Consider the following 64,308-nt stretch of genomic DNA (forward strand, 5'->3'; position numbering starts at 1 on the left):
GAAACATTAAATCCATAGTTTTTTTCTTTTTTCTTTTTACTTTGCTAAGATGGATTCCCGAGTCTCTCAAGCGCCAATAATTTTGGTATTTTAAATCAATACTTAAATGTTTATACTCTTGACATGTTTCTACGTTGTGAATTTTAAGTCCGGATTTTACAATAACTAAACTTAGGTCACAACAACAAATTATAAATGAGAATTTGTCATTGTTTAATAAAATAAATACCCCAATTTTACATCGAAATTTTGAGATTTATAAAGAAGGATAGATGAAAGAGATATATTATAAAAAGAGGAGAGATAATGGGAACATGGGGAGGATACATGTCACGAATAATAAGTATCACACGCGAATGGTATACGATTTTACAATTGTGTATGAAACTGGCCTGTCATTACTATCCCTAAGCAAACTCCAACTTTTTACCATCCGTAGCTGAGACCCACGTCATCAATGACAGAGGACCATCCATCTGTTAGCTATGTCATCACTCACTCACTCAAGTCAACCGCTACATCTCACATTGCCTTTCTTCTCACAAAATTTATCTTGATCGTACGTGGTGACGACAATACCTTTTTTTTTTGCCTTGTTATATATGCAACACATATAATGTGTAACCCTACTTATATACCTAATTCTAAAATTGTCTCATACATGTTGGGTACCCATTACTCAATAATTTGGGTATTTCAAATCAAAACCTACACTCTTCAATATGTTTGTACATGTAACGTCTATAATTTTTCCTTTTAAATTATTAAATGACAACATACTTTTCTAACAAAATTTGGGCATGACCCGTTTGTAAACGGAAGGTACCCTGTTTTTCATAACCAAATTTCATTCAAACGGTACGCAAACATTCAAAAGACATGACATACACAACAAAAATGACCTATTTTTAGTTTCGAAACCATTAAGTTTATGTACGCACTTACGACAACCTTCAAAAGACAACCATGACCAAACTAGTTTTAAGTACAAAACATAGACATAAGTAACTAGGTAATTGACATTGACTTTATACAAAATGCGGAGCGCTTGACGGGCTTGAGATGTGTTCGATCCGGGCAAAGCTTGATAACTAGACATGAGATTTACCTACATGACCACAACAACATCAAAAATCATTAGAACAAAGTTTCCTTTTAACCCAAGAAATTTAACTTACGAACTTGAAATAAACGTGACATTCGCGACTTGTATTAAACTATATTCTTTCATACTTGTACGGTAGTGAGTTCCAACGGAACTTCATGCCAATCTTTCTAGTCTTACAATTCCATCATTCGACCCATTCAAGTGAAGGGTCCATTCATGCAACTTAACCATGCTTAACTCAAATTAACACAATTATGGATAAACACATATCTAAAGTAAAACCAAAATTTGTACAAGTAGCGTACCTCGGTCTTGATCCCCTTGTTGCTTCACTTGACTCGAACTTTCTTCCTTAACGCCTACATATAACCATTCATTCTTTTAATCTATGTTTCATACTCAATTACATACATCAATTGATAAAAACTATACACAATTTGGTTCATACTTCTTAAACACATTCAATTCACATAAGGTTTATGACATACAAGACTAACATCTTTATTGTGGCATTTTGTCAAACACTTGGTGTGCATAACATGAATAAAGCATAGGGTACAAGTGTTCAATGCATGATTCTACTAGTTCATTCTTAGATCATTAAAACAATCAAATTTCCCACAATAATCATTCCAAATCAGTTTCTAACTATTACTAATCTATCAATAATAACCCTTATACTTACTATTGCAATAATTAGCATATAATTTCATTCCATGTTCTTCATCATCACCCTAGTTCAAGTGGGTTTTTGCTAAAAATCACCCAACTATCTAGAATCAAACATAATTCTTGTTCTATTGTATTTTCCTAACTCTCCATACACACAAATTTCTGCATACATTCATGATTGGGTCGAAACCCTCATTCTATAACTCATCAATTTCAGAATTTCGACTTACCTCTTTGTAGGACAAGCTTAGATTACTAGAGAATCGAGTTCATGCAGGTTATTTAGCCTTGATTTCCCTTTCAATCTTGCAGATTTGTAGAACTTAGGGTTTTTTTTTCCCTTGGTTCCTTTCTTTGGTCGATCCACAGAACACACCAGAAGGTGTGTTTTGTGTTTTATTTCATTTAATTGTAAACTTTCTTTACTATATACAAGTTTAGCCCCTCTAATTTTAATGGTTGACAATTAACTCATAAACTTTCATTCTTGTTGAACTATATCCACATTCTTTTAACTTAGTTAATATTACAATATTAGACATTTAGAATAGCATAAATAAATGGCGCATTTTGGGGTGTTACAAGTCTACCCTCCTTAAAAGAGGTTTCGTCCCCGAAACCTGAATACATACCGAATAATGTCGGGTAGAGCTTCCTCATTTCATCCTCTAACTCCCATGTAAGATCCGATCCCTTCCGATGCTACCATTGCACCAAGACTTGCTTTATAGTTTTGTTCCTGTTGATGCAACAAACACGGGACCAAGGATGGTAGCTTAGCTGGTCAGGCAAAAGGGCTGAAGGGTTCAGTTTTGCCTAACGCAGGTCGCGGGGTCCCTCCACGTTTGCAAAACGTGGAAGGAGGTTCACTAGTATATTTGAGTTATTTGCTTTGAAGTTCTTTCTCCCAGATTGACTCGGATCCAGAAAAGAAAGCAAATAGAATGAATGAGATGAATCTGATGAAGAGTTGTTTTTGAGTGACAAGAACTCTTCGAATGACAAGAGATTAAGGAATCTCTCCACTTTTCGGAATGTCCAGGAAGTGTTTTCGAGCTGTCTTCTTATAATGGAAGACACCTCTCGAAATGGTATGGACTATACTAGTGGAACCTGTTTGCTTATGGAGGGTTTCCCCTTTTGGGGTTCAAGGCTTTGGACCCCTGGTTAATAGGGTGTGCCTGTACAGACCTGCTCTGACTTTGTGAGTTGGTGAGCGTGAGTTGGTGAGATGAGTTGGTGGACATGACTAGTTACTGTTCCTCGATTCACTCATTATACAGCTTTTCATCCGATGAACCTTTCAACCTTTTAAGCTCTTTGCATATTAGTGATTTTATTTGTCTTTGGGCTACCCCCGTCGTCAGCCCCCCAAGTCAGAGGTTTTTGGGGTATTATGCTCAAAGACTTCTGACTTTTATGCATGTCTTTTTAAAGGGCTTCAAGGGTTCGTTGTTTGGAGGCTTGAAGGGTTTGAGGCGGTTACTTTTTTGAATTTTGAATTTTAATCGATTTGACAGTTGATTGGACATGTGTCAGGCGGCGGATTGGCAGGGATTTTTATTTTTATCTTTAATACCCTTACTTTACTCTTATATTCATTTTTACAGTTACAAAACTTCATCATTTTCCCTTCAATCATTCACCGTTTTTCCTTCTTCAGGTTAGGTTTCTTCTCCATTTTCACTTTTACTTTTTCCGATCATGGGTGCCCTTAAGGATTTAGCGAGGTCATTTTCTCGATTGACACAAGAGGAGGTAGACCTGTTTTGTCTTGAATATGGTATTGATAAACAGTTTAATCCAACCGCCCCTGCTTGCGATGCTTCCATTGACAAACCGATTCCTGGTTTTATTGCTTTGTATTGTCGGCATTTTGAGTGGTCTAATCTTCGTTACCCTTTTTCGTTTTTTGTTCTAAATTTGCTTGAGTATTATCGAGTGTCTTTTGGGCAAGTACATCCGAAAGGAATGGCTAGGGTTTTGCACTTTGAAGTGCTGTGTCGTGCTTTAGGTTATGATCCTTCATTGTTGCTCTTTCGGAGGTTCTTCCGGTTAGCCAAAAATGGTGATTGGTTTACTTTTGAGAACACAAAGGTTGAAACTTGTCTTGTTTCCTCCATGGTTACGACCCTTGGATCATGGAAGAATACGTTTTTCTGGGTTTCTGAGTCCATCATTCCTTTCAAAATGGTGTGGAGGCATCCGGATGCTGTTCTCAACGATCCGGAGCCTTCCGAGTCTGAATTAAATGATGCCTTTCTTTCAGCCATTCGGGGGTGCCCTTCCAGGGTTCGTCCTTTTCCCGAACATTTGTTAGTGCTTTTAGGGGTTAGTAATATTTGGGCAAAAGTTGATCGGGATCCGGTGTTGATGAGAAATGGCCTTGGTATGCATTTTCTCCCCTATGCCTTTTCGTCTTACTTTGTTTGTGACTTATTTTCTTTATTTGTTTTTTGGCAGTTATGTCTGCTTTGGACTTCATCAAGAGTGACGATACGTCCGATGTGGTTTTTGAAGATGCTCCGACTGTTCCGGGTGAAAATGTTGTTGTGAGGACCTCTGAGCAGAGGTTTGAGGGTTCAGGTTATGTCAGTGTTGCAAATGCGAAGGGTTTTACCAAGTCCAATGTTCCCAAGCCTTCAACTCGCCGGTTATCTCGTCGTTTACTGAAAGCTACTCCTCAATCCACTTCTACTGAACCAGTGGATTTGAGTGATGATATCGAGGTTTCTGAGGATCAGGTTGAAGTGGAGGTTGAGAAGGAGAAGGAATTAGTTGTGCGTGGTAAGAAGGTTCGAGGGAAGAAGGGTGTTGCTACCCCTGTTCAAGAATCGTCGAGCAGAGACGTTGAAGGGTTGAACCCTGAGGGCACTTATGTGCCTACTTGGTTGGTTAAAAATGATGACACTTTTAAGGATGCTGCTGTTTGTGAAGATGCTCTTAGTCATCTTGCTCCTCCTTCCGTTCGTGAAGCTATTGCTGAGATGGATGATGACACTATGTTATCTCGCATGGTTTTAACTACTTGCAACCTTGCAGCCATGCTTCCCCAAGGGATTACACGCTTTCGCCAGAGGATGCGGGAGTATGAGGATTTTTCTAAAAAGAAAGACAAAATGAAATCCTCCCTTGCATCGATGAAGAAGGAAGTGGCTGGGTTTGCAGAGAAGGAGGCAGCTTGGAAGAAGGAGATTGAGGATCTGAAGAAGATGCATGCCATTGAGATGGGTGACCTGAAGAAGAGCTTTGAAGCAAGTTTGCTGAAGTTGAAGGCTGATCGAGAGGCCTTGTCTGTCCAGCAGCAGGCTTTTCGTGAAGAGAAGGAGGGGTTGAAAGCTTCGGTTGGTCAGGTAACTGCGGATAATCAATGGTTGATCGAGCATGGGTTCCAGCAGGTTGTGACTTACCTTTTGCATTCCAAGGAGTTTAACTCTGCCCTTGGTGATGTTTACACAAAGCTGCTGAACCTGGGGAAGCATCAAGGCCTTGCTGCTGGCTATAAACTTCATGAATCTGGGCAACCTTTGGAAAAGTCACCCATGTATCGCCCCGAGGCTTCTGATGTTTTCAAGGCTTCTGTTGAGCAGATGGAGAGGCTAACTTACCCTTATATTCATGAGGTATCCTCCTGCTTAGGTAAGCCTTTGTCTGTTTTACAGGGATTGAAGCCTGAAGGGTTGAATGAGAAGGTTTGTGCTGAGGTTTTGGGCTCTTTGTCGAGGAAGAGGTCTTACTCCGGGGACAGTGATGATACCCTTTCGAGTCTGCCTGAAACATTGAAAGATGCTGGTATGGAAACCTCTGCAGTTGGTGGTGAAGAAGGTGTGAAGGGGAAGAAGACAAAGAAAGCCAAAAAATCTAAGGGTGAAGGTTCTAAGCCTTCTGATAACTGACATTTATTCGTAGCTTTCTTAGCGAACACTTTAATGTTTTGTAATCTTTTAAACAATGTTTAGGTTTTGGGGACCCTTAAGGTTCCCATGGTTGGTTAGGCCTATATGGCCGTTGAACACTAGTTTAATTTGCAAGCCACTAGGGCTTGTTTTGACTACCTTATGAAGGTCTTTTATGACCTTTTTGACTATGACATGATGGTTGATGTTTTTTGTTTGTTTCGTTTGCTTGGTTTGTTTTGTGGTGTTTCAACCCTTCAAGCTTTTTGCGTGCTTGTTGCTAGGTTGAAGCTTCTAACCTTTCAACCTCAGTGCCTGTTGGTTGAACTTTCGGTAGCTTCTGATTTGGTTTGTATGTTTGGTTGATGTTTTTGTTTATTTTTATTTTCTTGCCTTGTCTTTGTTTACTTTGTCTTTATGTTTTTTACACTTTAAAGGGTTCAGTGCTGCAGTCACTTTGCCTTAGTGTTTATCATCAAGACGTAGTATCTATCCTTTTCTTTTATTTCGTTGTGATTTGTTTGATTTCGTAAGTCTGTTTATTGGGTACAGTTTTTAGACTTAAGGAACGATTGGTGTAGGCTGTTCAAACCTGTCTATGAGACACTATTGTTTTTCTTTGATAAGTCTCATGGAGTTGTATTGATTTAGGAACTCACCCCTTATATAGGTCCATTCAACCCTTGAACCTATTGAGCGATATGGCCTGGGAGCTCATCCCCTTACATGGCCCTTGCCATGGAGTTTTTTGCTAGGTTCTCAACCTGATATTAGGATAGAAAGACAAATTTGATAAAGTAACTTCATTCATTCAAGCAACATTTGCTTTTACAAAAGGTTTTTGTTTTGCTACAAACCAAACTTTCTAAACATAAAACCTTCTAAGGGTTTTTCCGTTCCAGTGCCTTGGAAGCCTTTTGCCTTCTGAATCTGCCAGCTTATAGGATCCGCCCTTGTGTGCTTCGAGGATGGTGTAAGGACCTTCCCATTTTGGGCCTAGTTTCCCTTGGTTTTCCTTTTTGCTGGCTTCATTGTTTCTGAGGACTAGGTCCCCTGGCTTGAATCTTTCGTTCTTGACCTTTTTGTTGTAATAGGCCTCCATCCTTTGTTTGTACTTGGCTTCTTGTATTGCTGCTTGATCCCGGGCTTCTTCTAGGAGTTGCAAGTTCAACATGGTCTCTTGTGTGTTTACATTGGGATCCATGTTGACAACTCGTTGGGTTACAACTCCTATTTCAGCTGGGATTACGGCTTCGGATCCGAATACCAAGCTATAAGGTGTCTTTTTGTGACTTGTTTTTTCCGTCGTTCTGATTGCCCATAAAACGCTAGGCAATTCCTCCAGCCAATTACTTTCATATCTCCCCAATCTTGTCTTGATGCCTTCTACAATACTTCTGTTGGTTCTTTCAACCTGGCCATTTGATTGCGGGTAGGCCACTGAGCTGAAGATTTGGTTGATCCTATACTCCTTGCACCAAAGGCTGAAGGGTTTCTCGGCGAATTGTTTTCCATTATCGGTGACAATTACCCCTGGTAACCCATAGCGACATATGATATTCTCCCAAACAAAGTCTATGACTTGTTTTCCTGTGATTTTGGCAAGGGGTTTAACCTCTGGCCATTTGCTGAAGTAGTCGATTGCTACCAATAGGAATTTTACTCCCCCTTTGCTTGGAGGGAATGGACCGACAATGTCCATTCCCCATTTATGGAATGGCCATGCTGAGGTTATGGGGACCAAGTCGTGTTTGGGACTTTTTGGTATCGGTGAGTGGATTTGGCAGGCATCGCATTTCTTTAGTTGCTCAGCGGTGTCACGATGCATTGAAGGCCAGAAATATCCCAAATTCATAAGCTTTGCAACCACCGATCTAGCTCCAAAATGAGCTCCACATATTCCTTCATGCACTTCTTTGACCAAATATTTGCTTTGTTCAGGGCCCACACACCTTAATAATGGTGCAAGGTATCCTTTTTTATAGAGGATTTCTCCTTGCAGCACATATTGTCTTGCTTTGATCTTTACCCTTTCAGCTTCCATTTGGTCGTTGGGTAGTTCATTGTTTTGAAGGAACTTCTTTATGGGAGTCATCCAATTTGGATCTTCCTCGGTGACCACATCTTGTACTTCCAATTCATCAATTGAACGAGCCTTCAACACTTCGACCAACACCTTTTTTGTGAGGTGGGCGAATGTGAGGGACGCTAATTTGCTTAAGGCATCTGCCCTTTTGTTTTGGGATCTTGGAATTTGTTTGATGTTGCATGCTTGAAAGGTGTTCATTAATTCCTTGGACTTTTCTTTGTACCTTCTCATGTTGGGTTCTTTGGCAACATAGCTGTCATTGACTTGGCTTGATACTAGTAGTGAATCAGTGAACACGTCAAGCTTGTTGACTTTCATTTCTTTGGCTAGCCGGAGACCAGCAATCAGTGCTTCGTATTCAGCCTCGTTATTGGTGGTCTGAAAGTTGAAACGAAGAGCATACGTGAATTCTAGCCCTTCAGGGTTGATCAAGATTATACCAGCTCCTGACCCTTCAACGCTTGAAGCCCCGTCTGTGAATAGTTTCCAGGCTTCAGGGTTGGAGGGTTCAGTGGTTGTGGTGTTTACTTCCTCAGTCTTTTGGCTTGGGATTTCTACTAGGAAGTCAGCCAAAACCTGAGCTTTGATTGCTTTTCGTGGGACATAGGTGATGTTATGTTCACCTAGTTCCACTGCCCATTTTGCCAATCTTCCCGAGTTTTCAGGTTTTTCAAGCACGTTCTTAACAGGTTGGTCAGTGACCACCTGTATAGGATGTGCTTGGAAGTACCTTCTAAGCCTTCTGGCTGTTTGGACCAAGGCTAGGGCTAATTTTTCAAGGGGAGGATATTTGGTTTCAGCCAGTTTTAAAGTTTTGCTGAAAAAATAGACGGGTACCTGAGCCTTATCCCTTTCAATGGTTAGGACGGCACTGATGGCTTCATCGGCGACTGAGAGGTACACCGATATGAGCTCCCCGGTTTCTGGTGCTGCGATATCTGGCAGTGAAGCAAGGTGCTGCTTCATTTGATTAAAAGCTTCCTCAGCCTCATCGGTCCATCTGAAATCTTTCTTATCTGAACAATTCTTGAGCGTTTTGTAGAATGGTAGAGATCTTTCGGCCAGTTTTGATGTAAAACGTTTCAAGGCTGCAAGCTTCCCATTCAAGCTTTCAACCTCCTTCTTGGTTCTTGGCGGTTTAGCCTCGAGAACAGCCTTTACTTTGTTGGGGTTGGCCTTGATGCTTTGCTTTCCCACAATATGACCCAAGAATTTTCCTTCATCAAACCCAAACGAACATTTTTCCCGGTTAAGCTTCATGTTGATTTTTCTAAGATTCTCGAAGGTCTCTTGGATGTCATCAAGCATCTGGTATTCCGTTTTGCTTTTGATCACCAGGTCATCGACATAAGCTTCTATGTTTCTTCCAATTTGGCTTTCGAAGGCTTTATCGACGAGCCGTTGGTAAGTGGCTCCAGCGTTCTTGAGGCCAAAAGGCATTTTTTGGTAGCAGAAAATGCCCTTGTCGGTGTGGAAAGCCGTCTTTTCTTCGTCTTCTTTTTTCATGAGGATCTGATGATAGCCTTTGTATGCATCGAGAAAGCATTTGAACGGGTATCCCGTGAGTGAATCAACCTTGAGATCAATTTCTGGGAGTGGGTAACAATCTTTAGGACAAGCCTTGTTAAGATCTTTGAAATCTATACACATTCTCCAAGAGTTATCAGGTTTTCGAACCATAACAGGATTAGCAATCCATGACTGGTACTTAACTTCTCGAAGAATGCCAGCTGATACAAGTTTTTCAACCTCTTGGCAAGCTGCTAGGCTTCTTTCGGGTGCCAGGCTTCTTTTCTTCTGCACCACTGGCTTGATATTTGGTGGTATTCTTAACTCATGTTCAGCAATGTTTCGAGGGATTCCGGTCATATCCTCGGGGGACCAAGCGAATACATCGCTGTGATGTTTTAGCAGCTTCTCAAGGTATGCAAGAGTCTCTTGAGAAAGGTTGGGGTTGACCCTTATTCGTTGTTCAGGGTACTTGGGGTTGATGACTAACCCTTGTTTGTCTTTCTCGTCATTGGAGCTTTCTCCTTCAATTAGATAAGCTTCCTGTGAGGGTTGAAGGGTTGCAATCCCTCTCTCAGTGGGGAACTTGACAGTGCCATGGTCGACAGATACAGCCATGTAAAATGCACACTGTCCGGGCCTCCCTATGATCACATCATAGTTGGAAGGGATATTGATAACCACAAAGGTTAGTGATCGAGTCCTTTCCTTTAAACCTTCCCTGAAACACACGTTAAGAGTTATTTGCCCCAAAGGTTTCAAGGTTATATCAGCGATACCTTTTATGGAAGTCCCGGAGGGTTGAAGCCTTGAACGCTCCTCATTGCTTAATCGGTTAAAGAACTTTTCGAACATGATTTCAGTGGCTGCTCCCGTGTCTATGTATGCTTTGCATGTTTGTAATGTCCCCACGAGGGCTTCGACCACAACAGGGCCAGGTAGTGGGTCCTTCTTTGTTGGGGGGAAGCAGACACACTGAAGCTCCCAAGCTTCCAGGCGTTGTTTCTTGTAAGGGGCCTTGTCATCAGAGTACACCATGTTTACTTCCTTTCCTTTGCTTTCAGCCATCTTGTCTCGGACTCCTTTTACCAAGTGGGCAAGTTCTCCCGACTTGACAGCCTCTTCAATTCTCTTTTTCAGTTGGAAGCAATCATTGGTGTGATGTCCCTTTTCTTCATGGAATTCACAGAACTGAGTGGAGTTCTCGTTTTTCCGACTTTTGGGAAGAGGCCTGGGAGGTCTGAAGTTTTGCTTGACCTCTTCCGTTGCCAGGATCTCCTGAGGGGTTTTGGTGAGAGGAGTGAAACTCATGTTTTTATCTCTGCTTGAAGGGTTACGCCCTTCAACCCTTCGAGGGTCTGAACCCTTTGGGCGTCTGTCGTAAGAGTTGAAGTTGCCTCTTTTTCTAGCTGGGCTGCTACTTCGCCAACCAGAACCCCTTTTCCTTTGTTCCTTGATATCAACAGCTTCTTCTCCTCGGATGTGAGCCTCGGCTCTTTCAAGGGCTTCTTCCAAGGTTTTGGGTAGAGATTTGTTGAAATCTCGTGTGAGATACTTAGAGGTTATGGCGTTCATAAAACCGGCAACCCTCATTTTCTCATCAGCCCCCACGTAGGTTAGCCCTTCTTTTTTGTACCGTTCAATGAATGCTCGTAGGCTTTCGTCATCTCGTTGTTTTATTTGGAAGATTACAGTCGCGTCTTTGACGTATCTCCTTTGTTGGGAGAAGTTTGCCAGGAAGCCTCTGCTGAGATCATCAAAGCTTCGAATGCTTTGAGCAGGAAGATCGTTGAACCAAATTCTAGCGGACCCAATGAGGGTTTGCATGAACATTAGGCAACATTCAGCATTCGACCATTTTTCTATTCGAGCAGCACCAGTGAAGATTTGAAGATGATCTTCTGGATCTTCGGTCCCATCATACGTTTTGATGTGGGCAGGCATTTTGATTTTTTACTGGAAGTCATAATCAGCTATCTGTCTTGAAAAGCATGAAAGGTTGCTTGGCTTATAAGGTTTAGCCAAGTCCTCTTCAGGTCTTGTGCCTCCGTTGTTATTATTGCCTTGGTTTCCCTGGGTGGCCAGCACTTGATTGATGAAGTGCTGCCAAGGGAAGTGGGCCATCATCTGAGACATCACATTGGGCACGAAATTAAAACCTTGAAGGCTTCCAGGACCAACCGAGCAACTTACCCCAAGAGGGGTGCTGGCAACAGCACTTCGTGCTAAAGGGAGTACGGACAGGGCTTGCTCCCACGTGGTACTCAGAGAAGTAGGACAACTAGTCACTGGGGATTGTAGGAGTTGGTCGAGGGTTAACTCGTGTCCCAGAGGAGTACCACTAGCGGTTGGTTGGGAAGAAAGAACGGGATGAACAGTGGGGTTTGTCATAGTAGACAAATAAGGATGAAAGTTTGAAGGGTTGCTGGGACCAGCTTCCCCTCTTGTAGCGAAGGGTGGTAGAGGTGGTCCAGGAGACAACGTCGGCTCAGGTTCGTCATAGTCTAGACGAATCCTTATACCTTTTTCCCTTTCTCTGTTCACATGTTGGTTAAGGAGTGATCTTAGCTCAAGGAAGTTATTGGCGACCCCCTCGGGGGTGAGTTCAACGCGTGTAGGAGTGTCGGACACACCGACGTTGGGAGACGGAGCTCCGGATCTGGACGGGGTCGGTGTGTTAAAGGTAAGGAACTCGGGTGTACTCCCCGGAGTTGAAAAAGGCGTTGTTATTGCTGTGTGAGCTTGACCACTTCCCGGGGTAGAGGTGTTAGGAACCTGGTTCACCTCCCCCGGAGATCCACTTTCTGACATGGTGATTTTGAATGAAAGGAGCTACACGTACCAGGTCTCTTTTGAGGAGAAATAGCGGCGTAGCCCCACGGTGGGCGCCAACTTGTTGATGCAACAAACACGGGACCAAGGATGGTAGCTTAGCTGGTCAGGCAAAAGGGCTGAAGGGTTCAGTTTTGCCTAACGCAGGTCGCGGGGTCCCTCCACGTTTGCAAAACGTAGAAGGAGGTTCACTAGTATATTTGAGTTATTTGCTTTGAAGTTCTTTCTCCCAGATTGACTCGGATCCAGAAAAGAAAGCAAATAGAATGAATGAGATGAATCTGATGAAGAGTTGTTTTTGAGTGACAAGAACTCTTCGAATGACAAGAGATTAAGGAATCTCTCCACTTTTCGGAATGTCCAGGAAGTGTTTTCGAGCTGTCTTCTTATAATGGAAGACACCTCTCGAAATGGTATGGACTATACTAGTGGAACCTGTTTGCTTATGGAGGGTTTCCCCTTTTGGGGTTCAAGGCTTTGGACCCCTGGTTAATAGGGTGTGCCTGTACAGACCTGCTCTGACTTTGTGAGTTGGTGAGCGTGAGTTGGTGAGATGAGTTGGTGGACATGACTAGTTACTGTTCCTCGATTCACTCATTATACAGCTTTTCATCCGATGAACCTTTCAACCTTTTAAGCTCTTTGCATATTAGTGATTTTATTTGTCTTTGGGCTACCCCCGTCGTCAGTTCCGAAGGTGCGTTACCTTAGAACCCTTGATAGCTATCGGCTTCTCGATATAATTCAATTTTTCATCCAGCTCAATATCGTCAAGGGGCACATATGCCGTCTCATCCGCTAAACACTTTCTCAATTGTGATACATGGAATGTGTCATGTATTCCATCCAAAGTTGGCGGTAACTCCAACCGATATGCTACCTCCCCAACCCGGGCTAAAATCTTGAAAGGTCCTATGTAGCGGGGACCTAGCTTTCCTCGCTTACGGAAACGGATTATACCTTTCCATGGGGAAACCTTTAATAACACATAATCACCTACTTGAAATTCGATGGGTCGCCTCCTTTGATCTGCATAGGCCTTTTGTCGATCTTGAGCCGCTTTCAAACGGGCTCGCACAAGATCGATCTTCTCGTTAGTTTTAGCCACCACCTCGTTGGGTGCAATTTCTCTCTGTCCCACCTCTCCCCAACATATTGGAGTTCTACACTTTCTTCCATACAACAATTCATACGATGCCATTCGAATGCCGTTGTGGTAGCTGTTGTTGTATGAAAATTCCACCAACGGCAAGTGGTCATCCCAGCTTCCCCCGAAGTCTATCACACATGCTCGCAGCATGTCGATAAGTGTTTGAATAGTTCGCTCGGACTGACCATCCGTTTGGGGGTGGTAAGCGGTACTGAAATGTAATTTTGTACCCATACTTTCATGAAAACCTTGCCAATATCGAGATGTGAATCGGGTATCTCGATCCGACACAATAGATACAGGAACTCCGTGTCGTGATATTATTTCGTTAACATAGATCTCCGCCATCTTTTCGGAGGAGAAAGCTTCCCGAATGGGTAAGAAATGCGCACTCTTGGTGAGGCGATCTACGATCACCCATATAGCATCGTGACCTTTCCTTGTCTTAGGAAGCTTGGTCACTAGATCCATCGTCAATTCTTCCCATTTCCATACCGGAATTTCTAACGGTTGCAACTTCCCATATGGTTTCTGATGTTCCGCCTTTACCTGCAGGCATGTCAAACATTTGGCAACATACTTGACAATATCACGCTTCATGCCGGGCCACCAATAACTTTTCTTCAAGTCCAAATACATTTTTGTAGCTCCAGGATGAACCGAAAATTGGGATTTGTGAGCTTCTTCGAGTAATACACCCTTTGCTTCGCTAAACCGAGGTATCCAAATACGACCATACATGGTTTTAATTCCATCGGATCTTTCTTCGAATTTATCCACAAACCCCTTTGTTCTTTCCTTTTTGGAATCCATTCCGCTTAGTGACTTGATTTGGGCTTCTTTAACCAGTTCGAGAAATCGAGGTGTAATTACCATCTTCATGGACTTTACTTGAATTGGAGGCGGGTAATCCTTTCGGCTCAGGGCATCGGCTACTACGTTAGCTTTACCCGGATGATAAAGGATCTACAATCATAATCCTTAAGAAGTTCTAACCACCTTCGTTGCCTCATATTTAATTCCCTTTGCTCGAAAAGTATTTAAGGCTTTTGTGGTCAGAATAAATAACGTTTTTCGTGCCGTAAAGATAGTGCCTCCATATCTTCAAAGCAAATACTACTGCAGCTAACTCCAAATCATGGGTTGGGTAATTACTTTCGTGTGTCTTCAATTGCCTAGATGCATAGGCAATGACTCTACCCTTTTGCATCAAAACACATCCCAACCCTTGATGTGACGCATCCGTAAATACCACCAAGTCTTCCGTTCCATCTGGTAGGGTTAGTACCGGGGAACTCGACAGCTTTTCTTTCAAGGTTTGAAACGCCCTTTCTTGATCTGCACCCCATGAAAACTTCTCATCTTTCTTGGTTAACTTGGTCAACGGCAAGGCTAATTTAGAAAAGTCTTGGATAAACCTCCTATAATAGCCTGCTAAACCCAAAAAGCTTCTTACTTCACTTGGGTTCTTGGGAGGTACCCATTTCATAACAGCTTCCACCTTTGACGGGTCTACTAAGATACCATCCGCATTAATAACATGACCGAGAAATTGTACCTCTCTAAGCCAAAAAGCACACTTGGAGAATTTCGCGTACAATTTCTCCTTGCGAAGCACTTCAAGAACCTCACGTAAATGGCATGCATGATCGGCTTTACTTCGGGAATAAACCAGGATGTCATCGATAAAAACTATAACGAATCTGTCTAACATGGGCCGACAAACTCGATTCATAAGATCCATGAACGCGGCAGGCGCGTTCGTTAATCCAAAGGACATTACTAAGAACTCGTAATGCCCGTATCGCGTTCTAAAAGCCGTTTTCGCCACATCCTCATCTCGTACTCGTAACTGATGGTACCCGGACCGCAAGTCTATTTTTGAAAACCAACTTGCCCCTTGTAACTGATCGAAGAGATCATCGATTCGGGGCAATGGGTATCGGTTTTTCACAGTCAGCTTATTCAACTCGCGGTAATCGATGCACATGCGCATCGAACCATCTTTCTTCTTGACAAAAAGTACAGGCGCTCCCCATGGCGACACACTCGGGCGAATAAATCCCTTGTCGAGCAATTCTTGTATTTGTACCATTAGCTCCCGCATTTCTGTTGGGGCCAGCCTATAAGGGGCCTTGGCTACGGGTTTGGCATCAGGGTACAATTCGATCTTGAAATCCACTTCGCGTTCTGGTGGAAGCCCCGGTAAATCTTCCGGAAAAACATCAAGAAACTCATTCACAACTTCAACCTCTTCTATCTTAGGGGTATTCTGCTTAGTATCCACCACGTAAGTTAGAAATGCCTTGCTTCCATTTCGTACGTACTTGTATGCTTGGACTATAGAACACAACTTCGAATTGATATTCCTTTCCCCTTGTATGCTTACTCGTTTTCCTTCCGTTGTTAACACATGAATTACCTTCTTCTCACATTGAATTTCGGCCTGATGTTTAGCTAGCCAATCCATGCCAACTATAACCTTAAATTCCCCCAATATCATGGGAATAAGGTCGATAGCAAACTTCTCGTCTTCAATGATTATTTCACAATCTCTACAAACTTCGTGCAACAAGTAACTCTTACTATCGGCTATTTCTACTTCTAATGGTACACGCAGTCTTTCGATTTTAAAGGAGGGGTGTGACACTAATTCACTTGATACAAACGATCTACTGGCACCGGTATCAAATAACACATACGTAGGCATCGAGTTCAATGAGAATATACCTGATACAACATTCGGGTGGTCCTTCGCTTCCTCGGTTGTGATCTGAAACATCCTCCCCTTAGCTCTTGGGGCTTCCTCCTTTCTTGCCTCCTTATCAGCCTTCTGTTGAAGCTTGGGACACTCAGCCTTAATATGACCCGGTTGGAAACAGTTGTAACACGTTCTTGAAGGATTAGGACACCTATAGTATGGGTGTCCCTCTTGACCACAATTGTAACAACCCTTCTTCCCTTTCAAACATTCCCCCGTGTGTAACTTCCCGCACGTTTTGCATTTCGGAATACTACCCTTCGCCTTATCCTTCTTGCCTTGATCTTGAAATTTTGGTTTCTTTGAAGGGCTCGAGCTGGAAACATTTTCAGATACTCTCTTTTCGCCTCTTTTCGCCTGTCTTCTTATTTCAATCTCCCTATCTCGGGCCAGTTCAATGAGCTCATTCAAAGTTTCACATTTAGCGGGAATTATGAACTCCCGATATTCATCCTTCAACATACCGTAATAACGGTTTATCTTCATTCTCTCCGTTCCTGCTATCTCGTTACAGAACTTCAGCTTGTCAAGGAAAACGTTGGTGATTTCATCAATGGTTTCATCTTTCTGACGAAGATGTAAGAAATCTTCTTGGATCTTGTCGATGGCAGATTGTGGACAGTGGTGCTTCAGAAAAGGTTCCTTGAACTCTTGCCATGTCAAGACTTGAACTTTTTCTTCCCCAAGCTCTTTACTATAAACATCCCACCAATCCTTAGCTCGGAGTTGTAGCAAACCGGTGGCGAACATCACTTGATCCTCCTTTTCACAATGACTCCTTATGAACACCGCTTCCGTACTTGCAATCCACCTTTGACATATTATAGGATCAATTTCTCCTTTGAATGGTAACGGGTTGCACGCCATAAATTCTTTGTAAGTGCACTTGCAAGTTCCTTTCCTTTCTTGCATTGCGTTAATCATTCCTTTTAACTCGTCTATCTTACTCTCCATCATGGATTCTACCACTTCTAGCACATGACCTTCCACTTCTTGGGCTAAATGAGGAATACTTGCTTGCATTGCCCTTCCAATCTCTTCCGAGATCATAGTTTTCAGCTGTTCTTGTCGTGTCGCTTCATCCTCATTCGTATCCGTCATCTACACATAAACATCATTCTTTATTCCAAGCATTCAATCATCCTTTCCGTCAAATATTCATTCTTTTAGTACATAACTTCCTTGAAAATTAACATTCATGCATACTATTATTCTTTAGAGTCTTATTATAGCGTTTGCAATACTTCACGTATGATAGAAAACATTAAACAGAACATCGCAATTGAAAAAGGCTGAAAACAGGCTCCACCGTAAATTACGGTGTCACCGTAATTTACGGTGGCATTATTTCCTTTACGGTGTAAGGCTACTGCCTTACGGCAGAAGAATTTCATTCCAGTGCCTATTGTAAGTTACGGTGTCACCGTAACTTACGGTGACGCCCAGCATACTTTAATGAATTTCTTATTTTGCAGCCATCTGTTCAACCCGTTTTAACCCGTACCAGTCCGTTTCGTCCCAAACTTTTACACATCATCCCGTGATGATTTTCCTAACATTCCCTAACCAACTCATTCATAATACGAAATCAACTTTAAAGGTACTTACTTGCTTCGCGCCGCGGGTCGAACACACTCTTCACATGAGCTTCCGGTTTGAGTTCAAGCATTTGATGCTTGAATCCCTCAAACCTATGCTCTGATACCAACTTGTAACGTCTATAATTTTTCCTTTTAAATTATTAAATGACAAGATACTTTTCTAACAAAATTTGGGCATGACCCGTTTGTAAACGGAAGGTACCCTGTTTTTCATAACCAAATTTCATTCAAACGGTACGCAAACATTCAAAAGACATGACATACACAACAAAAATGACCTATTTTTAGTTTCGAAACCATTAAGTTTATGTACGCACTTACGACAACCTTCAAAAGACAACCATGACCAAACTAGTTTTAAGTACAAAACATAGACATAAGTAACTAGGTAATTGACATTGACTTTATACAAAATGCGGAGCGCTTGACGGGCTTGGGATGTGTTCGATCCGGGCAAAGCTTGATAACTAGACATGAGATTTACCTACATGACCACAACAACATCAAAAATCATTAGAACAAAGTTTCCTTCTAACCCAAGAAATTTAACTTACGAACTTGAAATAAACGTGACATTCGCGACTTGTATTAAACTACATTCTTTCATACTTGTACGGTAGTGAGTTCCAACGGAACTTCATGCCAATCTTTCTAGTCTTACAATTCCATCATTCGACCCATTCAAGTGAAGGGTCCATTCATGCAACTTAACCATGCTTAACTCAAATTAACACAATTATGGATAAACACATATCTAAAGAAAAACCAAAATTTGTACAAGTAGCGTACCTCGGTCTTGATCCCCTTGTTGCTTCACTTGACTCGAACTTTCTTCCTTAACGCCTACATATAACCATTCATTCTTTTAATCTATGTTTCATACTCAATTACATACATCAATTGATAAAAACTATACACAATTTGGTTCATACTTCTTAAACACATTCAATTCACATAAGGTTTATGACATACAAGACTAACATCTTTATTGTGGCATTTTGTCAAACACTTGGTGTGCATAACATGAATAAAGCATAGGGTACAAGTGTTCAATGCATGATTCTACTAGTTCATTCTTAGATCATTAAAACAATCAAATTTCCCACAATAATCATTCCAAATCAGTTTCTAACTATTACTAATCTATCAATAATAACCCTTATACTTACTATTGCAATAATTAGCATATAATTTCATTCCATGTTCTTCATCATCACCCTAGTTCAAGTGGGTTTTTGCTAAAAATCACCCAACTATCTAGAATCAAACATAATTCTTGTTCTATTGTATTTTCCTAACTCTTATACACACAAATTTCTGCATACATTCATGATTGGGTCGAAACCCTCATTCTATAACTCATCAATTTCAGAATTTCGACTTACCTCTTTGTAGGACAAGCTTAGATTACTAGAGAATCGAGTTCATGCAGGTTATTTAGCCTTGATTTCCCTTTCAATCTTGCAGATTTGTAGAACTTAGGGTTTTTTTTTTCCCTTGGTTCCTTTCTTTGGTCGATCCACAGAACACACCAGAAGGTGTGTTTTGTGTTTTATTTCATTTAATTGTAAACTTTCTTTACTATATACAAGTTTAGCCCCTCTAATTTTAATGGTTGACAATTAACTCATAAACTTTCATTCTTGTTGAACTATATCCACATTCTTTTAACTTAGTTAATATTACAATATTAGACATTTAGAATAGCATAAATAAATGGCGCATTTTGGGGTGTTACAGTACATTTTGTGAAATTTACGTCCAGATTTTACATAACTAAACTTAGGTCACCACAACAAATTATCAAGAGAATTTGTCACTGTTTTATAAAATAAATGTCGCAATTTTACGTTGAAATTTTGAGATTTAAAAAGAAGGATAGATGAAAGAGATATATTATAAAAAGAGAAGGTAACGAGAACATGGGGATGATACATGCCATGATTAATAAGTATCTCATGTGTATTATATACGATTTTACAAATGGGTATGAAGTTGGCCTATGACATTATTACCATCTGTAACCGAGACCCACGTCCATCAACGACAGAGGACCATCCATCTATAGGCTATGTCATCACTCACTCAACTCCACTTATACCTTATACTTTCTACCCTATGCCTTCTTTGCAACGAAGCTAACGAAACTGTAGAGCATTTGTTCACATCATGTTTTGTTTGCTCAATAGTTTGGCATATGGTATCATCTTGGTTATCAATTCCACTTATTTACGCATACACAGTCAATGACATACTTGGTATGCATAAAGGAATTCCCAGATCAAACGCGAAGAAAAGGATCATTCACGCTATTATGATATTTGGAAGCTTCGAAAAAGCAAGAGAATCGATATAACAAGGCTTATGGCGGATATTAAAGCATCTAGTTACCTTTAAGTAAAAAAGAGAGCAAAATCGCTTTCTGTAAAATGGGTAAATTGGTTAGCATATGATTTCGTATAAGCATATAAGTATTTGTTGTTTTCTGTTCTTGTGGTTGATGAAATTCCAAAAAAAAAAAAATTAACTGATGCTACTTTCAATTAGGGTTATAATTTTAAGTGATTTCCAATTGATTATAATAAGATTTATAATATAATAATTTGATATGAATTAAATAAATGTTTGTTACCAACTCTTCACAGGTAAAATATACTAGTATATCTTTTATAAAAATCAGGATTTAAACAAAAATGTATGTTTAATTTTATGATGACTTTTTTCTAACTTATGTTAAATACCATTCTTTTAAGTGTAATTTTCTAGCCAACATAGCCGTATAGGGTTGTGCACTTGTTCAAGGCACATGCTTCTTCTTTTTTTTTAGCAACATACGGTTAGGATGTCGTTAACCAGGTTAACATTATTATATATGTTAGTATTAAAATCTCTATTTACCTGAATTTAAACCCAGGACCTCTAATGATTAACAGAAACAAAGCTCCCCACCACTCCCTTAACCACTAGGCCAAGAGGTTACATGTTCAAATCTGAGCAAGGAGAATAGTTTAGAATAATTTGAGTAAAATGAGTAACATTTGACATTAAAAAAAGTGTAATTTTTTTACCCAATAAACTTAGGTGTGAAAAATATATATTAGTAAATATTCTTTAAGAAGGTGGGCTTCAAAGGTATTAAGAAGGTGGCGTTTCATGGGGTCATGTATGTTGCCGTTTGAAGCATTTGGCGGGCTAGGAATCAATGTATCTTCTCGGATAAAAAGTTAAAGGTCATGGAGGTTATCGCGGAGATTAAAAGTTTAAGTTTTATTTGGTTTAAGTGTAGATACAATAAGGGTTCTATAGATTGGAACTCATGGTGTAAATTTGACGTGATGTAATTTGGTTGCCCGTGCCTATGTCTCTTAGGGGCTATTTGGCAACATCTGAATGGTTAAGTGCTGAACCAGTAAGAGGTCTGAACCATTAAGTGCTTAACCAGTAACAGGTCTGAATCATTAAGAGCCTGTATAATGCTTAACCGTTCAGAGGAAAATATCTGACCAATTCAGATTAGAGGTCTTAACCATTCAGACTTTGTATAAATCTTAACCATTCGGAGGCAAATGTCTGAACCATTCAGACATCTGCTCGTGAAACAAACAGTCTAAACCATCATGTCACACCCCAACCAATGGCGGAAACATCGGGATGAGACGAAGCGTGAAGATTGCTCGAGACATCATAACGCTAAAAATTGTGACAAGTATTTAAATAATCCAATTGGGTAAATTACTTTTTGAGTCCCTGTGTTATAGTGGTTTTAACCATTTCAGTCCAAAATCAAAAAGTTTAACGCCCTGAGTCCCTATAGTCACTTTTCTTAACCATTTGAGTCCAGATTTCTAACACCGTTAGAATTTTTTGGTTAATTATTATTAAATGACCAAAATACCCTTATGTTAAAAAATGAAAAAATAAATTATTATCATCAAACATTTAGATCTTCATGGGGTTTTCATCCCTGACATCAACTCAACCAAATTATAGTTAAAGGCCACTTCCCCAGATTCACCCGTCATCACATCAACTCAACCAAATAAATTTACTTCAAATCTCATATCCACTGTGCAAACCCTCCATTGGATCTTCATGGGGTTTTCATCTTCTTTCTGATTTTACAATTTTCTTGAATAATATAACCCACCTTTACCTATCATCACCACCACCATCTAGATCAAACATAAGTAAGAACCTTAATCTTCTTTCTTACCACAAACTGCAACCTCCAATCATCAGTAACGATTCCCAGAAATCAAAACTCTCCCAATCTCAAAACTCACAAACGCATCAATAGCCGCATACTGCACCTGAACCGGAGTAAGACACTTATTATCCCAACGACTCATCGTAACCCCCTTCACAAACGCTCCAGTGGTTTTCGACGCATAGTTGGAGGGTGGCGACGGGGTTTTGGGGTTTGGTTGGGACGCCACTCGACGTCGAGGCCCACGATGAGGGAGTGGAGAGGTGGCGATGGTGTGCTGGATTGTGGAGATCCATGTGTTCACGTAGGATGGTGTGTCGGTGACTTGGGTTTCGATGGTGTTGTTGAAGAATGTGAGACGGTAGACGTTGTGGGTGTTGTTGAAGCTGGAATTTGGGGATTTTGAATCGGAAAAGCTTCGATTTTCTCCGATCTGAAAATCGGGTTTCTTCTGATGCATTGACTGGAAAACGAAATTGATAATCTTGATCAATAATAATCGAAATTTTATAAAATCTTGATTTTTTGGGTGTGAATTTTCAAGATAATTGAATGGATTTGAAGATGGGTTTTTTGGGATTAAGAGATTTTTAAGATTTTTGGTTTATTTGTCATCTGGTTTTTGGTGTGATGGTGAGGCGGTGACTGTGCTGGAGGTTTATGGTTGTAGTGGTGGTTGGTGACGGAGGTGGTTGTGTCTGTGGTGGTGACGGAGGTGGAGTGGTGGTGGTGGATGCAGGGGAAGATGAGAGATGGAGGGTGAAGATGAGAGGTTTGGTTTATTTTTTAACTAAAAGGGTATTTTAGTCATTTAAAAATACTTAACCAAAAAATTCTAACAGTGTTAGAATTTAGGACTCAAATGGTTAAGAAAAGCGACTATAGGGACTCAGGTCGTTAAACTTTTTGATCTTGGACTCAAGTGGTTAAAACCACTATAACACAGGGACTTAAAAAGTAATTTACCCAATCCGATTTCATTTCATAAGATAAATTGTCAACATTACAAGAAATTCAAATACAACAAGTTTAACAAAAATAACATAACAACATAACAAAATTGATACAACATATTAAACCCTAACGTCTATATGTGTATCTAGGCATCAACGCTACTTCTTTTCTTAGCATCATCCTCATCAACCTGTAACATGTTTAAAATAATTCAATGCAAAAGCAATGGCGAGTATACAAGTTTGATACATACATAGTAAAAGATAAGTTTTAAACAATTCCTCATAGCAAGCATGTGATTCAAGATAAACATTTAAATATGGCATGTGTCTAACATATCAAACCAAGGAAACGCAATATGCTCATGACATTACCGATGATAAAGGGCGGGTCGTTAATCCTATAGCGCTACATATGTCACGGTTTGGCTCGTACGAAGTTAATGATAAGTTCAACACATAAGATTCACCCAAGTTTAAAGTATCTAGCCATCACGTATACAAGCATGTTATAGGAATGTTCATGTGTTTAAGCAAAATGTTCATGTGTAAGTTTTTGATAAGTAAACATATTACACCCCAAAAGTGGTAAAAGTAAAAAGGGGGAAATACGAGTATACTCACATAATTGCTAAGTCTTCCGATTATCCAAGTGTCGACGAGTGTACGAGTTTAGAAGGATGGAACACCGAGGTCACCCTATATGGGTAAACGAAGGTGTAAGAGAAAACGGGATTATGACGAAGGATTTAAATTGGAACTAGAGCATAACTAGTTGATATGTATTTATATATATATATATATATATATATATATATTTTACATAGATTATGTAATAACCCTAAACTAAATCCATCGATAGTATTATAGAAGTGTTGACAAAAATATATATACGTTTATATTTATTGTTATAAAAATCATTTGAACTTCGATACGTTTTCATTAGGGATTAGCCTGAAAAGTACATATATATTTTAACGAAAATTGGGCAGAGTTTCCTCTGTTTTTGGACGATCCCGACAATACTAGTTGTCGATAACATTGTCAAAACTCAACAATCAACGAAAAAGTATGAGTTTATACAAGTTTTATAAACACAATAAGTTTACAAGTTCGGATACTTTAATGTTCTACGATTAAAATGGTAAGTTTACCTAAATATCAACAAATAAATAAATGATAATAATAAAAAAATATATATATTGCGTCGTTAAGATCTTACCCAACCTCGTGTTTGACTAGTTGACCCTGCTTGACCGAAGGTTAGCCAAGTTTGACCCGAAACAGAAACTGGCCCAACTGAACATGAGCCGAAGCTGAACCGGATCCGAATCTGATGAGTTTTGACGTGAACCCGAACCAAACTTAGACGGGCCCGAACCGGAATGAACCAACCTAACCGTGGCTGCCCAAGTTCCAAACAAACCCGAATCCCGAGACTCGAAACTGAACGCGGACTCAAATCTGAACCAAGGCTGCACCCGAGACCGAACCAGAGTCGCTGGCAGTTTCCGACGGCCGGAGCTTGTCTCCGCCGTCGTCTCCGCCGCTCCGTGACCTGAATCAAAACCTACCCAAGACAGAACTGAAACGAAACTCGAATCGGGAATTAAACAAGCATAACCCGAACCAGATTCTTACCTGAACCGTCGCCGCCGTGGTCCGACAGTCACTGTCGTCGTCGCTCCTTGCCTCCGATCTTTCTCTCTCTCTATCTCTCTCATCTCGAGCGTCTGGCCTCTCTCTCTGTCCGTTCTCTCTCTCATCTCGACCTGTCGCCATCATGTGCCGCCGCCACCAGGCGGTGGTGGTCGCCGGAATTGGCTGAGGGTCTCACCGGACCTGTCGCCGGTCCTCGTCGATTTGAGAAAAGGGAAGGTCGTGCGGGTGTTTAGGGTTTCCTTCAAGAAAGATGAAAGAGGTAATGGCTTGTGGAGCTATGGGTGTTGTTGTGAGATTTGTAGGACGATGATGATAATGATGATGATGAGCTTCTTATTTAGTTGGAGATGATGATGTTTCAAGGAAGTATCAGACATGAATTGTCTGTATGTGTTCTTGGACTAGCAACAAACCAAAGAAAACAAAGGGAAACAATATGTACGGCTGTTACAAAGAAGATTAGGGTTTCGTCCATTTTTTATAATTAGGTTTGGTTAGTGGGCTTGGGCCCAAGGCCCACAAGCCCACTTCCCGTGTTTTGATCGGCCCGATAAATTTCTGAACCCGCTTTCACAACTGGGCGTCGTGAAATATCATAGGATATTACTTTAGGATTAAATTACATAAATGTTGTCGGAAATAAGTGAGTGACGTGTTCGTTGTCGGTTGCGTTAAAAGTGCGAAAAAATGTGTTGTTTTCCGTTTTTTTTTAAACCGTTTTTCAGTCATATTTCAACTGCGTTTCTAAAAATAGCAAACAAACTCGTATTTTCTAAAAACATAAAAATACAGAAATACGAGACGTTACAGTCTCCCCTCCTTTAGAAAATTTCGTCCCGAAATTTATTCAGAAGGAAGACTTGAAAGGGTTTTTGCAAACCGAAGAGGATTGTTAAAAATTGATGCTTGTAAGAAAGACAACGGAGAATAATGGAGGTATAAGGGTGAACGATTGATCTAATAAACGATTATGAGTATAAGGATAGCATAAGCATCGGATAGACGAAAGTGGTGCTTTAAGAATGAAATCTCGTCGTGGATAATCGGATATAATGTGTTTGTGAGTTGTTAAAGTTTGTATTAGGTCTAAATAGGTCTGCAAAACACTGAATTTCTCATGGCACGTTTTACGAAAGTTTGGTAACGCGGTGAAAACACTTATATATAGGAAGTACCAGCGGCGTATCCACCATGTTTTGACCACATTACGTCTGTTCAGTATTCGGTGCCATGTTATGTCCCGTGTCTTACCATACACAGTAGTACACTCTATGGTTCTCATACGCCTATCACTATAATCCCGTGTGCACCCGTGATTACATTGATCGTCGCATGATCCGCATAGCTCGTACTAGTTGTGTATGAATTTGGGTAGGTACACTAAAAAAAATAAGAATGTGTGCGTAGAAGAATAAAGTATGAGCAAGTCCATGCTTAAGTATGTAAGGGACCCACGCAAGCAAATCCCTCGGATTACGCTCGCGTATAGGTACGAATGTATGAATCATGTGTATGAATGAAAGCACAAGCATAAGTATAAGTTTAAGTATGAATAGGCACGTAAGTATGAGCATAAACATAAACTGTGTAAGTAGTATGTGGATAATTATAATCATAAACGTATGAAAATAAAATGAGTATAAATGCGAGTACAACATGAGTATAAGCGTAAACACAAGGCGTATGAGTATAAATACAAGTATCAGTGTGAACATAAGATGTATGAGCATAGATATGAATATGAATATAGGTGTAAAACATGAAGGTTAAGTATGAGTAAAATATATGTGTATGAATATAAGTGTAACAAAGTTGTGTAAGTGCAAATGGAAACATAAAGCGTATGAATATGAATATGAATACGAATGTAGTATAGACATGAATGTAAGGACAACGTAAGTGTATAATTGTGAGTGTATTTATTAATGTAAAACGTACGAATTTTGAATCGTGAGTATAACATAAATGTGTAAGTGTGAACATAAGTGAAGGCGTAAAATGTATAAGCATGGATGTAGAAAATAATGATTTTGTTTATAGTATAAATCGAAATACACGAGTTTATGTGCGTAAAAGATCGAAAGTTTTGAGTATGAAAGAAAAAGTGAACGAGTGACACGCGTGAGATTGTTGTGAGATATTGACTAAAACGTGTAAAATGGTATGCATATGTAGTTGTTTGCGTAAAACATGAAGTTAAATAGATTGAGTTGTCATGAAATGCAGAATCTAGTTTGTGAATGTAAGGGAATACAAAACAGCTATTGGTTACGTGAAACGTGCTTTGTAAAAAGAATGGAAATGCTACTACGGTTTTAAAAGAGATTACATAACTTGAAAATTTGTCGGTCCTTATGAAGTTTCCTTGCCCACGTGTTTTGAAGTTAATTGACGTATCGAGTGAGGTTTTGAAAAGTTCTAGAGATTAATAAGTTTGCGCCGTTTTAAGTAACTTTGTATTAGAAAGTTTCGAAGTTTACGGATTTTCGTGAAAAGTTGATCCTTTAGAAAAAGGAATTTGGTATATGGACTTAGTGTTTGCTGAAAAAGCGTCTTTTAATAAAATGTTTTATTGCTTTTGAAAGAAGTTTTAGTAAATGTTGAATAATATTTGTAATATTTTATAAGTGTTTCAATAGTTATGTTGAATACAAAATTTTGTGAGCAATGGTTTTATTGGACCGATTAAGTTAATGAGTAGCGTTTCGTGAAATTTTGAATGTTGGGGAATAAGTGTTTATGGTCAAAGCTAAGAATTTTGTGTGTGCGAGTGATGTGAAAATAAATTATAGAATAAGAGGTACGTTTAAATAAATGAAGCATTTTGAAATACATGATAAATGATTTAGGTATAAACATGATTGTGTTTACATAATATAGCCTGTTAGAAGAAAGCATTGGTAACGATCACCTAGGTAAGGGAATCACCCCTAACTCGTTGGTGAGGTCGTTGTAAGGTGAGAAATAAAGCGGAGTTAATCGTCAAGGTAAGGAAATCACTCCTATCTCGATGATAAGTCTCCACTCGTTACAAAAGTGTAAATAAAATTTCGTGAAAATATGCATGCAAATAATGTATAATCGTATGAAAAGTAATAGCATGATGCATGCGCAAAGTGAAATCTCAAAATGGTTCAAAATTGACAAAAGATCGAAAATAATAAAGCGTGAGTTTGATAAAAGGAAACTCAGATGGTTCCAAAACGGAACGTTGACTAACCAAAGAGGTCGAAGAGTCTTTTGAATTTGAGAAACATGCTTTGGCCTAATAGGTGGAATACTCTCGCCGATGTCTCGGTTAATGGTATTCACCCTTCCAGTTACTACATGTTCCCAATCCATCGAAAATTCGAGACCTGGCGGGATTTTTTTTTTTTTTAAATCAAGGAGCGGAACTAGTCGACAAGGTGCGGGTTTCACCCCTAACTTGACGATTTCGTACCCTAAGTGTGGTTGGCACTCATCGAGTCAAAATTTAATTTCGACACATTGACGAGCGTCCACTAGAATTTAAATTTGAAATTTCCGTTAAGATGTGGATTTCACTCCTAACTTAATGGTAAATTTCGTGCGAAAAATAGAATCAAGCGGGGTGAGAGTCGTTTACCAAATTGTGGGTTTCACGCCTATTTTGGTAAACTCGTCTCGTTCGTATAATATGAGTGTTTTCGAGTTTAAGAAAAATCAAGTAAAATGCCTTGGAAAAAGGCGTATGTTAAAGGAAATAACGAACAAGTATAAGCACATAAAAGGCATGTTGAGAATAACACACAAAGAATAGATCAATAAATCAAAGTATCGACACATAGTAAACAAGTATTGACACAAAAGAATAGCAATTCAAGTATTAACACACAAGCGACTTATATGTTTAAAAGTCAAGGCGAATAAATGAGAAGCGAGTAAAGTAGCATGCAAGTAGTTTCAAGCAATACACGAGAATAAAGCTCTAAAACTATAGACTAGGTTAAAGCATTCCTACTTTTTCTAATTCCCTATAGTTATGGCTCTGATACCAATCTGTCACACCCCAACCAATGGCGGAAACATCGGGATGAGACGAAGCGTGAAGATTGCTCGAGACATCATAATGCTAAAAATTGTGACAAGTATTTAAATAATCCGATTTCATTTCATAAGATAAATTGTCAACATTACAAGAAATTCAAATACAACAAGTTTAACAAAAATAACATAACAACATAACAAAATTGATACAACATATTAAACCCTAACGTCTATATGTATATTTAGGCATCAACGCTACTTCTTTTCTTAGCATCATCCTCATCAACCTGTAACATGTTTAAAATAATTCAATGCAAAAGCAATGGCGAGTATACAAGTTTGATACATACATAGTAAAAGATAAGTTTTAAACAATTCCTCATAGCAAGCATGTGATTCAAGATAAACATTTAAATATGGCATGTGTCTAACATATCAAACCAAGGAAACGCAATATGCTCATGACATTACCGATGATAAAGGGCGGGTCGTTAATCCTATAGTATATGTCAAGGTTTGGCTCGTACGAAGTTAATGATAAGTTCAACACATAAGATTCACCCAAGTTTAAAGTATCTAGCCATCACGTATACAAGCATGTTATAGGAATGTTCATGTGTTTAAGCAAAATGTTCATGTGTAAGTTTTTGATAAGTAAACATGTTACACCCCAAAAGTGGTAAAAGTAAAAAGGGGGAAATACGAGTATACTCACATAATTGCTAAGTCTTCCGATTATCCAAGTGTCGACGAGTGTACGAGTTTAGAAGGATGGAACACCGAGGTCACCCTATATGGGTAAACGAAGGTGTAAGAGAAAACGGGATTATGACGAAGGATTTGAATTGGAACTAGAGCATAACTAGTTGATATGTATTTATAAATATATATATATATATATATATATATATATTTTACATAGATTGTGTAATAACCCTAAACTAAATCCATCGATAGTATTATAGAAGTGTTGACAAAAATATATATACGTTTATATTTATTGTTATAAAAATCATTTGAACTTCGATACGTTTTCATTAGCGATTAGCCTAAAAAGTACATATATATTTTTAACGAAAATCGGGCAGAGTTTCCTCTGTTTTTGGACGATCCCGACAATACTAGTTGTCGATAACATTGTCAAAACTCAACAATCAACAAAAAAGTATGAGTTTATACAAGTTTTATAAACACAATAAGTTTACAAGTTCGGATACTTTAATGTTCTACGATTAAAATGGTAAGTTTACCTAAATATCAACAAATAAATAAATGATAATAATAAAATATATATATATATATATATATAGCGTCGTTAAGATCTTACCCAACCTCGTGTTTGACTAGTTGACCCTGCTTGACCGAAGGTTAGCCAAGTTTGACCCGAAACAGAAACTGGCCCAACTGAACATGAGCCGAAGCTGAACCGGATCCGAATCTGATGAGTTTTGACGTGAACCCGAACCAAACTTAGACGGGCCCGAACCGGAATGAACCAACCTAACCGCGGCTGCCCGAGTTCCAAACAGACCCGAATCCCGAGACTCGAAACTGAACGCGGACTCAAATCTGAACCAAGGCTGCACCCGAGACCGAACCAGAGTCGCTGGCAGTTTCCGACGGCCGGAGCTTGTCTCCGCCGCTCCGTGACCTGAATCAAAACCTACCCAAGACAGAACTGAAACGAAACTCGAATCGGGAATTAAACAAGCATAACCCGAACCAGATTCTTACCTGAACCGTCGCCGCCGTGGTCCGACGGTCACTGTCGTCGTCGCTCCTTGCCTCCGATCTTTCTCTCTCTCTCTCATCTCGAGCGTCTGGCCTCTCTCTCTCTCCGTTCTCTCTCTCATCTCGACCTGTCGCCGGTCCTCATCGATTTGAGAAAAGGGAAGGTCGTGCGGGTGTTTAGGGTTTCCTTCAAGAAAGATGAAAGAGGTAATGGCTTGTGGAGCTATGGGTGTTGTTGTGAGATTTGTAGGACGATGATGATAATGATGATGATGAGCTTCTTATTTAGTTGGAGATGATGATGTTTCAAGGAAGTATCAGACATGAATTGTCTGTATGTGTTCTTGGACTAGCAACAAACCAAAGAAAACAAAGGGAAACAATATGTACGGCTGTTACAAAGAAGATTAGGTTTTCGTCCATTTTTTATAATTAGGTTTGGTTAGTGGGCTTGGGCCCAAGGCCCATAAGCCCACTTCCCGTGTTTTGATCGGCCCGATAAATTTCTGAACCCGCTTTCACAACTGGGCGTCGTGAAATATCATAGGATATTACTTTAGGATTAAATTACATAAATGTTGTCGGAAATAAGTGAGTGACGTGTTCGTTGTCGGTTGCGTTAAAAGTGCGAAAAAATGTGTTGTTTTCCGTTTTTTTTTAAACCTTTTTTCAGTCATATTTCAACTGCGTTTCTAAAAATAGCAAGCAAACTCGTATTTTCTAAAAACATAAAAATACAGAAATATGAGACGTTACACATCAAGTGCTGAACCAGTAAGATGTCTGAACCATTAAGAGTCTCATTAAGAGGTAAACAAACAGCCCCTTACTTGGAGACATGGGGCGGTTTGGTGGTTTATTATAAAGTTTACCTTTCAAAAAAAAAGGTAAATATTCTTTAAAACGCCCATTTTAATAAATAAGTTTTTTATTTTAGAAAAAAAAATACATATAGTTTAGTTAAATTTGTATCAATGATCTATTGGTCTAGTGATCAAGGAAGATATGGGAAGTTTTGTTTATTTTGAAGGTCTTGGATTGGAATCCAGACAAAGTAAGATTGTAATACTAATTTGGTGATGCTAAGCTCATGGTTTTATAGCCTAGTGGCATCTTGGGGGTAGAATAAAGCTTTGGGACCAATAGGTCCTGGGTTCGATTCCCACAATGGGGTTTTCCCATATTTATTGGGTTTCCTTCTGAATTGGTGTATAGGCATTATGCCTAGTGGAGATGGATATGATCGGGTGGTTCCGCTGGTGGCACGATGATACTTTAGTAGTCCGTCAGTGATTCAAATTTGCCGTTCAAAAAAAAAAAAAAAAAATTGGTGATGCTAATATGCTAACTATCAACCCATTTAGCGATATCCTAACACTACACCCTCCCGAAAAAATAGTTAAATTTGTTATTGGGAAAGAGAGATGGATGCAAACATGGACTATTTTGATTGATATGTGATTGACACGCAAATCTAAACAAATAAATTAAAAACATTTGATTCCGGGGGAGGTGGTTGTTGTTGGGGATCGTTTCACGGAATGTAATCAATATCGGTTGCCTAGTGGGCCCAACTTTCTCTCTCTACAAAACACCTCATTAATTAAATTATCGCGATAATTTGAGGTGAATATACCGTTTGAATTCTTCAACTTCATGAAGCCACAAAGAAGATCACTTTAATGTTTGTCATTAATCCAACCACTATGATTTTGCCACGTGGGAGATAACCATAGCTCAACACAATTGAAAAGGTTTTCAATTTGGGTTTGCTTTTGAAAATGTGTTCAGACTTGAGTCTAAACTTGTCAATATTCTGGTTTTTATGAGTGGGATAATCAATCTTCATACAAAACAAGTATAATTTTTTATTTATTTAGAGTAAAATAGAAATTAAATAAATAACCTATTGTTAATATTTTTTTAACGACAAATTAATATATTTTTAAATACTCATATATCTAGTCTATAGAATTTGAACCTTATAACTTTTGAATAAAAGAGAAATAACTTATCATCATACTATATCCTCTGATGAAGACGTGTTTATACAATGTTATTTATGTTTCAAAACCTTCAAACAAACCAATAACACTGGTACCTTATATCATGATTCATCTTAACATAACGATTACTCTTCATCACATTACCACACTTGGCTACATTAGTAGCTACCCGCCATATAAGCACACTTGATTATTAGTTTTGTTTGCGTATAGTTAATCTTTCTTCATGATTTATCTTCATTCGTCTTACTCATTCCCCTTTTCAATTTAATATCCGTTAAGGCTTGATAATGGAATCACCAGAATATTAATCTAATTTTAATAAAAGACTCTTAATAATGCCACATGGCATTTTCTCCATCAATTCATTAATATTAATGATATTATTAATTAATTAATATCTAAATCTAATTTATAATGCAAAAATATATAAATTATCTATAATTTTAAAACCTTTGATTTTATTACTTCTTAAAATGGATAAGCATAATCCAACATGACATTTTCTCCATAAATTCATTAATATTAATGATATTATTAATTAATATCTAATTCTAATTTATGATTAACAAATATATAAATTATCTATAATTTTAAAACCTGTGATTTTATTATTTCTTAAAATGGATAAGCATTTGGTTTAGTTTACGTTATCTGTTCTGCGTAAATCAAGTTTGAGAAAAATAATTGCTATTATCTAGGAACATGGTGTTAAGCTATTAAAATGGTATTTTTTATAGTGTTACGTTATTAAAAATGTTATTTTTTTTAATTATATCCATCAATATTTCATATCAACACCACAAATAATATGTAAAATAATAACACTTGGATTTGACTTTATATATTAGAAATAATGTAGTTAAGTGATTATTTCAACTAAATATTTTGTGTTGAATTTATTCATTAATTCAAACAAAAATTAATTAATTAATAATATTATTAATGAATTGAAAGAGAGAATATTATATGGCATTAACTGAAATTTTTTATTAGAGCTAGATATATCATTACCCATCACAATCCATCTCCATCACCACTATTTTTAGCCAACAAATCTATCTCAATTAAGATTTAAGAGCCTTCTCATTATCATCCCAAAATTTTAAAGAAACATTTATGTGTTCATCGGTTTTTTCTACTTCGTCTTATCTCCAAGAGAAGGATGAGATTTAATAATTTTCTTCACATTCTTTACGTATCGTATCATAACATAATATAGAAATTTAATTGTTATATAAATATATATTTTATGTATATCTAATTATTATTACTAAAGTAACAAATAAATATAAAGTATTTGCTTAAGCACGTCATTTATAGTAAGTAATGTTATATTGTCTTTAAGTTGGTATGGATAGTTCATGTTAGGGTAATATGTGTTTATATCAAAAACTTATTTTTAACATGTGCAATATCAAGAAAAATTCATATTTTCTAATTATTCTGTTCTTCGAATACAACCAATATTATCATTCAACCCGTGCAAGATACGGGACTATAAACTAGTATATTAATATAACTAACTTTATCCCGACACGTGACATTAAAAAAATGATTAAAGTTAAAAAGTAAAGAAAATAACTATTATTATAATATTAAAATAATAAAAGTATAAAAAATTATATATTATTATAATATTATTTATTAGCTTATAATTTTAATATATATTTAAATACTCATATCTGTAGTTTAAAGAATTTGAACCTTATAACTCTTGGATAAAAGAGAAATAACTTATCATCCCACTATATCCTCTGATGAAGACGTGTTTATACAATATTATTTATGTTTCAAAACCTTCAAACAAACCAATAACACCGGTACCTTATATCATGATTCATCTTAAGTCTTAACATCACGATTAGGGGCTGTTTGGTAGCCTCTGAATAGTCATTAAAAGTCTACTTTTTAATGGAACCGTTAAGAATTTTATCAATGAGAAGGTAGAAGAATGTGACATGTGATGATTTACCATTCAGAGGTTACCTCTTAACCATTCAGACTTGAGGTTACCTCTTATTCATTCAGAAGTTTTAAACCATTAAGAGGTAGCATCTGAATGGTCATTAAGAGGCTACCAAACAGCCCCTTAGTCTTCATCACATTACCACACTTGGCTACATTAGCTACCCGCCATATAAGCACACTTGATTATTAGTTTTGTTTGTGTATAGTTAATCTTTCTTCATGATTTATCTTCATTCGTCTTACTTATTCCCCTTTTCAATTTAATATCCGTTAAGGCTTGACAATGGAATCACCAGAATATTAATATATTAATATAACTAACTTTATTCGGACACGTGACATTAAAAAATTGATTAAAGTTAAAAAGTAAAGAAAATAACTATTATTATAATATTAAAATAATAAAAGTATAAAAAATTATATATTATTATAATATTAAAATTACTATTTATTAGCTTATAATTTTAATATATATATTTATAATGTATAATTCTAATATATGTATAATGTGTATAGGATTAATGAGTAGCGCTACATGGCTACATGTTTAAACTATTGGGGGGGGGGGGGGGGGACGGGGCATATACGTGATGGCATGTGGTGGTGGGTGATCACGCGTGGAACACCATCGCCACCCGTGGCCATCAAGCGTGAACTATATAACGCGTAGAATCTATCACGCGTGAAGATGTGAGGGAAATTGTTGGATGTGGTGAGTGATGGGCATTTCCACTAAAATCTATCACTAGTGATGGTATGTTTGATGACATAGCGGAACTTGATTGGAAGCTGTGAGTGATGAGTGATGGGTGCCCCTACTCCTCTTATAAGTTGGTGAATCAAGCCGTGCAAAAAAGGTGTGTTTTTTATCTTGTAAAGTTCCATCATACATTGATGTTTTTTATCTTGTAAACTTCATCAGGTGTAATTCAGGTAAACAGAAACAACCCCGTAAACACCTCGGGTTCGAATTCGAGAAACCATTTTGGGTTCGTGAACCCGAGACAAGTAATAGTTTTGTGCTGAAAATTTCACTCGTGTATTTTAGCTAGTTCGGGAACACCACCACAACAAATTCAGGTACTTTTAGATAGTTTTGGTAAAATTAAGGTGACACATTGTGATTGGTTTATGATTTTAGATGCTTTGGATAAAAGAAAATGAGGTGCTCCCTTCACCCTTAGACCATGCGTACTGAGCGTGGTTTTTTCAAAATTTGCCATCAAACACGCCCAAACACGCCCCCTGGGTATTATTGGGCGTTATTTTTCAAAAAAGCCCCCAGGCGTTTTTTAAATCACGCTTTGTGCAAAAGTGAAGGGTTAATCACATTTAATCTTCCTTTTTCTTAGCCAATAGTTTTTTTTGTTGGGTTTTTTATTTTTATTTAATTCTCTACACCCTTGTAACATAATGCCCACATTCCCACTACACCCATTTTAGAAAAACGCTCAATAATGCCCATTGCTGACTGTACTGCCACATGGCGGAAAACGCCCAAGGGTAAGGGCATTATTCACCCTTACCACTACGGATGGTCTTATAGATGATGTATATAGTAATGTTACTTTGTTTACAAAATTGATGTTAAATTGTCAAATGAAATTGTTACATGGTTTGTTTTCAAGCAAAATGGTGTTTGAAATGGTAGAGCTTGCTTAGGAATTAGAAGTAAACAAGATTCCGTCTTTCAGTGTCAGTAGTGTAGCGTCATAAGTGAAAAGCGCCGCCGTGCGCCGCCTAGTAACCACAGTAGACGGTAGTCCTTCCACCGTTTCTCTCTCTCAAACGAATCTGCATCTCTATCTCTCATGTCTATCTCTTCTATTATATGAAATATAAAGCTTTCAAAAGAAGTTTTAATGTACAATCAATCTAAGTAAATGTACACCTTATGCATATAAAACCAATAAAGCTAGAGTCATATATAATATGGTCACCAGCCATCCCAGAGGGACCATACCAAACAATGTGGCATTCAACCAAACATGATAATCATACATATGAAACTGCACCGAATAACGCTAATGTCAAACATATGACCACCCCTTTCATAAATGTTACCACATTAAGATGACACGTTTCCTACTCTACAACACAGTGGAATAAAACCTTCAGAATACAAATAAGACAACAAAAAGTATATGATATAAAGTTGTAAAACGCGTAAAAGTTTACAAAACAAATGTTAAATAAAATAATAATTTGGCACTTATATTATATAAGGGAATAAATATAAAAGAATATAAAATATCACAAAGGATCAAAAACAAATACAAATACGGTTATCATACAAAACGTACGAATGACATGAAAAAAAATGCAATGACATTTTCGTAATTATTCTATTTGTAGAGTAATTATCTTGATAAAATGGTAGAGTAATTATAATACACTTGTAGAGTAATTTTAAATTTTATTTTGTTTGATGAACTTGTAGAGTAAATGTGTCTGTTATTTTTTTTTATGAACTGAAAGAGTAATTATAATGCACTTGTGGAGTAATTTTGAATTGTATATTGTTTGATGGACTTGTAGAGTAATTGTGTATGTTATGTTATTTTGATGAACCAGTAGAGTGATTATGATAAATTTGTAGAGTGATTTTGAATATTTTGTTGTTTGATGAACTGTAGAATAATTTTGATACTCTACAACTAGAATAATTATGAAAATGTCACCGCGCTTTTTTACTTGCCCACACCATTCGTACGTTTTGTACGATAACTCTATTTGTACGGGATCTTTACTTTATAGAATATATATTCATCCTAAGGGGCTGTTTGGCAACATCTGAACCAATAAGTGCTGAATGAATAAGAGGTCTGAATGAGTAAGAGGCTCTGAACCAGTAAGTGCTGAACTAGTAAAGTGCTGTTTGGTTGCACCTCTGAATGAGTGTGAAGAATGACGTTTTTACCCCTATGTACTAGTTTTTGCTGAATGAAATATATCTTCTAAACCATAAATTAAGACGTTCATTAAACATCATTTAACTACATTAAATCGAGTCTAAACCATTATATGATTATACAAAATTGTAGCAGTTAATTATCATTATCAATTAATCATTCATTTTGACTTGTAAAGATAAAATATAGGTAAAAAAATAAATTCAGTAAACATTTCAATTTTCCCCAATATGTAATGGAATCAACAATCAAAACAAAATTCGTATAGCTCTGCAACTCCAGACTCCATTATATTTCTCCACTTTCATCTTCATCTTCATCGTCATTATCATCAATAACGTGAATGGCTAGAAGAAAAAGAGAAGAAAAGATGTCGATTTCATACCTCGTTGATGATTGATGTTCTTGATTCTTGTTTGAGCAAAACACTAGATGGGAGGTCGAGGCTTACCGAAGCAGAAGAGCTTCCGCTAACGACTTTTCGCCGGAAAACACCAAACATCGCCGCTGGAGAAGAAAGGGGGCGGCTGTGGAGGAGGCGGTTGTGGAGGGGGCGGCTGTGGAGAGAAAGGGGGGAGTGGCAGATTGTTTTCTTGGGAAGGGTATACAAGTCCAATGTTCCATTCAGATGTTGGAAAGTGTTGAACCATTCAGATCTGAATGGTTTCATTCAGAGGTTGTTATTTGGTGAACCAAACACCCCATGTCTGACCGATTCAGAGGCCAAGCTTCTTAATGGAGCCATTAAGAGGCAACCAAACAGCCCCTAAGACTGAGGACTGAAACGATTTCATAAGACATGATAAGTTTCAAAGAACATGAAAATTTTCATAAAATAATAATAACTCAATGAATATTATACACCACACTATTTCAAGAAGAAACAACCTCATACGAATTTGAAACCTGGTATCAAACAAGGAGGAATAGTAAAATATATATTAGTTGCGAGATTACAAGTTGTTTCAGCTATGACATTAATAAGGTTTTACTATATTTCTACCTAATAATTCCTTGGCTTAGGATCTTACCACTTGTTTTCTTTAGGGGTATGTTTGACATGAAACTTTTAGCAGTTTCTAGCTTTAAGATTTTAAGAAAAAGCTCCTACTCAATAAAAAATCTTGTTTGGTTGAAAGAGCTTGAAGGTTTTTAGTTAGGAGCTTGAAGCTTTTGGTTGAACACTCCTATTAGTAGCGTTTAGAAGGAGCTACAAGCTTTTAGAGAAAAAATGACTATTTTAACCTGTAAAGATAATGAAGTTTTTAGTTATGTTTTTTAGTTATGTCCATTTTGATCATTTTATACATTTTATTAAAAGCTCCAGCTATTTGGCAAACACCTAAATATATTTAAAAAGCTACAGCTACCAGCTTTCAGTATTCAGCCACCATCCACTAGCTACTTTTGTCAAACATACCCTAGATGTGCGAATTTCACCGTCTTACCCTAAGAGATTGATATTTATTTTGTTACAAGGACATAAAATACATTTATATTGATGAATCTTCCTTTGACTTTAACTCGACGACTAGCATTGGATAATGATGACGGGGGTAGCCCAAGACTAAATAAAGTGACTAAACATGCAAGTGCTTAAAGGGTTAAACAGTTCAATGGTTGAAAAGCTGTGAAATGGGAAAAGCGAGGAGGGAACAGTAATCAATCACATCCGAGCTCACTTCACCAACCCACGCTCGCAAAAGCAAAGCAGGTCTGAACAATACATGCTATTATCCAGGGGACAAAAGCCTTCAACCCCAAAAGGGGAAACCCTCCACTGCAAACAGGTTCTACTAGTCTTGTACATACCATTTGAGGAGATGTCTTCCCCTATAAGAAGACAGCTCATTCACCCTAAAAGACATTCTTCGATCAGTTGAGATTCCCTCATTTCTGGTCATTCGTGGAGTACTTGCTCACTCTCAAGTTACTTCTTATCACATCCACCACACACATTCTGTTTGTTTTCACTTCTGGATTCAAGCACGTCTCGGAGAAAGAACTCTCAGCAAACAACAATTACATACTAGTGAACCTCCTTCCACGTTTTGCAAACGTGGGGGGACCCCGCGACCTGCGTTAGGCAAGGTTGAACCCTTCAACCTTTTTGCCTAACCGACTCAGCTACCATCTTTGGTCTCGTGTTTGTTGCATCAACAAGTTGGCGTCCACCGTGGGGCTACGCCGCTATTTCTTCTCAAAAAAGACCTAGTAGTGTAGCTCTCTTCACTCAAAGTCACCATGTCAGAAAGTGGATCTCCGGGAGAAGTGAACCAGATCCCTAACACTTCCACCCCGGGTGGTGGCCAAGCTCATACGACTATAACAACACCTTTCTCGACTCCGGGGGGCACACCCGAGTTCCTTACCTTCAACACACCAACCCCATCCAGATCCGGGGCTCCATCCCCCAATGTCGGTGTATCTGACACCCCGGCGCATGTTGAACTTACCCCCGAGGGGGTCGCTAATAATTTCCTCGAGTTAAGGTCACTTCTTAACCAACATGTGAGTAAAGAAAGGGAAAAGGGCATAAGGATTCGTTTAGATTATGACGAACCTGAGCCAACGCTGTCTCCCGGACCACCCCTACCACCTTTTACCACAAGAAGTGAGGCTGGTCCCAGCAACCCTTCAAACCCTCACCCTTATCTATCCACTATGACAAATCCTACGGTACATCCTATCCTCTCTTCCCAACCAATTACTAGTGGTGCTCCTCTGGGACATGAGCTAACACTTGACCAGCTCCTACAGTCCCCAGTGACAAGCTATCCAGCTTCTGTAACAACCACATGGGAGCAGGCTCTGTCCGTGCTCCCTTTAGCACGAAGTGCTATTACTAGCACCCCTCTTGCAATAAACTGCTCAGTTGGTCCAGGAAGCCTTCAAGGCTTCCACCTCATGCCCAATATGATGACCCAGATGATGGCCAACTTCCCGTGGCAACACTTCATTAATCAAGTGCTAGCCACTCAGGGGAATCATGGCAATAGTAACAATGTGGATACAAGGCCTGAAGAGGACTTGGCTAAACCCTATAAGCCAAGCAACCTTTCATGCTTCTCAAGGCAGATAGCCGATTATGATTTTCAATCAAAAATCAAGATGCCAACCCACATCAGAACGTATGATGGGACTGAAGATCCCGAGGACCACCTCCATATCTTCACTGGTGCTGCTCGAATAGAAAAATGGTCAAATGCTGAATGTTGCCTAATGTTCATGCAGACTCTTGTTGGATCCGCCAGAATCTGGTTCAACGACCTACCTGCTCAAAGCATTCGAAGCTTTGACGATCTCAGCAGGGGTTTTCTGGCAAACTTCTCCCAACAAAGGCGATATGTCAAGGACGCAACAGTAATCTTCCAGATAAAACAACGTGATGATGAAAGTCTTCGAGCATTCATTGAACGATACAAGAAGGAAGGTCTGACCTATGTAGGGGCTGACGAGAAAATGAGAGTGGCTGGCTTTATGAATGCCATAACCTCTAAATACCTCACACGAGATTTCAACAAATCTCTGCCCAAAACCTTGGAAGAAGCCCTTGAAAGGGCCGAAGCCCACATTCGGGGAGAGGAAGCTGTAGACATCAAGGAACAAAGGAAAAGAGGGTCTGGCTGGCGAAGCAATAGTCCAGCCAGAAAGAGGGGAAACTTCAACTCCTATGACAGGCGCCCAAAGGGTTCAGACTCTCGAAGGGCTGAAGGTCGGAACCCTTCAAGCAGAGACAAAGGCATGAGTTTCACTCCCCTCACCAAAACCCCTCAAGAAATCCTGGCAACAGAAGAAGTCAAACAAAACTTTAGACCTCCCGGGCCTCTCCCCAAAAGCAGAAAAAATGAGAACTCCACGCAATTCTGTGAGTTTCATGAAGAAAAGGGACATCACACCAACGATTGCTTCCAACTAAAAAAGAGAATTGAAGAGGCTGTTAAGTCAGGAGAACTCGCCCATTTGGTAAAAGGAGTTCGAGACAAGATGGCTGAAGGCAAGGGAAAGGAAGTCAATATGGTATACTCTGATGAAAAGGTTCCTCACAAGAAGCAGCGGTTGGAAGCCTGGGAGCTTCAGTGTGTCTGCTTCCCCCCAACGAGGAAGGATCCACTTCCCAGTCCCCTTGTGGTAGAAGCCACCGTGGGAACACTACAAACATGTAAAGCATACATAGATACTGGGGCAGCCACTGAAATCATGTTCGAAAAGTTCTTCAACCGTTTAAGCAATGAAGAACGTTCAAGGCTTCAACCTTCCGGAACCTCCATAAAAGGTATCGCCGATATAACCCTGAAGCCTCTGGGGCAGCTAACCCTTGATGTTCGTTTCAGCGAAGGATCGAAAGAGAGAACCCGATCATTAACCTTTGTGGTTATCAACATCCCCTCAAGTTATGACGTAATCATAGGGAGGCCCGGACAATGTGCATTTTACATGGCAGTGTCTGTTGGCCATGGCACAGTCAAATTCCCTACCGAAAGAGGGATAGCAACCCTTCAACCCTCGCAGGAAGCTTACATGATTGAGGGTGAAAGCTCAAACAGTGAAGAAGACAGGCAAGGGTTGGTCATAAACCCTAAATACCCTGAGCAACGAATAAGGGTCAACCCAAACCTTTCCCAGGAGACCCTTTCATACCTTGAAAAGCTGCTAAAACATCACAGTGATGTATTCGCTTGGTGTCCTGAAGACATGACTGGGATCCCCCGGAACATTGCCGAACACGAGTTAAGAATACCACCGGATGTCAAACCGGTGGTCCAAACGAAAAGAAGCCTGGCACCCGAAAGAAGCCTGGCAGCTTGCCGAGAGGTTGAAAAACTTGTGTCGGCCGGCATTCTCCGAGAAGTCAAGTACCAATCATGGGTTGCAAACCCGGTCATGGTCAAGAAACCCGACAACTCTTGGAGAATGTGCATAGATTTTAAAGATCTTAACAAAGCTTGTCCCAAAGATTGTTACCCACTGCCGGAAATCGATCTCAAAGTCGATTCCCTCACAGGATATTCGTTTAAATGCTTTCTTGATGCATACAAAGGTTATCACCAAATCCTCATGAAGAAGGAGGATGAAGAAAAGACAGCTTTTCACACGGACAAAGGTATCTTTTGTTATCAAAAGATGCCTTTTGGCCTCAAAAATGCAGGTGCCACCTATCAGCGACTCGTTGACAAGGCCTTCGAAAACCAAATTGGCAAAAACATGGAGGCGTACGTTGATGACTTGGTGATTAAAAGCAAAACGGAACACCAAATGCTTGACGATATTCAAGAAACTTTCAAGAACCTCAGAAAGGTCAACATGAAGCTCAATCCGGAGAAATGCTCGTTGTGTGATGCATTAACTATACGAAAACACGCGTTTTGACGTATTCGATTGAACTCGATATAACCTATATAAGAATTGCGATTTGATCAAAACGTAAAGTAAATAGAATTTATTTGTGATCCGACTCATATCATACATAGAAAAGAAACTACAATTTGACTCCACACGGTTCGAAACATGTAACATCCCAAAACGCGAATTTTAAACTTCGTTAGAATGGTACCATGTTTAATTAAATAAATATAATAACTAAGTTATTATAGCCTAAGAAAAGAAAATATATTTAATGTTTTTTTTTCTAAAACCCGTAAAATATATGGTTTTTCTTTCTAAATAAGTAAAACTAGCAATAAGACCCGCGCGCGTTGCGGCGCGAGAACATTGCAAACATTGAATGGATTAGTCCAAACGTTGTGTGATGCGTTAACTATACGAAAACACGCGTTTTGATGTATTCGATTGAACTCGATATAACCTATATAAGAATTGCGATTTGATCAAAACGTAAAGTAAATAGAATTTATTTGTGATCCGACTCATACATAGAAAAGAAACTACAATTTGACTCCACACGGTTCGAAACATGTAACATCCCAAAACGCGAATTTTAAAATTCGTTAGAATGGTACCATGTTTAATTAAATAAATATAATAACTAAGTTATTAAACTTGGTTAAATGTCTAAGAAAACAATCAAGGAAAGGAATTTACTTACAATTGTGATCAAGTAACAACTAGAGGGGCCAATGTTGTCAAAAAGGAGAAAGTTTATGTTTTAATTAAAATAAAAATTAAAACCTCAAAACACACACACACACACACACACACACACACACTCATGTGTGGGTAGATGTTCGACCAGGAGAGCAGGGAAAAGGGGGGTAAAATCCTAGATCTCTAAAATCCATCAAATTGAAGGAGGATTAAAGGGCTAAACGAATGCATGAACCAGGATTGTCGATCACCTTAGTGTTTCTACCATCATGTAAGTCGAATTTTGGTATTTTAATGATGTTTGATCAAGTGGGTTTTGTGTAATATGTGATTATAGGGTAAGATTTAAGCATGAATGTTAGTTATAATGAATGTGTACATGCCAAAGTATGTTTAGTTTTGATTATGATAAAGATTTGGGGAAAACCCATTTGCTATAGGTAGGGTGGCGACATGGGTATACTTCAAATCTTATGCAAATTTGAATGTGTTATGATTTATGTGATTGGTTCTTGTTAGTTAGATTTAGTATGGTGCGAAGTTATGCGAATTCTATTTAGATGTTAATGACAAGTGAGCACAAGAATTAGGAAGATGAACATGAAAATATATTGTACATTATGCTTTAAATGCGAAACCCGCCAAGTGTTCAATGAAATGCTTAAGAGAACAAGAATGTGGGTTACTAGTAAGAATGATGTCGGATTCAAGGATAGTGATTTTGAATGATGTTGTTAGTTGTGAAATTATGAGATGATTAGTATGTAAGAAATTGTTTAGGATGAGTGCATATATGATCTCGTGATTGTAAATGTGTTACTATGTGAGTATGAAATGTAAACTATGTCCGTAGTATAAACGACTATAAAGTTGTGGATGTGTGAAATTAGATCTCATTAAGTACATGCTTTATCAATATGTGCTATATGTGATGACATGAAGAATTATCTGGAATGAAAATATGCGACTCTAGTTGTACTTTGATATGTTGGAAATTGACGAGTAAAGTTAAAACGAAGCCGAATGTGAAATATAAATTGACATGATCATTCATATGTATAAATTTATATGCTAACAAGAATGTGAATGCAACACAATGAAAGTATAGGGAATTAGGGATCATGTCAAGATGGATGGAAGCATAAAGGGCTAACGGGTCATGCGGACGTGAGGAAACGAGAGCGGATACGGATACGTAAGGTAAGTAAATTCCCGGACTTTCTCTTTAGTAGTAAATGAAAGTATTGGAATATTATTGAAAATTGTTAGTAGTTATGTTGAGATACGCTTTTAATGATGATATCAAGTAAGGGTATTAAGTAAGTGATTTCCGTAATCACTTCTTAGATGTTTACGTAAAGATATGTGTTAGTTAATTAAAGTAATGGTAGTCGAGGTCAAATAAGGATGGTTTATATGAAATTGATGATTTTCGTTAAGTAGAAATAATGGGGCCTTGTAGTTATATCAAAATGAAAAGTAAGAATTGGCTACGGTTTATTAACCGGGTAAAAAGGTAGGAATGCACATAGGTACGCTAGTTGGTAAACGGAAATGTGGATAAGTATTCGAAAGATTTGGTTGTGAGTTGTGGTTAATGAGTAAACATTCTCGCGAATGAAATTTGGATTAACAAAGGTTGAAGTAGTATGATGGTATAAGATGAATGAACTAATGCACAACGGGTATCGGGTGCGTAAACCCCAAGTACGAAACTCCGGATAATGTAAAAGTATTATGGCTATAGTGTTCATGTAAGTTTTGGACTAAAACGAATGTGTTATTGGATGAAAACATAAACGGGTCGAATAAATCGTAAATGAATAATAAGCCGATAGCGCGTAAGTTAAGAATTTCTTTAATCCGGATATGGGATTGTAAGTTCACATGATAGAATGTCAAATTACGGTCATGTAGGAAGAAACGGAAGGTTAAACGGGTAAACGGGTCAAAAGTTATGCAAGTTTTAGCATTAACGGACGACAAAACGGAGCTGCAGAAAAACAGCATTTAGAGGGGCCATCGCTGACGCCCTCTCTGGCCTTCATTTTTGCCGACGCGCTATTTAACTGCCTACGAAGGTTTCTGGCTACGCAAAAATCCAAGGGCCGTCGCCGACGCCCTCCCCATGTCCAAAAACCTGAATTTTGTTATTTAAGTTGATTTATGTATAGTAGGCTTCGGTATGATATCCGTGGACTACGGCGGGCCTCCCAAACATGATTTCGAGTGTTCCCTTGACGTTTATGAGTTGTAAACCCAAGTCTAAGCCTCATGTAATTAATATAAGAGTATGATAGATGTATGTAATGAAGTTGGACATGTATTACATGTAAATGGTATACAAGAATACGTACGAAACACGTAGGTATGAATACATGATTGTAGGTATGATTGAATGTATATAGGTATGTAGATGTGTATGATTGTAAGTATGTATGTGTGCAAGTATGTGCGAATGCATGAATTAGATGCATTTGAGAATTAACGTTACTAACAATGCCCTTGAGTTTGGAATATAATGCAGGAATGAGAATGTCGGATTCTTATGAAGTTGAAACCGAACTCGGAACAAGAGACTTCGAGAGAATAGTCGGATGAATCGAAGCTATATTGTCGAATGTTATACGAAAGTTAATTGTGTGAGAATAGTGTTGTATGAGGTTGTCAATGACTAATGATTAAGTTGTATGTGATGTTCACAGGTACCACACGGATTTCTTCTACTACTAACGAAGATGAGCGGACGTAGATCGAGTCAAGAGCAAGGATTGTACGGGAAGGATCGGTCACATAGTTTAACAAATATAGGTCCGAAGTATTAATATAATGGAACATGGTAACTCCTTTTTAATGAGTCTATGACATTTGGTATTCGAACCTTCCTGTAAGTATTACGTCTAATAAAGAACGGAATTTTGGGTTCATATTTTCCGTTGTGTTCTATTTTTAAGTTATTACAAGTTAGTCTTACAGGGAATTGTTCATAATACGAACGGGTAATGCCCGATTTTTGTTAAATTATAGTATGATAATATCATATTTTGGAAGGTGAAATCTGGGCGTTACAAAACAAAATTCACGAAACATACTTAAAATACGGACGAATACATATAATATTTGTCCTGACTCACTCCCAAATCGAAACGTAAACCAATTCAAATTTATAGTACATAAAAATATGCACGTAAAAATGTTTTTTTTAATGAAACGCGTTATATTTGATCTGACTCGTATTCCAGATAAAGTTTACGTTGAAACGTAGAGCAAATCATATTTATACCGACATGTAAATGAAAATATGCACGTAAAAATAGTTTTTTTAAGCCAAGGAAGTATACAGGGGTAAACTCGAAACAAAATATTAGTAAAAAACTTAATAGGTTTAAAACGTTCGTAAAACCATGCTAAATGACCCCAATTCCACACCACCGTTAGCGACCCCAACATTGGAAAAGTTCGTAAAAATAAAATAAATAAAAAAGGAAAAAATAACAGCAAACGAAAAGCAGACGTAAAATCGTTGAACCACACACGCCCGTTGCGGTGCGTTAATGCGAAGAATTAGACCGAAACGTAAAACGTAGAAAAGAATAACTAAGTTGAACGGGGAAAAATAAACGTGTTACGACGGGCCTGTCAAATGGGAAAAGACATACCAAAAAATGGTGAACCCCACACGCACGTTGCGACGTGTCTTGTAAAATTTAGAACGAAACGTAAAACGAATAACTTGTGAAAGATGAAAATTATGAGGGGCCAAAGATGAAAATAAAAAAAGTATTAAGATTAAATTGCAAAAACATGAAAAGAATTGGGTTAGAAATGAAAAATCAATCTTTTTTTTTTTGAAAAATTCCCCATGGATACAAATTCATAAAGCAACATATAGTTACTAATTTATTGTGAAGATTTTTGATGAATTTTCAGATTCGGGTAAGATTAATCAAGGTGTTGGCTTGTCGTTTATTACATTAGTTCCAAAGGTTAGTGATCCTGTGGAACTAGGAGAATATCGGCCTATTAATCTTATTAGGGTGGTGAGCAAGGTTATTGATGTGTGTCGGTGTATATATAATTTAGATGTATAATTAAGCCCTTTTTACACCTTTAGCCAAGTTTTAAATTTATAAAACACGATATTTACTAACACTAAACACACATATGGGCAAGTGCACCCATCGTGGACGTAGTATAGTGTTGGTAAGATACCGAGGTCGTCCAAGGACACAAGAGCTTTTAATACCGGTTTATCCTCAACGTCTAATCAAATCAAAAAGTGAGAAAAATGTTTTTAAACTAAGAAAATAAAAACTAACTAAATGCTGAAAAATAAAATAAAATAAAAACAGATAGACAAGATGAATCACTTGGATCCGACTCGTGTATTAGTATAACCTTTGATTATTTTCGCACTTTTGCACTTGTTTAAGAGATTATCTTAGTTATTGTAGTAGGCCCCTCTTTTGAAGGCGACGTTACCCTCAACCCAGTAGTTTGAGTCAGCAAGGATACAATCCTAAAGGGTCGGATTATTGGAAGATAATGAATTAAGTTATTAATGCAAATTATGGTAGGCCCCGCTTTTGGCGGTGACGTTACCCTCGGCTAAGTAGTCTGAGTCAGCAGGGATACAGTCCTAAATAGCCGGGTTATAGTATTAATAGTAGTTAACTTATGAGGGGGTCAAAGAGTTTGGATCCCCGCCATCCAATACCTATGGGCATTGAAGGAGATCCTACTAAATTTGACCCAGGTCCCTTGCAGGACCTCTAAACGCTGAACAAGGGCAAGACCCTTACCAAACCGTTCCCTTAACCCCCGACCAGGTAGCCAACATACCTCTATATAGACTGTGGAGATATGAATGGTGAAAATCTTTTATTTTATATAGACAGTAAAATAATGCCAAGACACCACGGACAAACGATAAGGAAAGATCACCTTCAACATAAGCAACTAGTTATTAAAGTCATTAATACAAAACCAAATAAAAAGTGCAAAAGATTAAAAATAAAAAGTATTATACTAAACACTTGTCTTCACCAAGTGATGTAAGAGACTTAGGCAAACATGGCCTTGATTGTCAAGAACTCTTACGATCAATCTTGGATCCCGAGACGACTCACACACTCTACGATGGACAATGGATGATGGTGGTGGATGATGGTGTTATGGTGGTGGTGGGTGGTGGATGAAGTGTGAGAGAGGTGGTGTGCCAAGGGATGAGATGGAATGAAACCAAGCACCCCTATTTATAGGCTGAACAGAAGGCTGGGCACGGCCCCGTGTCCGCTGGACACGCCCCCGTGCCCGTCTGACACTCTCTCTCCTCATTAATTGTAATTCGCAATTACAATTAATGCGCCTGCTGTACTTTCACCACGCCCCCGTGCTCACTGGACACGGCCCCGTGGTGGGCAATGGAAGCTTCTACCAGTTTGTCTTTTATGCTGCTTCTTGGGCACGGCCCCGTGCTGGCTGAGCACGGGGCGTGTTCAGACTTCTGTTTTCTCTTCTTTGCTTTGGAGGATGCCGTTGAGGGTCCGGGCAGTCTTCTTTTATTCCTTTCCTTGTATTTATGCTACAATTAGTTGTCTTTTTGCTTCTTTTGTGAATTTGAGCTCATTTCATCCTGAAAATACAAAAGGAAGACAAAAACACTCTTTTTCCAACATTAGTACTTAAAAAGGGTTAGTTTTATGCCTCAATTGATGTGATTTATATGTTGCATTTTACACACATCAGTTATCTCGAAAGCTTTGGCGAATAGGTTAAGGCTCGTTATGGGTGACATTACTCATGAGACGCAATCGACTTTTCTATCGGGTAGGTATATTCTTGATGGCCCGTTAATTATTAATGAAATTTTAGCATGGGCGAAGAGATCCGGGAAAAGATTATTTTTCTTTAAGATCGATTTTGAGAAGGCTTATAATAATGTGCACTGGGAGTTTATTTTATCTGTTATGCAGCAATTGAAATTTCCCGAAGTGTGGTGTAAATGGATTAGAGGGGTGTTGGTGTTGGCGCGTTCCTCGGTTTTGGTTAACGGCTCTCCTACTTTTGAGTTCAATTGTAGTAAAGGCCTTCGCCAAGGTGATCCGATATCGCCTTTTTTATTTGTGATCGTTATGGAGGCGTTTTCTAGCATACTCAGGAGGGCGTGTGAAGTAGGCGCATTTGATGGGGTTCGGCTTCCGAATGGTGGTCCGGTGGTGTCTCATCTGCTTTACGCGGATGACGCTATGGTTATGGGAGAATGGTCGCAGTTTAATTTAAAAAGCCTTAGGAGAATGTTAAGGATATTTCATATGTGTTCTGGGCTTCTGTTTAATATTCATAAGTCGACAATTTTTGGTGTTGGATTGAGCCAAGAAGATGTCATTATGGAGGCAAATAACTTGGGGTGTAAATCGGGTGAGATGCCTTTCAAATACTTGGGTATTCTGGTGGGGGCCAATATAAACCAGATTAATAATTGGGATTCAGTGGTGAAGGTGTTTGATAGTCTACTGTCCAAATGGAAGGCGAGTATCCTTTCTATGGGTGGTCGAGTGATGCTTATAAAGTCCGTTTTAGAAAGTATCCCTATGTATTATTTTTCTTTATATAAAGCTCCGGTGGGGGTGGTAAATGCTCTTGAGTCTAGAATGAAGCGTTTTTTTTATGGGGAGGAAGCGATGAAATTCATAAGGTTCATTAGGTTGCTTGGGATAAGGTGACTAAGTCACAAAGTGAAAGAGGATTGGGTATTAATAAGATTGAGATAAGTAATATAGCGTTATTATTAAAACGGTTATGGAGATATCGGGTGGAAGGTGATGCTCTATGGCGAAATGTGATTGATGCGGTGCACGGATCCGGTAGAAGATGGGATACTTACCCATCTAATGGAGCGCTTTCAAGTGTTTGGACAAAGTTGGTTCGGCTTGGGTATAGAACTAATGTGCAAGGAGTTAATTTTACTAATATGATACGTGGTGTTATAGGTGATGGCTTGCGGATTCGGTTTTGGATTGACCCATGGGTTGCTAGCGAGCCATTAAAGGTTGTGTTTCCAAACCTTTTTCGGCTTGAAGCAAATAAATGGTGCTGTGTTTCGGAGAGAATTGGGATGCATGATGGTATTAGGAATGTCACTTGGGATTGGAGTAGATATCCAGTATTAGAAGCCGAACAGTTGGAGCTTGTGGAATGTAATAGGTTAATATCGGCCGTTCAATTATCGAGAAAGAAAGATGACCGGAGGTGGAACATCGGCTCGAGTGGGGATTATTCGGTTAAAGATGTTAGAGTTTGGCTGAAAGGGCTGAGTGTGTCCATTAGTGACCAACGGTTTAATTGGTGCAAGTGGCTTCCGAACAAAGTTAATCTTTTTATGTTGCGAGCAAACATTGATAGGATCCCTAAAATGAATGCGCTTAGTCGAAGAAATATGACGGTTGGGGATGGTTATTGTGTGTTTTGTGGAGACGTGGAAGAAACTACGGACCACGTTTTTACGGCTTGTCGTATGGCGTGTGGGGTGTGGTGTGGTATAGCTTTGTGGTGTAAATTGCCCCCGGTATTTTGGTTCTCGATCTCTGATATCCAGGTGTGGTACGAACAAAAAGAAGTAGCCGAGAAAAAGAAGGAAATCGTTTATGGGGCGTTCGTTTTGACTTGTTGGCGTATTTGGAAGGCTCGCAATGATAAAATATTTCAGAACCTAGATGTGAATGTCGCTCAAATAGTGTCTGCTATTAAAGCTTTGGGTTTTATGTGGTTATGGAGTAGGTCTAGAGTCGGTAGTGTGAGTTGGAAGTCTTGGTGTAATTTCAATATTGATATGATGTAAGTTGGTTTTCGCGGTGTTCTCCGTCTTGGAGATCCCGCTTGATTAATGAAGTTTAAATTCAAAAAAAAAAAAAAGTTACTAATTTATAGTTTATAATATATGTTATTTTATGAATTAAGAAATTATCACTCCAAAAGAAAAAAAGCATGTGATTCTATCTAAAGAAAAGCATTTATTTATATTAAGAAAAAATGAAAGCATGTGATTCTATCTAAAGAAAAGCATTTATATTATGAAAAAAAAATGACATAATACATATGAGTGGGAGATTACATATAAAAACAAATAATGTATTATTAGAATTTAGATAAATGCATGTCAAAAGTGGTACGAGTACAAGCTAGACGTAAAGTGTTCCAGATTAATACTATGATATCTTTAGGAGTACAAGCTAGACGTAAAGTGTTCTAGATTAATACTATGATATCTTTAGAATTCAATTCGGACTTTTGAATTCCAAAGATTTTCTAGTATTCAACCCGAAAATAAATTTATTTTTTAATCGTCAAAACTTTTACGTACATACAAGTGAAAGAATCACAACACCGGATAAACCACCAACAAAGAACTACTTTTCAAAACTGACTAGAACTGTGGTTGACATATGATTTATCATCCACATGCTCATGTTATTCACTGTTACAATGTTATGTCCGACTTACAAAACATAACTTACAATTCCAATACACAAAAAGTGAATTTTTCTATTTACGTATCTTTATAAAATGTTTTGTAACTATTTTTAACAGCACAAAAAGTTTTGTACCTAACATCCCCTTTTATATTCTTTCTTTATCATCTAGTGAAAGATAAGCACGCAAATATTTAGCCATCTTAATGCTCACATGCATTTTATGGATTATCTAACTTATCATATACTTAAAAAGAATTAATTCAATGTGATTCACTATTAATATGATATTTAGTTTGGTCACTCATGTTACCATAATATCCTGTAGAAAATGGTGGAGGTTACTTGTGGTCCGGGTGTCCTAAACCCACCGATTTTTTTTGCTCATAATGTTAGTTTTATTGAAAATTTTCATTTTTTAGTTAAAATATTATATTTTTAAGAGTTCGACAGTTATTTATTTGGATTTTGAGAGTTTAGTCCCCACTGAGTTTTTGTTCAAACTCTACCACTGCTTGTAGATTTTTACACAACTAAGTTTCTTCTTTTATAAGACCATGGGGTATGGGGGTCGTCCCCCCCCCCCCCTTTGCTCGTCCCCCTCCGTCGCACACTGCCCCCTTGGGGCCAGGCACGTCGCCAGCGTCTTCTCCAGGACGTTTGAGACGATCCAAAAGGTGGGGCCCCCCATTAATTGTGTGTATTGATTTGTGATAAAGTGGGTCCCTCAACTAGTTGATGGTCCATCCTCCACACCCTTGGATAGTCCCCAAGGGGATGGTCCTCCTCCCGTGGTGATGTGGCGCCTAAGTGACGGGTGGTCTCCAAAGAGACTAACCAAACTACACCCAATGACCTAAGACCGCCCGGTATGGGTCTCATCTCCCCCCCCCCCCCCCCCCCCCCCGGTTGCTCCGTCGCGTCGCTGCCGACATCTCCAAGACGTTGGAGACGAGCCAATGTGGTGGGGCCCCTCTGACTTCTCTCTCTCCCCCTTTATTATATATTATATTATATTAATTTTTATTGTAGGATTGGGTAGTCTTCCACACCCTTGGGTAGTCCCTAAGGGGATGGCCATCTACCGTTGGTGAGGTGACGCCTACGTAGCGGGTGGTCTCTTTGAAGACTAACCTCACCATACCCTATAGTCTAAGTCTTGGCTATGTGAATGATGATGGATATGTCATATACTTATCATTAGTTTTTTTTTTTAACAGCAATTGTAATTTATACTCTATCTTATCAATTATCAATTGTTCTAAACTATAATTTTCTTTGCTTAGGCTTGAAATTGAGACCTCACACGATGCATGTACTTATTATTAGTTGGGTTTCAAACTATTGGTGAGTTGAATATTATAGTTAATTGTTTGTATTAAAAAGGTATTTTGTTTAGTAGCAAAATACTTGTATTTTAACACGTAAAATAATAGACTATTAAATTATGAACACCTTGTCATCAAGGGCATGCAAGAAATGCAATGGGCATATGGGGTCTTTAAGTGTGCTCATAAACAAAAACAACAAGACATAGAGTTTGACGATATTGTTTCTTAAACGTTATAAGTATGTTTGAAAGAGAAAGAATCATTTTAGACTCATTTACAATGGTTAGATGAAATGAGGCGTCTTTATCCAATCTAATAGTTATAAACTATTCTTTAGACATTTCAACATCGAGATATTTCGATAAATGATTCTATATATTCAACATATTTCCATAAATGATTCTATATATTCAAATTCAATTCAAAATACTTAATTTCACAACCAGGAACGATATTCTAGATCCTTTTATTTTATTTTCACAATATTTTAAAGACTTTGTTCTAGCATAAAACATGGCCTTTTCAGTTTATTTATAAACATATTTGTTCTTAAATTTAGTATATAGGAGAACTTCGACTTGACTCGTTTAAGTTACTAGCGCTCAACCTTAATCTCAACATCGGCCCATTTTAAGCTTTATTTTCTAACTCATGCTTTTTTTTTGTTTATATATATACATATTTGTAATTATAATATTTAGATATAACATAATATATATTATTTGTTTGCTTTAGTTACTACTGTGTAAATATATCAAAATATTAAACAAAAAATATATAGTTAAACTTGATAGGCTAATTAACTTTTCAAGTTTATTCGAACTCAATAAATAAACTTCATATTAGGGGCTGCTTGTTTATCTCTTAATGAAGCTCTTAATGATTTAGATCTCTTACTGGTTTAGCACTTAATGGTTCAGACTGTTTGTTTCCCGAGCAGATGTCTGAATGATTCAGACATTTGCCTCTGAATGGTTAAGCATTATACATAGTCTGAATGGTTAAGACCTCTAATCTGAATTGCTCAGATATTTGCCTCTGAACGGTTAAGCATTATACAGGCTCTTAATGATTCAGGCCTCTTACTGGTTTAACACTTAATGGTTCAAAACTCTTACTGATTCAACACTTAACCATTCAGATGTTGCCAAACATCTCCTTAGACTTTTCCAAGCTTGGCTTAATTCGATATTATCGTAGCTATAAATCAATTTCACTAGGTAACCCCTAATTTGGTAGCATTCAATCAAACATCATTATACAAAGTTCGTAATCAAACACCACTTTTTCTTTTTTTGAGGAAAGTGTTATCTCGGGCGGTTTATATTTATGGTTGACTAGTAGACTAGAATTCTTCTAATTTCAATATTTCATAAATAAAAAAAAAGAATTATATTAATAATAATAAAAAAAAAGAAAAAGGAAAAAAAAGTAGGCGTCCTATGGCCAACCTAAAGAAACGGCCTCTATATAAATGACCATCAACTCCCATGCAATTCTCGCTCACTTTCACATTTCTGAATCCCTCTTTCTAATCTTTCCGCCGTTAGGTTTCCGTCTGCTCTTCCGTTTACGTTTCCATTTCACAGTTTCTCATTCTGCATGCTCCAATCCCTTCAAATTCATTAGATTTGTTGGCTGTTTTGTGTTTCAAACTCCAATTTTTCAATAAAATTGTTAATTTCTTCTTCTGAGCGGTAGTTGTGGGGATACCCGTGCTGCTCAGGAGTTTAGGGTTTGTTCCTCCTTTGATTCAGATCCCCTTCTGCTTCTTTTGAGGGGGTAGCCGGGGCCTCGGCCTCGGCGGGTTGTAAAGCCCCCTGCCGTTACAAACTTTGGCCAAGTTCAAATTCACAAACAATTCTTTTATTCTTTTTACAAAACAGAAAGATAACAGATATGCCATCTTTAGCGTTTTCTGTTGCCGCTGCTATGGCTGCTCTTGCTCCCCCATCCGGTGTATCCGGTTACACCGGATGGGACAGCCCGGAGAACAATAACAATGATATATTATTCTCCGGCGTAGCTCAACCGACTGACAGCTTTGTTCCAGAAGATTCACTATTAACAAACTGGACCCCGCCTCATTCGAGTGCTTTGTACAAAGTTGACGGCTGGGGAGCGCCGTACTTCGCCGTTAACTCCTCCGGCAACGTCACCGTCCGGCCACACGGTAGCTCCACCATGGACCACCAGGAAATAGATCTTTTAAAGGTGGTGAAAAAAGCTACCGATTCGAAATCCGTTGGTGGCTTAGATCTCAAGCTTCCGTTAATAATCAGGTTTCCTGATGTGTTGAAAAACAGACTCGAATGTCTTCAAACGGCGTTTAATTACGCCGTTAAGTCTCTGTCTTACACCTCTCACTACCAAGGTGTGTATCCCGTGAAATGTAACCAGGACCGGTTCCTGGTTGAGGATATTGTCAAATTCGGATCCTCGTTCCGGTTCGGGTTAGAAGCGGGTTCCAAACCCGAGCTTCTGTTAGCGATGAGCTGCTTGTGTAAGGGTGCTTCGGAGTCTCTACTGATATGTAATGGATTTAAAGATGCGGAATACATTTCGTTAGCTTTGATTGCTAGAAAGCTATCACTAAACACTGTAATTGTTTTGGAGCAAGAAGAGGAATTGGATTCTGTGATTGACATCAGTTTGAAGCTAGGCGTTCGTCCGGTTGTCGGCGTTCGTGCTAAGCTGAGAACTAAGCATTCGGGTCATTTCGGAAGTACTTCAGGGGAAAAGGGGAAGTTTGGTCTTACCACTACACAAATTGTTCGTGTGGTGAAAAAATTGTATCAATGTGGGATGTTGGATTGCTTCCAATTGCTCCATTTCCATATCGGGTCGCAGATCCCTTCGACCGCTTTGCTTGCTGATGGTGTTGGAGAGGCTGCTCAGATTTACTGTGAACTGGTTCGTCTTGGTGCCAATATGAAGGTCATTGATATTGGTGGTGGGCTTGGGATTGATTATGATGGATCGAAATCCGCAAACTCGGATGTGTCTGTTGCTTATGGGTTAGAAGAGTATGCAATGGCGGTTGTTCAGGCGGTCAAGTTTGTTTGCGACCGTAACTCTGTGAAGCATCCTGTGATTTGCAGCGAGAGTGGGCGTGCGCTCGTGTCACATCATTCGGTACTTATATTCGAGGCAGTTTCTTCGAGCAAGTACAGGGTTCCAACTATGTCCTCGTTTGATATCCAGCATTTCATTGAGCAGCTCCCTGAGGATGCCCATTCGGATTATAATAACTTATCGGAGTCTGCGATTCGAGGCGATTATGAAGCGTGTTTGGCTTATGCTGATCAGCTGAAACAGAGGTGTGTGGAGAAGTTTAAAGACGGGTCATTGGATATCGAACAATTGGCTGCTACTGATGGGTTGTGTGATTTGGTTGCTAAGGAAATTGGGGTGTCGAATCCCGTAAGCACTTATCATGTTAATCTGTCGGTTTTCACATCGATTCCGGATTTCTGGGGGATAGAACAGGTGTTCCCTATACTTCCAATCCATCGTCTTGACGAACGCCCAACGAAAAGGGGGATTTTATCGGATCTAACTTGTGACAGTGATGGAAAGATTGACAAGTTCATCGGAGGCGAATCAAGCTTGCCGCTTCACGAATTGGAGGGCGAAAGCGGGATGAAGTACTATTTGGGGATGTTTTTAGGAGGAGCATACCAGGAGGCTCTTGGTGGTGTCCACAACTTGTTCGGTGGCCCGAGTGTGGTCCGTGTGTCGCAGAGTGACGGTCCCTTTGGTTTCGCTGTTACCCGAGCCGTCCCTGGCCCGTCCTGCAGTGATGTTCTCAGATCAATGCAACACGAACCGGAGATCATGTTCCAGACCCTTAAGCACAGGATTGAAGAATTCGTTCACGATGAAGGCGATATGGGTGGTGCGATGATCGCGGGTGGAATCGCGCAGTCTTTCAACAACATGCCTTACCTGACTGTTGGATCATCTTGCTGTCTTACTGCTGCAAATGGGAACAACGGGTATTATTACTGTTCTGATGAGGATTTCGCTGGTGGGTCGGATGCGGTTGCTGGCGAAGATGAGCCGTGGTCTTATGTCTGTGCTTGAGGAAAACAAGATTCTGGGTTGAATCACTGGTTTGGTTGTTTGTCAATGAGGTTGTTCTGTTCTGCAAACTTTAGTATGGTTCTGTTTTTAGTTAAAAGTAGTTATCTTTTTTATTTTGTTCTGCTCTCTTTTCTCATGTGAACAAGATATATAGAGAGAGCTGTTGAACTTTTTGATAAATTTGTGAAGATAGATTTGGGGGGGACTGTCATGTCTTCTTCCCCATCTCTTCCTTCATGTTGTAGTGCATTCTCTATGATAATAAAAGTACTTGTTTGCAACTTATTGGTGTCTTTATTATTTATTAAGTAATCTGAAAACTACGCACACGGGACATACCAGTACCCTGCTAACCAATGGGATCAGGTAAGTTGAGGTAAAAAACTAGCACTTTTTTGAAGGTTTTGGTTTCTTGATTCATACATATATGCCAAATTTGTTTATAGATCAACTCTTGTTTGCAGGTCCATATTGTATGCTATTGAAACGGTCGATATTGATTCTTTCAAACGACACCGCCGCCATACGTTGAAAGGTATGTGTACATGGTAGTTAGGTGTAGTATGCATAACATTCTTGTTCAATGGATTTGAATCTTTTGCTTCTGTTTTAACCTCTTTAACATAACATGCAATGGGTAGCATGTGCATGTGGGCCATTTTTATTGGAAGAAGATTCGTGAAAAGCCACCTTTGATTCCATTTTCCATTTTTATGAATGTGGTTGTGATGGCCTACTTGTCATGTATCTTTTGGCCATGTCCTTTACCTAAAGTTAAATATTTATGATATCTTTTAGTGGTTACTTGTGAAGAAATGGTAGGCCAATATACCCCATATGTCACTATCTATGCAAATTGCCGACTAATCCGCTCATTAACGGGTCAAAATTTTAGTACTAACTTAATTGGATAAATAAAGGTAGGGTTAGTCAATACGCGTAGGTTTTGTGTTTGATATGCTCCAACCATTATATGATCATGACCCGTGAATCTCGTGGTCCACAAGTCCCTGACCTTCAACTTTTACGATTTTAGTCGTCCCATCTTGGAAGTTCCTACCCCGTGTGTCATCGAGGATACGCGTATTAAATGTAAATGGTATGTGAGCCACAAGTATGGATGTGGTCCTTATCTTTGTGACAGCATTTTGTATTCTTTTTGGGTGGGTGAAAGCATTTTGTATTCTTTTGTATAGCCTTCAGAATATTGTTTTGGAATTGGTTTTGAAGAATATTTTGGCTTTGTTAAAAGCTAAGTGTCAAGCAGCAGGGAAATTACTCAAATGAGTGACAACTTGCATCTAAATTTTTGGACATTTTCAAACAGCAAATTCAAAGAAGATAGATAGCATTGATATGTGTTCCCTATGGGTTAGATTGCCTTGATGTAAATGGTTAAGGGACTAGAGGGGTGTTTTGTCTATAGTTATTGGGTTGTACTGTACAAGTCATGAATGCATTGGCATAATTTTTTGAAGGCTTAGGCTCATGTGATGAGGATTTTGACAGGCTTTGCCAGATTTGAGTTGTAGGATTCTGATTCTTTTAGCATCTTGTTAGATAAGATAGAACATGACAGTGCTTGCCTCCTTGTGACCTTTATTATTATAGCACAAGTTAATAAAAAGGAGTAAATTATGAAAATGGGTATTTTGACACATTTTTTTTACCATCAAAAGACGATAAATGGCGTGATTTTGGCCTTGAAAATCAACATTTGCACGGTTTTGATCTAAACGTGGAAAATGGCTCGAGAGAGCAACAATAGGCCATGACACATTAGCCTTAAACCCAAAATGGCGTGGTTTGGTTAAAAAAAAGAAGCAAAAACGGCAAGGCCATCTTGTTTAACCAATCAGATTTTGACTCGTAAACACTAAAAAATGATTCTGGTGTGACAGTTATAGGTGAAAAAAAAACTTGGTTGAATGTTGATGACATTTCCTTAAAAATTACATGTTTTTTTAGCTAAATAAGAAATTGCTAAGAACTCCTGAATAATGTCCCTAAGTTCTAAAAATTAGGGACATGACTTTTGAACATAATAAAATGGGTGAAAGTTGGGTGATATATATATAATTGTTATAATATTTTTCATGGCAAGAAAGTCTTCTAAAAATGTGGAGTTCTTGATATCACAAAAGAAATGGTCTTCTAAAATGTTGGAGAGAGATGAGGAGTGAGAAAGAGAGATCTAGAGTTGGGGATTGTTTTTGTCTTTTTACATTATTTTAATAATATTACATTAATTAAAGATAACAAAAAGAAAGAAATAACGGTAAAGTATGATTTGATTATTTTAATTCATGGTTATAAGGCCCTTCGGGGCGTCTTCGGTAAACCATATCGGGGAGGAGAGATGGAGTGCGGTAACACACCGCCAACAACTCGGTAAAGGAAAACGGGGAGGAGAGAAGGAGGGGCACCGGTGGCGGCTCACCGAAGAGAGAGGGAGGAGAGAGAGAGGCGGGTCCAATCAGGTATTTTCTTTCTTTTTTTTTTTTTTTTTTAAAAAAAAAAACAATTCACCTAATAGGGGAGTGGCGCCATCAAATGGGGGTGTTAGGGGAGTTTAAGAGGGGAGTTGACGTGGCACACGGGGATTGGTTTGGCGTAAGAGAGGGCACTCACCTATTAGGTGTGCACCCCCTTCACCCTAAGTAGATGGTGCAGCACAGGTACCCAACCCTAGATCCGTAAATGGTGTCAAACTATATGGACAATATAGACAAGGTGTGTGTATCATGTAAGTTAATGTCTCCAGAGGGGCATAGTGTAGTGTCAAGATGTCTCCCTTCTATTCTAGCGTGGATGGTTCAAATCATGTATGGTGCAAGTACATTAGATTAGTTTGGCGTTAAAAAAATGTAAGTTACATTACATAAGAATATTTATAAATTTTGATTATATTTAATCATTTTAAATAGAGTTGATACGATCGGAAATAGGAAACACTTCGATTTTATGCAAATCGATAGAGCCATCCAAGAAGAACATGATGAGAGGAGGGGGGAGAACATGATAACAAGACAAGGACTTAACGAAGTACTACACGATAGAACTTGCCTTCACATTTGGCCTTATACCACTTCATTTGGGGACGTATATCACAAAGTTTTGCAACAAACCTCCATTTATAAATATGATTCTCAACAAAACTCATAAGGCGTTTAGCCCAGTAAATTCTCCTTGATCAAGCGGTGAGGGTTCAAACGTATTTATAGTTTAAGGTTTAATTATTAAAGTTTTAATTTATGTAACTTTTAATTTTTAATTATATTAGGTTATTTTAGATAATAAGAATAAAGGAAAAGTTTATTATAAAAAAATAATTTCATGATAATAGAAAAGTAAAAAATAGGTGATGATGTGGAAACAGAATGACTATTTAAGATAAAATTATTATACTTGAAATTTAATTAAAATTTGATGTGGCAGTTGACATGTCGCGTTTGGACTTGATGAATTTCGGAGATGCAATGATGATGAGGTTTGTAATCCTCAATTACAAACATCATAACTAAAATTATAATTCCTTGCATGGACTTGTGGTTTGAACCTCGGTGCATATGGTAGTATAAATAAGAAACAAATTTTAGCGGGTTATGGATTAATAAATCATGAGAAAGTTTGTAATAGGATACACTTAACAAGAATTAAATTTATTTGTTTCGTTTATGTTTGTAAGAGGAGTATTCGATCAATACTTTCTATATGTTTTGACACGTTTATCACCATATTTATGATGAAAAAGTTACTTATGACAATTAAGTACGACACAATAAACAATAGTTTATCAAACTTCATTCATGAAACCGTTCGCAATCGCTTTTGGAATTTGTTGTATTTTCCATACACGTTCTTCCAACTTACTAACACTTGGGTGATAATATTGTTAATGTTACACATCACATCACAATATTACATGTTTATAGCACCTCCAATAACACGTTTTTTGGCTCTCCACATTAACACGTTTTTTGGCTCTCCACATAACACATTTTTGGGCTCCTCAAAACCATGCCATGTCATCACTACCCAAACTGACAAGACTCTTTTCTCTACTTCCACAGATGGGTCTTGCACATAATAACCAGGGGCGGACCTAGGTGATGGCGTGGGTGGGCAGACGCACCTCTTGAAAAAAAGAATTTAGTGTATTTCAGAGGCAAAAATGCCGATCGCACCCTTGAAAGTTTGGTTAAACCATTCGTTCGCACCCCCAGACAATAATTCATTGGTCCGCCACTGATAATAACTTAACCCCGCTATCTCTCTCTCCTAAAAAAAGTCGAAAAATCTCGTGTTGTAGACGGTATACACACACAGACATACATCCACACTTACATGTATATACATAAACAGTCAAGTAGTAAACGAAGAAGACAATTATCATATATCATAAAATAAAACTTTTTCATGATTTTCTATGTAACTAAACTAATTCTAAAAAAATGAATTAAAATAGATTATAAAAAAGAGCTCTATCAAGTTTAATTTTATATGTAGTATTTAATTGTTATTTTTTTTAATTTTATCTGATTTTTAGTAGTTTTTTAAGAAACCGGTTATCTCGGTTAACCAGTGTGGTTAATAATCAAATCGGTTGCATAGGCTAGTTTTTTGGCATCCTCAAACTGATTCTATAGGTTAGGTAATTACACCTCCTTGAATGGTTGGGCAAAGGAAGGTGACGAGAATTCCATGTTCTTTCATGATGTGGTCAACGGCAACACGAGTAACAATCGGATTCATGGTCTTCACATTGATGGGGTTTGGACGATATCACCACCTTTGGTGAAGGACTATGTCTTCTCCTTTTTTGCTAGTAAGTTTGAGGAACCAATCGCTTCTAGATCTAAGCTAGAGTGTCCTAACCTCTCGTTTGTCTCAGAAGAAGAAGCGAGTATGTTGGTTAGTCCGTTTACCGTGCAGGAAATTAAAAGTGTGGTTTGGGATTGTGAGGGTGATCGGGCACCGGGTCCGGATGGCATAAATCTGAATTTTGTGAAAAGATTTTGGGACAAACTACAAGATGATTTTGTTAGCTTGTTCAATCACTTCTTTACATCCGAAAGCCTTAATAATGGGTGTATGTCTTCATTTATAGCGCTTATTCCGAAACGGAAGAATCCCGGTGATCTTCATGATTATCGGCCCATTAGTCTCATTGGGTGCATTAACAAGATTGTGTCGAAAGTTCTTGTTAATAGACTCAAGCCGATTATTCATAATTTAGTTTCGAAGGAGCGAACAACATTTTTGGCCGGAAGAAGCATTTTAGATGGTGTTATTAATTTAAACGAGTTCCTCCCTTGGTTAAAAAGACAAAAGAAGGAAGCGATGATTCTCAAGGTGGACATCGAAATAGCGTATGATTCGTTAAGTTGGGAGTTTATTGACTCGATGCTTTTTCAAATGAAGTTTCCTCAAAAATGGTGTAGGTGGGTTATGGCTATTGTGAAATCGGCGCGTGCCTCGGTCCTAGTCAACGGATCCCCGACTCAAGAGTTTTCGTGTTTTAGAGGTTTGGGGCAAGGGGACCCGCTATCCCCTTTTCTATTCGTCCTAGCCATGAAAGCTTTGACCGGGGTTATGAAGAAGGCCTGCTCGGTTGGTATCTTTCAAGGATTATCTATTTCTCCTAGACTCCTAGAGTCCTAGTGGATCACCTCTTTCACACTTCCTATACGCCAATGACGTAATATTCATCAGTGAGTGGACCATTCAAAAGATTTAAGCCTCAAGAGGCTACTTAGATGTTTCTATCTAGTCTCGAGACTCCGGGTAAATCTAAAGAAAAACTATCTTTTTGGGGTTGGGGTGGAGGATACTCATGTACAAGTGATGGCGAATGTATTGGGTAGTTCTAGGGGGGTTTCCCATTAAAGTATCTTGGGCTTCAAGTTGGGGCGAACATGAATTTAATAAAAAATTGGGAGCTGGTTGTCGAGACTTTTTGAAGTAGGTTGTCATTGCGGAAGGCAAACACGTTATCCTTTGGGGGTCGAATGACTTTGATTTGTATTAAATGCCCTACCAACTTATTATTTTTCATTTTACAAAGCCCCGATTGGAGTAATTAATAAATTGGAGAAGATGCGTAGGGATTTTCTATGGGGACATCGCCGGAAAAGGATAAGATTAAATGGGTTTCGTGGAAGAGTACAATGACCCCAATAGATTTAGGAGGTATGGGCTTCGGCTCGCTCCAAATGGCGAATTTGGCTATGCTCTCTAAATGGTGGTGGCGGTTCAAGATTGATAGAGGGAGGTTGTGGAGAAAGGTTGTATGGGCATTACATAGTCATTCGAGATCGTGGAGTTTCATCCCAGCTAAGTTGTCTTTACCAGGACCTTGGAAGCAAATTCGTAATATTTCAAGAGATTTCGAATCCTTGGGTATTGATTTGGCAGCCTTATTCCAGGTTTGTCCGAGTAGACAAAAAGATGTCAGCTTTTGGAAAGAAAGATGGCTTTTCGAGGAGCCATTGTGCGACAAATTCCCTCAGTTGTTTTGCCTAGAAAGCAATAAAAACGCCTTGATTTCTGACCGTGTGGTGGAGCCAAACGGGCTGGCGGTTCTATGTACAGCTTGGAGCAGAATGCCTCATAGTGTTGAAAAATACGCTGAATTGAATTCCCTTACAGCAGCAGTTCAGGTGTATGGTTTCGGGGCAGGTGGGAAACGATGGCGGTGGGCTCTGGATGCTAACGGCGACTTTACGGTTAGTAGTATTCGGAACAAAGCTGAAAGGTTATTATTTTCTGATCTTGGTTTGGAGTTTGAATGGAACAACTGGACCCCAATAAAGGTTAATTTCTTGGTTTGGTTCAAGATAAAGTTCCTACTATCATGGCCCTTGCTAGAAGAAATATCTCGGTCCCAGATAATCGATGTAGATTGTGTGAAGAGGATGAGTCGGCGTTGCATCTTTTCGGTATGTGCAAAATCACGGATCACCTGTGGGAGTTTGTATCACATTGGTGCAGGGTTCGTCCTATTTATATGTTGGATCTAGGGCTGTAAACGAACCGAAGGAACACGAACATGGTCATGTCCGTGTTCGTTCGTTAAGGAAATTAACATGTTCGCGAACTGTTCACAAACGCACACCGAACATAAGTTTGTGTTCGTGTTCGTTCGTTAAGAAAATTCAGTTGTTCATGAACACTGGTCTCGAACACAAACGAACGTAAACGAACATTTAACTTGAAAATAATAACATTATTAACCTTAAACATTGGACATAAGTAGTTAAACATAACCATCAAATCATAAATCAAAACACTAGAAGTCTACTACA

The 64,308-nt window shown here is 38.6% G+C and overlaps 2 protein-coding genes and 2 long non-coding RNA genes across 5 annotated transcripts; 1 reads left to right on the plus strand and 3 right to left on the minus strand.

The window, feature by feature from the left end:
• Nucleotides 1–803: 803 nt before the first annotated feature.
• Nucleotides 804–19,125, minus strand: LOC110911545. Its single transcript, XM_022156171.2, has 5 exons — nt 19,004–19,125; nt 18,408–18,461; nt 15,987–17,118; nt 1,414–1,467; nt 804–1,108 (listed from the first exon to the last, which is right to left on the minus strand). Exons 3-5 carry the CDS (start codon nt 17,116–17,118, stop codon nt 1,092–1,094), a joined length of 1,203 nt encoding a protein of 400 aa, XP_022011863.1. The 5' UTR covers nt 18,408–18,461; nt 19,004–19,125; the 3' UTR covers nt 804–1,091.
• Nucleotides 19,126–22,912: 3,787 nt separating this feature from the next.
• On the minus strand, nt 22,913–30,569 carry LOC110911544. 2 transcript variants are annotated; one of them, XR_004881999.1, is made up of 5 exons: nt 30,308–30,569; nt 24,420–24,620; nt 24,001–24,348; nt 23,403–23,477; nt 22,913–22,969 (listed from the first exon to the last, which is right to left on the minus strand). It is a non-coding gene; the product is annotated as an uncharacterized LOC110911544 (long non-coding RNA). The 2 variants fall into 2 exon arrangements; XR_004881998.1 differs by lacking the exon at nt 30,308–30,569 and having other exon boundaries at nt 24,420–24,998.
• A 6,685-nt stretch (nt 30,570–37,254) lies between these two features.
• Nucleotides 37,255–37,995, minus strand: LOC110909635. Its single transcript, XR_002575503.2, has 2 exons — nt 37,520–37,995; nt 37,255–37,415 (listed from the first exon to the last, which is right to left on the minus strand). It is a non-coding gene; the product is annotated as an uncharacterized LOC110909635 (long non-coding RNA).
• A 16,410-nt stretch (nt 37,996–54,405) lies between these two features.
• LOC110911542 (arginine decarboxylase) lies at nt 54,406–57,286 on the plus strand. The gene has a single exon (XM_022156170.2). It carries the CDS (start codon nt 54,815–54,817, stop codon nt 56,999–57,001), a length of 2,187 nt encoding a protein of 728 aa, XP_022011862.1. The 5' UTR covers nt 54,406–54,814; the 3' UTR covers nt 57,002–57,286.
• The last annotated feature ends 7,022 nt before the right edge of the window (nt 57,287–64,308 follow it).

The sequence above is a fragment of the Helianthus annuus genome, chromosome 15, assembly GCF_002127325.2.
Source record: "Helianthus annuus cultivar XRQ/B chromosome 15, HanXRQr2.0-SUNRISE, whole genome shotgun sequence".
NCBI lineage: Eukaryota > Viridiplantae > Streptophyta > Magnoliopsida > Asterales > Asteraceae > Helianthus > Helianthus annuus.

What these genes read in the sequence shown, in the direction of transcription:
- LOC110911542 (XM_022156170.2), top strand. Translation starts at nt 54,815, where the DNA reads ATGCCATCTTTAGCGTTTTCTGTTGCCGCTGCTATGGCTGCTCTTGCT.
- LOC110911545 (XM_022156171.2), bottom strand. Translation starts at nt 17,118, where the DNA reads ATGACGGATACGAATGAGGATGAAGCGACACGACAAGAACAGCTGAAA. An exon ending in CCACCCGAATGTTGTATCAG is followed by an intron (nt 1,468 to 15,986) that starts GTATATTCTCAT and finishes GGTTATATGTAG; the next exon opens with GCGTTAAGGAAGAAAGTTCG.